Source organism: Uranotaenia lowii, chromosome 3, assembly GCF_029784155.1.
Source record: "Uranotaenia lowii strain MFRU-FL chromosome 3, ASM2978415v1, whole genome shotgun sequence".
NCBI lineage: Eukaryota > Metazoa > Arthropoda > Insecta > Diptera > Culicidae > Uranotaenia > Uranotaenia lowii.
Window position 1 is genome coordinate 29,794,673 of NC_073693.1, and position 72,089 is coordinate 29,866,761.

A 72,089-nucleotide genomic window follows, 5' to 3' on the forward strand; every position below is an offset into this window, starting at 1 on the left:
ATCCAGTTGTAGAGCGATTGTTTTGGAATCTGTTGCGCATACCCCCAGCTGACGAATATCGATTTTGCGCCTCTTTCCAAGGATTCATTACGCCAGAATCAAAACGAGAATTCCCTTGACTCCAAGGTCTCTTTGGTGCTCCTCGTTCAGAGCTACCTGTGTAATCGACACGTGCTAACATCGCCGGCTCTTTCGGTGGAAGTTTTTGTTGGAAAAACTCTTCATTCATACGAATGGTTTCGATTTCTTTTACTTTGTCCACAACTTGAGAGAATGTGCCTTTGCAACTCATCATTTTCATAGCCATTTTACGTACATCTTTATTTTTAGCAGAGCCAGCAATAACATTAATGATTTCGGAAAATTCTTTATCACCATCATAGTTGCACAATCTTGCAAGTGAGCCTAATCGCATAACAAAGTTAAGGTCAGATTCCTCCGGATTTTGTTGTATCATCGCGAGCTTACGACGTTGCATCATGACATCGGTATCAGATGAGAAATGGGTCGACAGCCGATACATAGCGTTGGTAAAGGGATAGATTTCAAAATCTGGAGCCCCCGGAGAAGAATGAATGTTTCGGTAGATTTCCAATAGCCGTGAACCAGCTTTTACTTTAAAAACTGTAAATTTAACTTGCTCATCGTTAATGCCAGCCAACTTTAGAGAGTCTACTAACAAGTCTTTCCAATTATTGAAAGCTTGCCGTTCAATTACTGAACTATTTTCCAGTGGTTTGCATTCAGGTATTGCGATGGAAGCTATAGACATTTGGTTCAACGAAGCAACAAAACGAGACTCTTCGAGTTGACTGGAACGTGTTGGCTGAAAAATAGACACTCGACTTTCAATATTCGCGATATTGTTGTTACGTTGAGCACTTGGTAGTTCCACCTCCTCTTCATATTCTTCTACACCCGTTTCCGGAGTGTGAGACTTTTGCCAACCCAAACGTACTTGAAGGCATTTTATTGTTTCATTTGCGCGATCCAACTCTTTAGCAAGATTCTTAGAATGAGCTTTCTCTTTAGCCAATTCGCGACGCATGTTCTCTAATTCGTGCTCTTGAGATTCAATCCTGAAAAAACAAGTCGTTCAATACTCAATTAAATTTGGAATTAATTTTAATGACGATTATCAGTCGTGTTCTAAATTTTGAATTAACTTTCTGTATTTTGCTCCGACAAGTGTATCGAAACCTGTACCAAAATACAACATTATCTTTTACTTTATTTTGAGGCATTTGGCTAAATTTTTTTTTTATTATTTTTTTTTAATTATTTGTATCGAGACTTCTCACAAGATACTAAATAGAAGATATAAGATAATGATATCGAGTCCTCTCGCAAGATATCGAAAGGCAATTACAGCTTATGATTTAAACTATTCCGAGACCTCTCGCTCGTTTTTTTTTATCTGTATCAAGACCTCTCGCAAGATACTAAATAGAAGCTGTAAGATAATGATATCGAGTCCTCTCGCAAGATATCAAAGGGCAATTACATCTTATGATTTCAACTATTCCGAGACCTCTCGCTCGTTTTTTTTTCTGTATCAAGACCTCTCGCAAGATACTCAATAGAAGCTCATAAATCATTGATATCGAGTCCTCTCGCAGGATATCAAAGGGTAATTACCCCACTTACTTAATGTTTTTAATTATTCGCATCTAGACCTCTCGCTAGATACAATGTAGTGTAGAGGCTTATAGATTATCGATATCAAGTCCTCTCGCAAGATATCTCTACAGAGGCCTTTTCTTGTAAACACAAGATATAATTAAAAACTACTGGAGAAAACACTTAAAACGAAAAGCAAATTGAAATCTAAAATTGCTCTTCTTTTATACGCATCATTTATCTTTATTATTATAATAACTCTTGCTAATTTTCTTTCCAAGCGATGTTAATTAATTACAAATGAATTTCATCCGTTTGTATAAATTCGATAACCGTTATATAGCGTCACATTCATTGCAATTTACTTAGTGACTAAATTTAGTTTAAAGGTCCCAGTAATAACGCTCACATATTTTTTTTTTATTTTGATTCCTGAGTATTGACGGTTTAATGCACAAAGAAAGTACTCATGATTTACAGCATGAAGTATCTCTTTTATTTTATGACCGCCATCTTGTTTTTCACAAAGCTCGATACCTGGAAATTTCGATTGCATTCTATTTGTTTTTGATAAACTTACCCTGCAGGAGCATTGTCCGATCGCTGATCTGCGCCATTGTAGTAGCCACGCTTTGTTTTCTCCATCTTTGCTCTATTAAAATTACTTTTAATCCAACTTTGAAATCACTTTTAAAAGTACACCAGTAGAATCAAACACGACTTACTTCTAATCCGTTATTTTTCCGAATGCCTATCTTTTGCCGATTTCCTTTTCTCTCCCCTTGCTTTCTCTTTCTTTCACTTTTTTTTTTTATTAATTTCTACACGCTTATCTAATTCTACACGCTTTTATAATTTTAAAGACCTATGTGTTACTCTAAACTATCTTTACATAAGTTTCAAACTTTCACTCGACTTTTAGAATACTATAATAATTTGTATCTCATTTCCTACACACATCACCTTCTTAGAGAGAATAGCGACAGAAAACAACTATCTCTTTGCTCAACTAGGAACTAAAATAGAAGAATCAAGATATACTAAAATCCAAATTAAAGATAAATTACTCGATGTCAACAAAAAAGAAACTGCAAAAGAAAAACAAAAAATCATAATTAACGAACTGTTGAATAATAACTACAAAAATTACTATAAAATGTTCACGGATGGATCATTAATTAATGGTAAAGTAGGATATGGATACTATGATCCGCAAGAACTAATATCCTACAGCGGAAGACTTAAAGAAGAATATACGATCATGAATGCTGAATTGACTGCCATCAAACAAGCAATAGAATATACAACATTGAAAAACCAACAAGAAATTTTAATTCTTACTGACTCCCAAAGTGCTTGCTCACTATTAAAAAGGGATTTTACAGACAATCATATAGCTGCAACTATAAAAAACACAGTGGAAAAAGGTAACATATCTAAATTAATAATACAATGGATTCCTGGTCACTCAGGACACATTGGAAACGAGCGAGCAGATTATGCAGCCAAGCTAGGAACAACACGTACACAAATAGAACATCATCACATAACAAAGGACGATTTACTTATAACATTTAAGAGAAATATAATCAAAGAATGGCAAAATACGTACAACAATATCTCACAAGAAAAGGGAATATTTCATTTCAATCACACACCTACAGTTAACTTAAGCCCATGGTTTAAGAACACAGATTTCAGTACATTAGATGTTATCATCCTAAACAGACTTAAATCAGGACACACAGCGACTAAAGAAAGACTCGCCAAATGGAATTTGGTTGAATCTAATTTATGTGAAACCTGCAAAACAATTGAAAACGTTGATCACATACTATACGAATGCATCAATTTTAATCAACTTAGATTTAAATATGACATACTTACCAACAAAAAACATCTAAACGATATCCTCAAAGAAAAAAACGTCACTGAACTAAAACAAATATCTGAGTTCTTGCGAAACACCAAAATGAATATATGAAAATACTCCAATAAACAAATAACAATCCTATCTATACACCAAACTCATTTGATTTTAATAACTGATTTCTAACCCCACGAAATGAGAACGAACGGTCGTTTTAAATATCACGCGAACTGTTCAAAACATAACAGTCCAATAAACCACAAGACTTGGCAATATGGAACGATAGGTCCGAGCCAAAAGAGAAAAGAGAAAAAAAAAAAAAAAAGTACGGTTGGTTTCGAAGTCCATGGTATAGCGAACCAGTCGTCAGTGTCAGCTAAGAACCTGCGATTTTGAAATCAAAATCAGAGAAATGAAAAAAAAAAAATAGAATTAGGTACGATTCCTAAAATTTTTAAATTGACTTAGATTGGTAAAATAATCTTAACAAGATGATTTTTCTAAAATTTAGTTCCAGTACTGCTTTAGAGCTTGTAGAAACAATTCTTGGTCTTTTCGCTTCGACCAAATGAGCGTTGCAGTAATGAAACTAAAAAAAATAAAACATATCAGCTGAATTTTGATTAGTATTCAGTGATTAAATTAAGGAGGTGAGAAAAAAAATACAATTTCAATGCAAGTACTGAGGTCAAAGCAAATACCAAAAATGCCATCGAAAATACTAAATATTTTTCCTTCTGAAGTGAACAAACGGAACAAACATTTAAAAAACACAGAATGTGAGAACATCACAGTTAAATTCTCGTGCCGCGCCGCCACGGAAACTTACCGTACATTCGTCAAACTCTATGCACATTAGCACTTCTTCCTGCTTCAGATCAAAGGGCTGATCAACCAGTTCCGCTATTTGATTTCCACCAGTTTAATCCCCGGTCGATCCGATGTCGAAGGTACGACCAACTCTGGAGCTATCGAAACTGGCCGGAATGAAACTAAAAGGCGTTGAATTTAGCTCACCGGAATTTGTAAGTGTTGGAGCAACTGATTATTGAGAAGGAAAACTGAAAAAATGACTTCGTTCACAATGGACATAAAAAACGAAAAATTTTACCTGTATCGATTTTATGACTGTTTACACTTTTTGCATGGTCGGTGCACCGACCCGATTGCTTCCCAGATCGGAAAAAATCTTTGTTCACCAGGTGGATCGGTCAGAATAGCTATCTATGTGACTATTGGCCATCAAATGATGTTTGTTGGTGCAGGAAGTCGTCGTTGTGGTAGCATACTGGGAGGCGGAGAAACTTTAGCGACGGAAGCTTCCCGAATCACTTCCGCTTAAGCTACAGTCTCTGGAACTGGAAACAACTTGGTGCTGGATATGAAATCACCAGTATTTTGCGCTCCGTCCAACCGCTCCAAATGGCTAATCCAAGCTAAACGGGAAATAAAAAAAGAGCAATGAAAAATAAGCGTTTTTTCGCGATTTTTATTCTGTTATCATGAAAACACATCAATGGCGGCTTTTTCTTACCCATATCGATATTCCTACTATGGATTACGGGTTTTGTATTCCGTGAAGAGTGGATTTAACACCAGTTGATAAACCGTCCTCCCTAAGCGAACAATTTGATAACAAAAATTGAAGAGGAAACACTGATTTGCAACATATTTTCACTAAAACAATAACGCACACGACGACGGGAAAAACTAAAATGGCAGTAATCGCGACTTTGTTTCGTTTCGTTCATGCTTCGCAAAAAAAATACCGTTTAGATTTCGAGCAATCGAGCAGGTGGATGGAAATCGAACCGAAAACGGACCGATTTCTAACCGCTAGAATTCGAGTGCCGCCATCTCTGTTTTGCAATCGGCCCGATTGAGCAAACGTTCCTGACAGGGAGGTGACAAATCTCACGGTGACTCGAGGTGAGGTGACAATCGTCACCTCATGCGCGGCGCAGAATAAGGGCCATTGTATTGCGGAAATTGCACCTATTTAGACTCCTGTGCAAATAATTTCCACGCAGAAATATTTTCGCACTGACTCACACATAGACAACCAGTGTCAGTTTTTCAAATCAGCCGTTGCTCGCTTCTGCTTTTCGAATCACATTTCCAAACGGCACAATCGTTATTGTTTTGGCGAAAATTATTATGAAATGCGAACCAAGGAGTTTAATAACGAAAATTGACCGATCAACAAATGAAAAGAAACGAACAGAAAACAGAATGCATTCTGTACATTCGGGTACAAGAATGTAAGTGGAACAAATAAATCATGCATTTCGGGTGTTTTTCGAATTACTGAAATTAGCCAAAAAATGATGGATTCACTGACAATTTTTACTGGCACACCAGTCGCAATTGTTTTTAATACAATTTATCCAAAGAAGTAAAGAATATCGATATGTGTCATTGTCTATGTACAGGTCTGTGAGCAGATTTTACTGCGCGCAAATTATTTGCACGGGGGTCTCAATAGGTCAGGGGCGGTCCTAGAGCTGGCTCTTGGGGGGGGGGAGGGGTTGCGGGGGGGATGGTCAGTTGCAAATGAGTCTACAATATAAGCTGCACACTGCTCCTCCTTCCCCCATGAATTGCACTGAACAACAGGTATTTAAAAAAAAGTATGAAACAAAAGATGAATAATGAAAAATTTATCAAAATTTCTCTATATATCTACTCATTTCAATATCCTTCTACACAGCTTACACATCCTATTATAAATTAACCAGCGAATCTATAATATCCACTGCGAAAAAATGTTGATAATTTTTTTTAATTTGTAGGTATATCTGGTATTTTAAAATTGTCACTTTAAAAGCCCTTTAAAAAATTTCTCGTTATAAATGTAATTTTTTCAATGAAAATAATACATACGTTGTTGAGAGATGAAAATGTAAATTTTGAATTATAAAAAAGAACTATAAAATAAAAGGTTAATTCTGAATGTTAATATGTACTTTTCTTTAGTGTAGAGTCTTAATCATTTGCAGTTGAAATAGCCAAGTTTTTAGATTCAGAATATCAAACCTTAAGCATAATTTTACCTAAAAACTTCAATATTATTGTGTAGATCAGCTGAAAGCAGTATCGGTGACATAATTGCTGTAGATCTTGAAATCCAGGAGTGTTGGTTAAAAATCACTAAAAGATCTTCTGACTGTTTTGTATGATAGATTCAAAAGGGAAAAATTAAAACCGAGGCAAACTGATTTTGGAAGATTTTTGCTACTCAAACTCGTTTTATTGTCAGATTTTTTCTCTCCTTTCTTTTTTTCTGGCATTTAGTAATTTTAAAACTTAGCAGTTTAGAGTGAAATCGATCAATGAGAAACCTACATGAACAACAAAAAATATTTAAAATCTTTTCAAGAACCTTTATTCCTTCAACGATACAGATTAGAGGGAAAAATGCCAAAAATTGACAAATTTCCGGAAAAAAACAATACAGATTTCGTCTAGATAATCTTGGTATTTTACAAAATGAGGAAAAATACTTAATTCTATAATTTTTTCTCATTAAGTTAAAACCTTTTTTTAATCTTAGTTATATTTTACACTTTTGCTAAAATGCACAAATTTTTTCAATGAACCTTGTATTTTCCAAATTTATACCGGAAACAAGAGCTGATAAAAAAAATACAATTTGCATTTAGTGCTCCTAAATAAGTCGAAATAAGTTTTCAAATTCTTTGCACCTCGGAAAATGTGGATTTTATTTCCTTGTGTTTTAGTTTTCAATGCAGATTGTGGGCTCTGGAGATGAATTCCTTCATATTGAAACAACTTTTATAAATACTTTTTTGTTCCTTTTTGGCTCTAAAAACTCACAGGGAACGCAAAAATCATAACACAATCATAATCTCTTTTTTCGATTTATTGTTACTGAAATCTCAAGAGAAGTTTTTTTTAAATTTGAACTCTTACTATGAATATTTTATATTCGATTTCTGTTTGGCAGTACTTGTAGATTTTTCATGGCCATCCATAATATGAATGTTTGATGTGATACATTTTAAACAGAATTAAATAAAATCAGATTTTCAATTTAAATTTATGTTTTTGAATTTCATAATATATTATTCATATTTGAATGGTGAAAAATTGAGGGTGATAAAAACTCGCGAAAGAGAATCTTTACTGTGATTCAGAACCTGAATTCTTATTTTGCAATAAGTCATAAATTCCTTATAAACGAAAATTAAAAATAGTATTACTTTAGATTTTTAAATGAGGTTAGCGTTAGACATCTGATATGACTTTGAAAAGTTTAAAAAATCTCAATAAATCAGCTATAAACAAAGGAAAAAAAATAGAATTTTAAATTCTAATGGGAAGCTTTTCGCTGCTCAAAACTTCATCAAAGATGAATTTAATCCGGCATCATCACTTGTTGTTTAATACGATTGAATTTGTTTATTGAAATATTGGTGACTAGAAGACAAACAAAAAAGATAAGAAAGCTAGAAAATTGAAGTCATACGTTTCTTAAACGTCTACTGGAAAACTGAACACTCCGATGGATAACTTGACTAAAATTTAAATTTCTTATAATAAAGGCAATTTAACACTTCAAGGTCAAAGGTTTTTTAACTTCTTAGAACGTCCAAGATCGTTTAATCCATTAAACATGGTAGAAATTTCAAAAAATAAAGAAAATTGAAAATCACATGATTTCGTACGTTTATAGTTTAAAGATTATTTTTATTTTTTCCTTCTAAATCTGAGCAAATAAAAAAAAGCATATTGAAGGCAAAAAATGTATGATAACAGCAGAACAAATATTTCAAGTATTTCAGTGTTATAACCATATTCACTCCCCTATATGACTTTTTAAAATTTGTCATTTCATTAAAATTCAAAACAAAGTCATGAATTCAAAAGCTCTGAATTTGAACCAAATATAAAATTTATGACGATTTGCTCGTGTTAATTTAGGCATATGAGGGAAATTTGTGACAATTTAAAAAAAAATTGTCTGTACATTTCATTAATAGCAAATTTAAGATCAAAACTCAACAATACACTTTGGTTGAGTTACTTATCAACAAAAGTTATTTGGTCCGACTTTTTTCAATATTAAACCTTTTAAGTGATAAATTAACTGTTTTGCTGAATAAACACCCCCACGGAGAGGAAAATTTTGAAAATTTAAAAGCACATCTACTAAGAAAAGTTCCAACTTTTTATAGATATTCGAGCTTTTGCGGGTATTTTATAACGGTTTTTTGCCGCTTGGGGGGGGTGATCACCCCGATCACCCCCCCATAGGACCGCGCCTGCAATAGGTGCAATCTGCGCAGTTTGTTAAAGACGGCGACGGTGCGTATGAAAGTTGATTTTTTGGTAGAAATAATTTGAAGTAACTGAACTCTGATGTTGGTCCTTTTTTCATATAGTCCCTTTTCAACTTTTAGCACATGATAGATTATATAAATAATGTGATGGTGTTAGTGAGTGCGGAATTGTTATCTGTCAAATCAGATTCTCTCAGTAGTCTAAAAATTCATGAAATTGACAATACCTCGCATAACTTTTGATCCCATCGATAGAATTTTTCGAAAACTTTATACATGCTAGCTTTATATTCCATCAATCACTCTGCAAAATTTCAATAAAAAATGTAGCGTATTTTCAGAGATATTGCAGTTTGAATGATAAAAGTCCAAACAGTCCGATTTTCGTAGAATTGCTGTATCTCAGACCACACAAACTCTAGAAAGCTCAAATTTTGTGGTATAAAAGTGTGATAGTTGATCTATCTAACGCAGAAAATTTGATCATTATATATTATTAGAGAAAAAAGTTATGGAAGTTCAAAGTGCGCGTGCTTTCAATTTCTATACAATTATGAACGGTACTGTATATAAAAAAAAAATTGAAATAATATATAATATAATAAAACCAAATTTAAGAAAAATGCGGTAAAATGGAAAACGAAGGAGAAAAATTACAAAACAAGACTCAAAAATTGGGAAAATCACATTTTTTAAGTCAAATTTTATAATTTTCCTTGTGATTGCAAAAACTAATAAAAATCGAAACTCGTCAAAAATCGAAAAATCCACTCCACCCCGTCCAATTTTGCTTTAAACACAAAAAAAAAACTTAAAAATCATTATTTTCCACCAAATTCGCGAAAAAAAGGTTCGTGACAAATGTTCTGAAATTTTCTGAAATTGAAGGGACAGTTTCTTTTGCGTTCTACCAGGAAAACAAACAGTCAACAGGTTCGGATCTCTTTTCCCATTTTATGTTAAAGAATGTCTCCCATTTTGTGTTAGAATGTTTATAGGAAGTGTTAAGTGTTAACCAGCACGAAACAATCGATACATCTTTTGTTCGTGTGTGTGTCTGTGTGTAACACGCGTTGTAAAAAGATTTCTGCTGATTGTTTTATGTGTGGTCTATCAATAAATCGTTTACAACATGTATAAACCTATCTCTGTTTATGTGTTTGTTTCGCTATAGATGTTAGTAGGTAGTATTCGAGTGTTTGCGAATTGTTTCTGGTTGGGTTTTTCTTCATTCTTCAAAGGAGTAACAGTTACGTTTTCGAGTATTTGAATGAAGCGAGTTCCTTTGTTTTCGCCCGGTGCACTGTTAGTATTTTTGTGAAAAGAGATTGAAAATGTGATGTCAAGGGAAAATGTTGATAGAAAATAGAATACGGAAAACAGCTCCGATCAGACAGTTGAATTTCGAAAGATATACATTTTATTTGAACCCTTGAAAGTTTTTTTTTTTGCACAGCTGGCAAAACGAACACAAATCTGTTTATAAGTTCACAGAAAATCGTATTGAATTGCTCTGTTTTCTAAACTATAGCATGTAATATCGTTCAGCACAATAGGTATTCACAATGAAACATACAAAAATGTTGACTGCAGCTCTAATCATTTATAGTTTTCTGTTTGTTTTGTTATTCTGTTCGTTACACTGATTTACGGTTTTTATCCATCGATCGAGAAATTCTGCTTACAAAATATATATATTCTTATCTTTTATCTTCAAGATTCGTTTAAATATTATGTAGTTGATTTATTTCTGTTTCTTGTTATTTTACTAGATTAAACACGCAGCTTAGCGCCAATGTTAATTGTTTGCCTTTTCAAATATTTTTTGTCGAAAGTTTTCAGGTTTATGCTTTGTTGTTGTATGGTTTTCAAGGATTTTTTTTATAATTTCGGTTTGATTTCGCGCTTATGAGATGTTTCCACCAAAGATAACACAAATAATAGAACTAATAACCTTTATATTTCTGCACTTTTTAATTATTTTATATATTTATTCTACTGTTTATCGTTCTATTCAAATTTCGAATAAACCATTTTTGTTCTGTTACAGTTTTGTACGGTGAATAAATTTATGTTCGGAGAAAAAGAAATCAAACAGTAGACATTTGTAATTTAAAAAGTTGTTTGATTGACTATTATAAAAAAAAATCGGTTAACTAGGTGTTTTGTTCGATTATAATGTAAAGATTTTCGGCAATTTCGGTTTACAAAAAAAATCAAACCGTGTAAGTTTTATCATCCAACGTTTCGGGATTTCTATGCCACATTGAAGGACGATGACAAGAATGCGATAAAAATTTGTCACAATCTTCAGAAGAAAAAAAATTAAAAATTCCATTCATTGGATGAGATAAGTTTATATTGTTTTTTATTTCGTTTGAAACAAAAATTGCTGAAAATCTTAGGGCATCTTTTGTTCTGTGATGTTCTCAATTGAACTGAACTAGAACACTATAACAATAAATGCTTTCTGTAGTTCTTGTACTACGAAAGAATAATGAAGATATTCAAAGTGCGTTATTTTAAAGATGATTAAATTTTGTGATCGTTAGATAGCGACGAAAAAAGACAAACAATTATAAGCACGTCATTTTATGTGACCAACCAAGACCATATTTCTATACAAATATTTAAGTTTTAAATTTTTCGAGCATCTTGGTTCTCATCTGTTATCTTTTCTTTTAATATCGTTTGTATAAATTCGTAGCTCAATAAGTATGCTGCTGATGAAATCGTTCGAGTTGCAATTATGATGATCAATAAAACAGAAATATTTCCTACTATGCTTTTTCCATTGTCTAAGAGGCCAAAAATTTTGTGTGGATGGATCATTTTATATATATTTTAGTGGTGCACGTTAATGGGAGGAAAGGTAATAATATCCACGCACCGCATTTGGAACCCTTAACGTATAGAAGGGCGGAAATGATAACATAAATATACAACATGGCAATTTGTTGCGGAACAGTTTCATTTGGAAGAATTTCTTCCAAATCAGAAAAATTGATTGTTTCAAATAGAATCATTCTTGGATGCTACAGTAGTGCAATATTTACTATCACTTATTATTGTTTTTGGTAGAAAACGAGAACATCGAACCATTGAAAAAACATTTCATTTCTTGTGCAATTTCACACTCCGTGTTTTGTGTCCCCATTTTTGGCGTTCTCATTGTTAAGGTTGAATTTCAAAGCGCTCAACTTTTCGTTAGCGACATATGGCAGTGATTCGATTTTGTGATTTTTATGGTTTACTCGTACTGCGCATTTCTCTTATGGTAGGTAAATGCTATGAAACTGGTCCGCTATAACAATCGTTAAAAATTCAATATCTCGTTCAAGATGTAAGTAAATGAAGATAGTGGTTTGACACTTTTCCTTATCATTAGACCATTAGCTGTCTTATTTTAAAGTGTTCTATAAATGAAATAATTGTGGAAGGGCACAAACTACTCTTTTACTCAATAGGTTTGCATTAAATCATAGATATACAGATTAATAAACAAAGATAACAATATAAAAAAAAAAAAACAAAAAAGAAGAAACTCACCAACAAAACGAATCAAATTCACCGGGAGGAGTCAAACTCTTTGGCAAACGGTTCCATTATACATTTTTCGCTGAAGATACGGTTCTATTTTTCAAAACATGAAAAGATTCACGCCACGCGAGGCACTCCCACGCTGGCCTTCATCGCGGGATCTGGTTCGTGCTGTGTGCAACTTTTGTCTTCTTCTACCATCACCGTCACATACCGTTTTTCCACTTCCGGTGTCACTGGGATCGACCAAGTTGTTCGGGTTGTTGCTCACAAAACCAACAGCAGATCGCCAACCGATGCTGGGTTCTAACCAGCGTGAACCGACTGATGAAAGGTTTCGATTGGGCATAGGGGAAAATTTAAATTGAACATGGAACGAAAAGGATGAAAATCAACTGTTAGGAAGAGGAACTTTATATTGTGAAAAATTTTGAAATGCATCGGTCTTACATTAACGGATGATAATTATGCAAATTAAAAGTAGCAAACTAGTTTGAGACCGATGAACGTTTGTCAATGAATGAATTAGTTTTTCGAAAGCAAACATATGCTTTTGATATTGACTAGAAAGTATTTCAAAATGTGGTGCAAATGCATTTTTCTTCTGTGCTACACACATTTTCTTCTGACCTTTTTCCACGTGTTTTCTTCATTTCTGCTCCCAGCAAACGGAATAAAAAATAGCTTAATATGAAAGTTACAAAACAATGATAAGCATTTAAATAATCAAAATGAAAACAATGATAGTAATGCCTTACTGAAAAAAAACATGATCAAATGAAATATTTGTTTCATCAATTCATCCGAAGAAAATTCTTGTAGAAATATGAACGATGACAGTGAACAAAATTGATTAAATGTGTAAGCAATAGCAACACGATTTTTTTTTTGGGTTCAGGCTCTAGCGCCTGAGCAGACTATTAGATGAAATCATTTTTTTCTAGTGTCAAATTGCGTTCCAATTGATGGCAACAAGATGCGCGTGAATCGGGGGTGGTGGGAATGATTTACCTATTTGATTGATTGTTTTGTCTCAAGTCGAGCTCAAAGTACTAGAGTGCCTTCTTACTACTTAGATGTACTTATGGTTTTGATTTACCCTCGAAATGTCCACGCCAGTAATCGATTTGACCAGATCGGGAATCTTGTTGACGATCTGCAGAACTTCTCCGGTAAGCTTTGCAGCACCAACTTCTCCTGTTCCGCTCGATACCATCGTAATCTTCTTGGCCTGGGACAATGGGGCAGCAACTTCAGCTGCAACCTGTAAAAAAACATTGAAATCCAATTACAAATTTTAATCTCCTCTTGTGAGCCTGAAAACAGGGCTTACCTTTGGCAAAGTATCCAGCAGCATATCGACCATTGCGGCTTCGCGATACTCACGCCATGCTTCCGCCTTTTTGGCCATTTGTTCGGCTTCGGCCTTCGATTTAGCGGCGATGGCAAACGCCTCGGCTTCACCTCGAACCTTAATCTGAAAAAAACAAAAACCTCCATGTTTCAACAAGTTTCAAAAATTGTAACAAAAAATCCAACCGCTTCTGCTTCGGCTTCCGCCTCCAGGATCACCCGATTTCGGTTGGCTTCGGCCAGCTTCTCCAAGCGGAACTTTTCCGCCTCGGCGGGCCGTCGAATGGTGGCTTCCAGTTCCCGTTCACGGCGAGCCATTTCCTGCTCCTGAACGGCGATCTCCTGGGTACGCTCGACCACCTTGATCTGCATCTGTTCCTCCTTGATGCGTTGCTTGGTCTTGGCCGCCTGCAGCTCGTACGCGAGCTCGGCTTCAGCCTTTTTCGTCTGCACCTCCACATCGTAGACGGCCTTCTTCAGCTCGAAGTCCCGCTGGGCCTTCGCGATTTCGGTATCGTTCAGGAACCGGGCGGCCATCCTTTGCTCCTCGGCGATCGCCTCCTTGATCGTGGCATCGCAACGGGCCTCCGCCTCGCCGATGCGAGCGTCACGTTTGACCTCGGCCGTTCGGGCCATACCGAGGCTCTTCAAGTATCCCTACACAGGTGAACGTGGGAAGAGAATACAAATAGTGAAACATGCCTCCAGTTAATTGCGCAAACAAGCAACAGTCACAACACAATGATTATCCAAAAAAAATGTATGATATACGATATCAAACGGTAGAAGGGTATGAAACCATTTCCTGTTTTTCATATTTGGACAAACGAGTTTAACACATATCACACAGCTGATGGAATAACGGAAATCCAACTTCGGAATAAGCTGCTTATTAGTACTTACAATGTATCCTTTGAACATATACAAAAAAAAAATCGGAACAAATAAGGAGAAACTCAAGAACGATGAAATGAAAATAAGCGATCTTAAAAAGATTTCTTTAATAAGGAATTTACGTAACTGTACCCAAGACTGTTATTGTCACTTAGCTTATGGAAATGTTTAAAAATATATTAGAATTTTATAACAAACAGTTTTCTCGGAAATGAATGCCATTTAATATCACTTTAAAATGCAAGTTTTTGTTAAGGTTTTTGCTCATGCTGATTTCAATATGCACTATTTGCAACACGATGAGCATTAATATGAAGAAAGTACGAAAGATAAAACAGTAATTTTAACCTTCTTTTTTATGATGATATCATGCACTGTGTTATAAGATATGCTTCAGGAATAGTTCCAGTGCACATACAGAAGGAAAACAAGTCAGATAGATCCACTTCATTAAACATAGTATCAATAACAATGAAAGATAATGTGCGTATGTGAAGAAAAGTGAACAAAACCCGTTTAGTTTCGGAATCAAAACTTTTATTCCGAAATCTTTTCCCACTCTGGTAATGCTAAAATTATCATATTTTTGGAATTCGGTTCAATGGTGTGCGAGTTATAGCTTATTGAAATCTGAGAACCCACTTTTTCGAGTGTAAAATTTTTAAATAATCATATTTAAGACCTTTCAAGAAGGTATGCCGTTAAATAATGAAATCACTGCTGAATTTCGATAATATCAACAATATATCATAGTTTGAGTTAGTTAAAAGCTGCACCCAAAGAAGAGGCTGCAAAATTTTAACGCTGATCGGAGCTAGCTTTATGCCTAAAATGTGCTGAAAAGTATACTGCGCCAAAGATGATATGATTGCTTTACCGACTTTGTAACATACACATAAACGAAACAAGAATTTTTTTAAGGCATTTGCATTTTATTCAATAATTTATGCCAGAATAAGAAAAAAAAAACCTATAGAAAGCGAGCATCGAACTCGAACCACCATTTCTAATTCGTTTAGCTAGTCCGCCCACTTAACCAGTGTACTAGCCGAGTCAGGTAGAGAATGAAGATGAATTGCAATAGTCTTTCCAAAAATGCACAGCGCTGTCTTTCTGGCGTTTGGACAAGTAGTTAGTTAATCCTGCTTTTTCTTGTGCTGAGACAGAATGGTAAATGAAAAAAAAATCATCTCAACCAGGAACCGAACTCGAGTCCTCTGGTTATCTCTCCGACACCTTACCAATAGGCCAAATCGTCAGATGTAACTAGTTAAGCTGTAGCTCTATTATTCAGTTGACTTCTTCGAGTTGAATTCGCTGCTAGACTCTACGGCAAAAAATGCTCATCGTGTCCCGATTAATGGTACTCATACTCAGGGTTGTCAACTGTTTTTCAAAAAAGTCTGGAAGATTTTTAAAAAATGTCTTGAAAAGTTTGGATTGCGAAACTTTTACGGTTGTCACCTTTTTTTGTCGCCAGAACTCAATGTAGCAGATAGCCTCTAATGGTATAATCATTCTGCTTAATTCTCAATTATACATACATCATCACAGCATTTCGCACTTTTAAAACTTTTGAATATCTTATTCTCTAATTCTTATCGTTTCCTGTCATTTTACACTGTAAACAATTTGCATTTTTATAGTTTTGTAGAAAAATTTATGACCAAATCCAAAAATCTGGAATTGTCTGGAAGAAATAAAAAAAACTAGAAGTCTAGAAACCTGAAAAAATATCTGGTGAAAGCCCAAAAACTCTAGAAGATCCACACAAAATCTGGAAGGTTGACACCACTGCTTATACTGTCCCAGTGGCGGTTCTCATCATGCCCCTACAGTGACTGATTAATTTTTGAAATTTCAGCCCGTTAGGAAATAGAATTTTTAGTGTCTAATGGCCACCTTAAGAAGGGCGCTAATTCAAGCATAGAAAACAGCTATTTAGCTAGTTTCTTCATTATTTTGTGGTCAGACACATAAAAAAGTATATTCCCTAACTGGCTAAAACTAGCATAAGTAGATAAAAACGTTTAAAAATGCATTTTGAATTTTTTTGTCAAAAGCTGAAATCAGTCACTGTAGGGGCATAATGAGAACTCCCACTGGGGCAGTATAAGCACCAGTAATCGGGGCACGATGATCGTTTTCTGCCGTAGAATCTAGCTGCGAATTCAACTCGATAAATTCGACTGAATAATAGAGCTAAAGCTTGGCTTGTTTTATCTGACGATTTGGCCAATGTCGGAGAGGTAATCAGAAGACTTGAGTTCGATTCCTGGTCGAGGTGATTTTTTTTTTCATTTACCATTCATGATTGATGCATTTTGCACTAAACGGTGAGTCGTAGAACCAGCAAACAAAGTACTAACAAAATTATGTATGTTTGTTTGTAGAATACAAACAATTCACACATTGTTTGGCGGATGATGCTACTATCAACTATCCGTATGATGCAACAATCAATATAATCGATCATAAATGGTAAATGAAAAAAACACCTCGACCAGGAATCGAACTCAAGCCTTTTGATTACCTCTCCGACACATAACCAATTGGTTAAATCGTCGTTAGATGTAAACTAGTCAAGCTGTAGCTCTATAATTCAGTTTACTTCATCGAGTTGGATTCGCTGCTAGATTCTACGGCAGAAAATGCTAATCGTGCCCCGATCAATAGCGCTTTATACACCCCGAGTCAAAAATTACAATATTTTCTACACTTGAGAACCTAGTTGGTTTTTTTTTAAATATTTCTGTATCGATGATAAGGAGATTTCTGTTTTGCTGAAAAATTAATACTATAGCAACTACAAAACTGTCCCTTATGAAAATTTATTTGAGAAAATTCGTACTTTCGGAGAAAAGTGGAGTGCTTACTATGCCCCGGGTGCTCATTATGCCTTTATCTCGCCTAATGCACTTTGCACGAGAGGTTGAATCTTTATACTAGTAGTCCCAAAGGCAATCATGACATCAATAGGCGCAATATACGTTCCTGCGTAACTTTGACATTGAGTTTGCTCCGATCGGGACTGTTTTTTTAACATTCTCGTTCTTGGGTGTAGTGATCAAGCTTGGTACGGTGTGAAGCCGTGTTTGTTTATCAATGAGCTAAAAACGTAATTTAAAACTACTATATATATGCAGTTGAATGATCAAAATCAATAATAGAAATATAGTTAAATCTATTATATTTACAGTTAAATCAACTATACCTGTGTAGTTAAATTTACAATATTTATTGTTTAATGCACAACATCAATCATACGATTATAGTTGAATCTATTATATTTATAGTTGAATGCATAAAATCAATCATACCACTATAGTTGAATCTATTATATGTATTGTTGAACGCAAAATATCAAGAAGATAATCTTTCATAAACATAGTTGAAATCTTCAGATTTATACATAGTTGGTCGAGAATAAATCAAAAAAATAGTTGAATATAGGCGGAATATGATTGGAAAAAAAACTATACTTTTTTCTCCGTGTTAATTCATTTTCTTCACAGAGGTTTTGAATTGTATTTATGAAATCAAAATATTTTAAAGATTGTGTATTCGGTCGAAAGGTAAAAGGAAAAACATTTATAATCAATTGAAAAAAAAAACATGGCCATTTAACTCAAATAATGTCATTTTTTTTTATCTTTTCCTACATCAACGTAGAAGAAAGGCTTCCATCAAGGTGGTTGAATAAATTCTGATTCCTGAGGTAAGTTCAATACGAAAAAAAACTACGTATTGGGTTCATCATATTCTAGTAGAATCAACCTTAAAACATAGTTGAATACCTGGTTGAAATGCTGTAAAATAGCAGTTATAATGAGCATAATCAACAGAGTTTAGAGAAACTTTTATCCGTTAACTCACAAGAAATTCAGCCGAAAATCAATTCGTTAAAAAATTATCAGGCTTGTAAGCGATTAAATGATTAGCATTCTTAAGCAAATTGTTTCAATATTTAGTTTGGATTGTCTGTTTACATTTGACTTTCGTTTGATTCAACGTATTTACGACGATTCTGCTTTCCGTTCAACCAAAATCCATAATCGTAATTTAAAATTAAATTTTGATGCTATTCAAAAGTAGGTTTAAAAAACCTCTTGCCTGAATGAAACTATGATTTCAAAGATAGTCGATGAATTCCTTTAAATTCAGCCACAGTATTTTAATGGCTGAATTCAAAGGAATTTACCGATATTTTAAATTATAGTTTCATTCAGCCAACAAGTTCTTGAACCCTTCTTTAAGAATACAAGGTGACTGGTGACTAGTATTTGGGTTTTTCGAATACTGTAGCTGAATTCAAAGGAATTCATCGACTAAACTCTTCGAAACCATGCTATTTATGATTTGATGGCCAATTCTTTGTTATGTTAGTAGTCAAACTATTTTTTTTTTTGTTTTAGTGTGTTTTAGTGTTAAAGTGGATCCAATCGAGGTACATACCACGGACTTCCTTTCGGCGCGGTTGAACGTACCGGGGCGACCTATATTCTATACAAGATTGAACGAAAAAACAAACATTCACAGAAAATAGTCAGCGAGAATAATTAGGATGAAGCTCCCCAGCACCAATGTTGTTGAGATCTTTAATACTGAATAGGCACAATAAATTTGCAACTATTTGTTAATTTTTGCAGTTCAAGTGGGCCAGTGGCAAACAGTCTTGGGGATCAGAACTTATGTTTATTTTCTTCACAGCGCGAAATTTAACTTTGGTTTTATGTGAACTAAAAAATAAGCTATTTTTATTTATCACCTTAACAGCTGTAAAAAGACATTTTTTAACTATCTTTTAAGTTGCTCGAAAGGTTTTTCTATACGGAAAAAAGTAGATAGTCTCTCAAACAACTTTCAGTAGATATTTAAACTTAAACAAATGTAAGCACATTTATTTAAACAAAAATTAAAGAAAAAACAGGTGCTAAACCTAATCCAATTTATCAGTGATAGTGTTTGGTAGACACTTTTGTAAAAAAAAATACTCTTAAATAGGTATACGTATGAAATGTTGTGCAGGTGCAAGTTGAGGATACCAGCTGCAATTATTTAGTTACCATTCCGATCTGTCTACAAGCGACAGGAAATGGCAAAAAACCATTGCTCGCCGATTCCTCAGATATGTTGTTTCAAACCAGTGTGTTGTTTGAAAAAAAAAAAAGTAAAACCAAACAGTGTTCTTCAAAGTGTTGTCAATGTGTTTTTGTGGGTGTATCTCTCTTCTTTACTTTATATTTTAATTCATTTCACAGCACACACAAAGCGTAACGATTGAGAAAGCGAAAATTCAAACCCTATTGTGTTGTTCTATTATGTATTGCTAAACTCAAAGCAACTCTTGGCAACTTGTGAAAGTGTTTCATTGTTGAGATGTACTTTTGTGTATGTATTTGTGTGTGTCAGTTATGTAGTTATATGTTTTGTGTCAGAAATGTGACTGTACTTGCGACTCTGGTTGGTGAAGGGGCATAACGAGAGCTGATCTTTTAAGATTTTTTGTTTCCCTAAGGGTTGTTATCAACATACCTTAGCACCCTTTACATTGTTACATTGTTAATTGTGATTGTAATTGTAGCAGATAAAAAGTACGTAGAAAAGAAAAGAAAAATACACATTGGAGAAAAAACGATGTGTTGATTTTTTGTTACTGGAGGTGACAGGTCCTAGTTGATAGGGGAAATGAGGGACAGGAGACACTTCCGGCAATACTTAGGGGGGAGGGGGTTTTGAAGAGAGCTATTGATAAGCGCAATACTGTTGTTGGTATCGGAACGAGGCAGAGCGGCCAAGAGGGGGGAAATTTAGTTATCATGCAATTTTTTGTGAGGCGATAGAAGGGGAAAAATGATTTATGTAAAATTAAGAAGAAGAAAAATAAGCGGGAAATAGAGTCTGCGACAAATCAAGTTCAAGTTATTAATACCTTTGATACAAAATGGTAAATTATGTGATTTTACTATGCCTTTGATGGACAGATATTTTTTTCTGATGATCACGTTCCAATAATTGTTTGCTAATGATGTATTTCAATGGTTCAAACAGATGCTTTCTTGCAATATGTTTTCAGTAGAGATAAAAGTATTTCAACATGTTTGCCTAGAAATAATACTCTCACAGTAAGATAATTCGCTTTTCAGTCTCCTATTTAGCATTTCAATCTCCTGAGCTTGAAGGGTCCCATATGAAAATGCATCACGAAAAAACGCATTAAGAAATTATCTATAAGGTTTTTTCTCTTGAATATTTGGATAAAAGTAGTTTAGAGTGTATCTTTTACAGCTTGATGATCCGGAGAAAGAAATGAAACAGAAACATTCATAATTTGTCAAGAAATACATGGGTTGACAAGTGTTCATTAGTGAGTACCGGGACTCTATCCCAGGAGTACCTCCAGAAGCACATGCTTCCGTTGTTAAAGCAAGATGTGAGACGTGATGTGTTAGGACCAGTGATGGTAAATTTCGCCCGTCACGCTTGTCCCGACTAGTTTTGTTTCATCAAACGACTGGCACTGTTCTCAATTGACGGAGCCTCACTACTCGCATGACGGATAAAGCACGACAACAATCAACATTTCTCCATCATCGACTGGCGAAGCTCCTACAAATTTCTCCTGAGAGTGACTCTTAACAATCAACATTTCTCCATCATCGACTGGCGAAGCTCCTACAAATTTCTCCTGAGAGTGACTGGCAAATCTCTTCACACTTCGATCGGCTGCTGACGGCAGGTACAACTAATTGAACAACTTGCTGGCAGATAGCAACAATAGCAATAAAAAACTGAAAACGAGCTTGCTGGCAGGAGCAACAATAATAATAAATGCTTTTCTTGTTCCTCTTTGGTCGTTTTCGGCTTGCTGGCAGGAGCAACAATAATAATAAGTGCGTTTCTTTTTCGTCATCGGTAGTTTGAATGCGATTGCTTCACTAGGTTATTATTTTAGCTTCAAATGAATGGGGAATGAATGACTGGCAAACGAAGTGACTGGTCGTTAAGGAACAGTCAATTGAATTTGACGGACCAAGAGGCTTCACAGTCACAGCTTCACGCCTCATGACGATGACTTTTGCCATGTCTGGTTAGGACATATGACTACGCAAAATAAAGTATCCAGGTGTAATTCAGTGTCCATCTGACATAAACCGACCACGTAATACTGATAATATGACAATGTGACATAAGACTGAGTCGATTTGGGGTCATTTTTGAATTTCTTAAACCCTGGGGTCTTAAAAGTTTTGTTGTGGTCCAAAACTCATCCATGATTTTTTGTAGAATTTTTAAATAACGTTTACATGAGTAAATTTGAACATTTAGGTTTGTATGGAAAAATTGAATATTTTGTACTGAAAAATCAACATCATTTTGGTTTCTTCTGTGAAACCGAGCCAGCTGATGGTTTTTGTGTCAATTTATAAAATTCTTTGAGGAAATTTTCCGCTGAACAACTTTGTTGAAGACCGTAACTTCGTATCTTATTAAGCGAAAAAGTTATAAGCTGTTTAACAGGGGTATGTCTTTTCGCATTGATGAATGATAAATTCAATTGACATCACTGTAGGGTGCCTAGCGAGGTATTGTATGACTCCTTTTCATGCAATACTTCGCGAGGCTCAAGCAGTGATGTCAATTGAATTTATTGTTTATCAATGCGAAAAGACATACCCCTATTAAACAGCTAATAACTTTTTCGTCTAATTAGATATGAAGTTACGGTCTTGGGCAAAGTTGTTCAACGGAAAATTTCCTCAAGGAATTTTATAAATTGGCACAAAAACCATTAGCTGGCTCGGTTCCACAGAAGAAACCAAAATTAAGTTGATTTTTCAGTACAAAATATTCAATTTTCCCATACAAACCTAAAAGTTCAAATTTACTCATGTAAACGTTATTTAAAAATTCTACAAAAAATCATGGATGAGTTTTGGACCACGACGAAGCTTTTAAGACCCCAGGGTTTGAGAAATTCAAAAATGACCCCGAATCGACTCAGTCTAATGTGACATAAAACGACCATGTGAAATACAGTATGATACCCCATAAAAAAATGCGAAATTCTTTAGGAATCTGCTTTGGGTTGATCGCCCAAAAATCTCCCAAGCAAATTGAAGCTATAGAATGCCATCTATCGACTGTTTACCACGTCAAACGTTCTCTCCTTGATGGACTTCGCAAGCGACCAGAATTCCCTTAAAAAGGTTTCATAGAAGCTTAATCAGCAATCGTTTCTGTCTTAAGAGAATGCTAATCAGCCCAAAATTTAAGTTCTTAACGCGACTTTGAAGTTCGTTTAGGTGGCTGAAAAGAATGCTATTCAGCTTCTAAGAGAATTGCTCTGACAACTAGATGACAGATTGATAGATTGTCGGTCTACCATGGTCTATCTCATTGATTTTAATTATATTGCTTTGATTACAAAAGCTGCTAACGCCTAGTGCAATAGTGCACTGCCACTGCAATAATTACAGGGTGACAAAAAAGTCCTGTCACACTTTTTTTTTGGGGACACCTGTAGCCTATACATTGTATCTCGTTGGTGCCATCTATATGTCAAATGGAAGGGCTAACTTTGCTGCCCACAGTGGTAGAGTTTCGTTTCTGTGCAGTTTGTGTACATTAAGTTGTGAGTGGCAGAGTTGAGAGCAGCTGTTATCGCTGAATATGTGAGAGGGTACAAACCCGGACACATATTCAACATATTCAAACACCTTAAACCGCTAGTAATCAACCGGAAATTCGTGTACCAGACCAGAAATCGATCCTAGAGACCAGAGGCACCGGGACAAGACACGATCTGGACGACCAAAGTCTGTGAGAACTCCAAGGTTGAATAATATTATACGAAACCGGACGTGCGCGCCGCTTGTTCGATCAGAGAAAGGTGGTGTAATTCCGAGATATCGTTTGTGAAGTATCTTGATGAGTTACTGAATAAAGCTATGAAAGTCAGATTCTAATTTTCTTCTTATTCTTTGAAATATTGAGATTTTTCTGTGTGACCGGACTTTTTTGTCAGCCTGTAAAAGCGCTTAGAAGTTCCGTTATCGATTTAACCTTTCAAAAGGCGATGGAAGTTCCTGAGTAACTTTTACGTGACAAGAGGGGATTTTTTTTTATTATCTGACAATTTGCGCCGGGGGTCTTCAGATTTTCCCCAAAATTGAAAATTTGGGTCATTTTTGCAACTTAAAAACACATGTATTTTTTTAGATTTCTAACATTTATATTTTTTGAGTTAGCTTCGGTTAGATTTTTTCGTAAATAAAAAATAACCATTTTTCAAAGCTACATAACTCTGTTATTTCTGAACGGAAATTATTAAATAGTACATCAAAATGCATTGAAATTTTATCAGCTTTCCAAATAAAATAGTTGGAAAAAATTAAATAATGACCTTCAACATGAAAAGTTGTAAATAAACTTTAAATGGCGTCTAAAAGTACCGTCTGCACCACCGAATATTTTGCAAAAAATACCATTGTATAGCTCGATTCATGATGCAACTTTCATCTGAAGACACCAAAGTGGGCCATTAACACCTTGAAGAGTTATGAAAGAAATAATGACAATAAATCTCTTTTTTTGCATCGAAAACAAATAGTGGTCGAACAACTGCACTCACATATGGAGATAGCAAGCACTTCTAACAACATGGAAACAAAAGAACTTACCAAAGCAGGTAAAAAACACTACTTTTTCGTGCTTTGTAGAGTGTTTGCAGCACAACTGACTTTAAATTTTAACAAAAATTCTAAGTATCGTATTGTTAATGTGATATAACTAATAATGGGAATGTTGCTTTTACAACCTGGACATATACTATATAACTTATTAACTTTTCGATCAAATATCATTGTAAAGCATAATCAATGCTAATAGTAGAAGGTTCAGTCCCTGTGTTTGGGATCACAAAAATGTGATTAAAAAATGAAATATAGACGTGCTTAACATAGTTTTTATATCGGGAGCTAAGCACTGGACACCAAAATCCTTTCCCATTGATCAAAAAAGTATGAGAAAGTGGCACAAATGTTGTAGAAATAATCGAATAGCTCAGTATGGCCAGCCCAGGCTGTAAAATGATGAAAATATGATACTTTTACGGTATTCGTTTTCTACATTCGCCCAGTTTTGAGGTTTACCATACTAGAACGAACATAATTCGTCGTCAGTGTTTTGCTACCTCGATCGCTCCCACACGAATCTTCAGTGTTCCACCGTCCATTTTAAATCAAATCTGGGGAATTACGGATGCAAAACTTAGCGCATAAACTTCTAAATATGACAGTAAAATGTGCATAGCTTGTTGTGACCAGGTGCAAAACTGGGTATAAACGAAAACATTATTAGATTTTTGGATATAACATGAAGTCAGTTAAGCTGCAACAATCTACTGCCCCTACTTTCATAACAGTCCCATATACAAAAACAAGCAAGCGAGACAATCAGCTTTTTCTGTTTTGGTATTTTTAAATTGTGACCACCACTTTCAGCATAAACGAAAATCGTTTCTAGATTGTCATAATAAATCGTTAGACCTGAAATTTTCGAAATTGGGTTATTGGTAAGGTCGAAAGCACCATTTTTATTCATGACTATTAATCGACCATATTTGAAACCTTTTTCAAATCTACTAGCATGACAGTCCCATACAGAATATATTTTTCTCACCAAGCTAACTTCTAAGACTCAAATTTGATCATTTTTGAACTTCCAAATTCAATTGTCAGAAAAAGAAATTTACTTTTGCAAAAAATATCGTGAATTCCACATTGTAAGTTGAATCTTTTTACGATTTTGATAGCATCCGATAGTTTTTCGCTCAGGAAGTCATTCCTAAGAAAGTCAGACCTGACTTCGAAAACTGTGATGCATCATTCGACAACAAGTGAGTTAAAAAAATGTTTAAATGATTCAAAGCAATAAACCAAAGACTATTTCGCCGAAAGAAGCATTGAAAAGAAACCAAATCCGTGGTGTTTCACATATGGGACTGTTATTCAGGTATATTTCATATAGGACAGCCACGAATTGATATTTTTTTTCGAAATTTCTAGAACAAAACCTCTTTTTTAGTGTTTTATGTTCAAGCCTTATGTTGACCTAAAATGACGAAAATTCATATGGGACTGTTATGCGAGTAGGGCCAGTCTGAAAAGGTCGAAAAAATAGTGTTTTTTACCTGCTTTGATAAGTTCTTTTGTTTCCATGTTGTTAGGAGTGCTTGCTATCTCCATATGTGAGTGCATTTGTTCGACCATTGTTTGTTTTCGATGCAAAAAAAAGAGATTTATTGTCATTATTTCTTTCATAACTCTTCAAGGTGTTAATGGCCCACTTTGGTGTCTTCAGATGAAAGTTGCATCATGAATCGAGCTATACAATGGTATTTTTTGCAAAATATTCGGTGGTGCAGACGGTACTTTTAGACGCCATTTAAAGTTTATTTACAACTTTTCATGTTGAAGGTCATTATTTAATTTTTTCCAACTATTTTATTTGGAAAGCTGATAAAATTTCAATGCATTTTGATGTGCTATTTAATAATTTCCGTTGAGAAATAACAGAGTTATGTAGCTTTGAAAAATGGTTATTTTTTATTTACAAAAAAATCTAACCGAAGCTAACTCAAAAAATATAAATGTTAGAAATCTGAAAAAATACATGTGTTTTTAAGTTGCAAAAATGAACCAAATTTTCAATTTTGGGGAAAATCTGAAGACCCCCGGCGCAAACCCGTCAGATAATTAAAAAAAATCCCCAAGAGTCACCTGAAGCTCCCGTAAAACATTTTTTTAGCCAAATGTGAACTTCGGAGTTCGTAAAAACGCGACTTTTGGTTGCTTGGGTTTGTCCACGGAAGCCGGGTAGTGGAAAGTCACGGTCTACACGCACAGTCAAAATGGTAAAATCGGTCAAGCAAGACGAAAGGTAAAGCGGAACCCAGTAAGATGAATACAGAGGCTGGCTTAGAAAGCGAATATCTCGAATTCCTTCATGCAACGAATGGGCAAAGATGACTTGAATGCATCTTCAAAGGCAAGAGCAAAGCGACATTTGATAACAGAACGAATTCAAGCACTACGACTACGGCTTGAACGCTCAAAGCGATTTCTGTTTAAGTCGAATAAGCAGCAGCTGATCGTCGTTTTCTCAGACGAGAATCTTTTTTCGTTTGATCCGGTGTCCAATGCACGTACGGATTGGTACATTTCACCCCTGAAGACTAATGATGTTCCAAAGAATGTGATATTCAAACTTAAAGCCAAACATTCTGCCGGAGTCATGGTATTTGGAGCGATTGCTTGGATTGAAAATGCCTCCTGTTTTCATAAGAGCAAGTTCACTGGTGTTGGGCAAAAGTGGTAGAAATTTTGACATTTTGAAAATTTTACCATGCAAAAATATTTTCAAGATCTTTGGGCGTCGTATTTTTTTACAACACTGTTTCTATTTCAGCCGTATGTGATAGAAATATTGCTATTTTTGCATCACAGCATGCGAAAATACAACACGTGTTGTTAAAAAACTAGAAGGCCACAGATCTTGAAAATGTTTTAACATGGCAAAATTTTCAAAATGTGCCGTACGTGTCAAAATTTCTACCACTTTTTCCCAACACCAGTGAACTTGCTCTAAAAGCTGAAGTATAAGTTATTACTGAGAGCAAGTTCAATGGTGTTAGAGCAAGTTCACTGGTGTTGGGAAAAAGTGGCAGAAATTTTGACACTTACGACACATTTTGAAAATTTTCCCATGCAAAAACATTTTCAAGATCTGTGAACTTCTATTTTTTTTACAACACGTGTTGTATTTTCGCATGCTGTGATGCAAAAATAACAATTTTTCTATCACATACGGCTGAAATAGAAACAGTGTTGTAAAAAAATACAATGCCCCAAGATCTTGAAAACATTTTTGCATGGTAAAATTTTCAAAATGTGCAAAAAGTGAAAAAATTTCTACCACTTTTTCCCAACACCAGTGAACTTGCTCTGAAGTCTAAATGGACTTTTTGAAGAATCAGATACTTCCGAGGATTCGAGCAAACCTCGGTGAACCCGAGAATGTTTTTTTTTTTTTTGTAAATTCTTAATTTGAAACAAGATGGAGCCCAAACCCTAGCTGGTGGAGGGTATGAAGTTTTGACAGAAGACGTGACCTCCGAGCAGTCTAGATTTGGAATCTTTCGACTCTCTGATATGGGCGTATGTTCAAACGAAGGGCTGTGAATCCTCTCACTCAAGTGTTGATTCTCTGAAGGCTTCCATCTCTGAGGCGTGGGCTTCAATATCAGAGGCTTATATTTCAAATGTATGTTCCTGATCCAGGTCTCGCCTTCAGAGAGTTGTTGAGAGCGAAAGTGGACACATCAAATTATTGTTTTTTAATATGGTAATTTACATGCCTGAATGCATAAAATTTTTAAATCATGTCAATAACAAAAAAAGTGTTTTGAACCTTGATGACAGAGTTTCGCATTTTTTATGGGTCATTCGGACCATGTGTCAAAATCAGACCATGTGACATAACCAGACCAGAGATGCAGAGATGCTATAATATGTTAGGCGGCTCCACCCACCGAGCTGGTTGATCCAGTGCGGCTCAAAGCGAACACTTGCGGTTGAGATTGCGATATGCTTTCACAATACGAATCGTGCTCTAGAAAATGTGTTCTATAAGGGAAGCAAAGGAGATTAGAAAAATGCCAATACAGCAAAATTGGTCCTCAGCTGGTCGTACGCAAAGTCGTGTAAACGAAGACAAATAAATGCAAATACATAAATTGAACGATGACGAAATAATGTTCCCTGCCTGGGCTAAATTGCGCTTTCTCATGGATTCACTGTGTATACTACAGACTCCTGTAGCATAACCGACATTGCATTGGCCTAGAAGCCGGAGATAACGAGTTCATTGCGAATCAATGTTTAATAAGCAGTCATTCCCACTTTGGGCATCCGCCGCTGGGTACCTTAGCTGCTCGCTACTTCTGGAGTCCAAACGCAGATCGAAGCGCAGCGGAATCTGTTCAACTCGACGGGTAAACGGCCGAGTCGGCAGGCAACCCCTTTCTTTTAAAACATTTGTAGGCAGGGAAAAACAAAACTTACAAGGGACGGAGCGTCCTTTTTTGTTTGATTAGCTCTTCAAAATAATGTCTTTGAGTTAAGTTTTAAATTTTCCCTTTATTTGGGTTGCCGTAAGACGAAATTCTAGGTCAACTTATTGAATTCTTTGGTGTTAGAAAGCTTAGTTTACACCAAACGCGTTCTATATGAAATACTTCAATCGAACGTTTATGCTTTTTGAAGTTTTTTTTTTCAATTTTTTCTACTTTTTGACTACATAAGCGATCTGTTTGAACTTCATGAAAACAATCTCTTTAATTTTGAATCGTACTAACGTGATAAAACTACCGATGATATTATGAAAACAAGACCAAAAAACATTATTATGAGTAAGGCAATTAGTCAATTCCGGCAAATTCCTACTTCGCGAAAAGCCAAATCATAAATATAGAGAGAGGTGTGCTAAATATTCTGATCAATGGCCGAATAATCTTATCGCGGAATGGGTTTATCAACGAACATAAGGAAGGGTTTCAATCCGCGTAACATATTGGAACAATCTATCGCTTCTATAGAGATAACAAAAAACGAATTTGAATAGATATTGATTCATTAATATTTGAACCAGCCAACAGCAAAGAGATATCGAAAAAGAGACAAAAAAGTGTCGTGGTGTGAACCAGAATAAGAAAGATATAGCGAAAGAGAGAGAGACAGACAGATAGATAGATTGAGAGAGATAGAGATCGAGAGACGGGGAATAGTACTAACAGGATTCGTTTTCCCTCCCACCACCTTACCTCCTCGTCGCGGATATCCTTCAAGGTGTACGAGACCACCGTGATGCCCATGTTGACCAGATCGGAAGAGGCTACCTCGAACACCTGCTTCGAGAACTTCTTACGGTCCTTGTAGATTTCCTCCACCGTCATCGAGCCCATGATGGCCCGCTGGTGCCCCTCCAGGGTGACCAAAGCGATGTGTTGAATTTCGGCTTCCGTTTTGCCCAGAAACTGTTCGCAAGCCGTCAACAGCATGTCCTCGTTTTGGCCCTGGATCTTCACCTGAGCGATGCCGGTGACGGAAATCGGAACACCCTGGCTGGTGTACACGGTCGGACTCTCCACCTGCAGCGTCATGGTGTTAAGAGAAATGCTAAAAATAAAACCATTTGCTGGCATCAGTAATTAACTCTTATGGTTGCCGCCGTCCAACACCAAATTAATTTGATGGGTACCGACTGAGAGGCTGTAATTTTTTTAAGGGATACCAACCGTTGAACGCGCTGGATCGATGGCCACACAAAGGCACGCCCTCCCGGGACCAGCAGTGGTTTCATGTGGCAACATCCTGTAACGGCAAATGGTGAAACGTATGAGATGGTGAATAATGCAAAAACCGGAGATTCGATTAAATCAATTAGCAGAAAACGCAAACAGAAAGACGCAAAACGAGGAGCGTCGGCCTCTATGCCATCCGTAATTCAGGACACAATTTGTAAAAACTGACGCTTGGCCTTGCCACCATTCGGTTCCCATAATTAAAAGGTAAATAGTTTATATTGGGACATGCCCCGTATTGTTTTGTCTCATTGCGAGGCGGAGCATTTCAACTCCAAATTCAAATTAGGTTCTCTTTATATGATTGTAGCTTCAAATCATAAATTCATGAAGATCGATTTTTGAAGCCACCTCGTTTTGGGATCCTTATGTCCTTAAGTTTGTTGAGCGATTTCGACTGATGGTTACCATACACCTTGCGCTGAACTTTCATTTTATCAGCCAAAACAGCATATTTTTCTGCAAAAAAATGAAGCTTGAACATTATACTTTCTAATGTATATACCTAGTCATGAAAAATTGTATAACAAGGTTTCATTACATGATTTATCGAATGAACTTCATTCTTCTCTCAACTAAAGGAAGAGAAATGGATCTTCAATACATTTAAAAAACGGCTAATAAAAATGGATACAAAAGTTGATCTATTTAAGCCACCCTAAGGAAAAAAGAAAGGTTTCTTCAACAGACATCTCTCACTACTTTAACTTCCATTCAGAATGAATTTCAACGAAGATCCATGGAGTTCAACATTGCAACGCACTTAACTTGCGACAAAAGTTGACAAAGTTTGATTTTGAGCTAGTGTTCACTAGCTCTAATAATCAACTGAAATCCATCTTAGGATCGACTAAATATTCTGCAACATGATTAAACTAGGAATTAGAGATGTATCGAATAGTGGTATTCGGCGAACGGCCGAATACCGAATATTGACCTTTTCAAGTAATCAGCCAAACGAATACTCGGCCGAATATTCGGTCGAATATACTATTGCATTACTATTACATTACAATTACATTACAATTACATTACAATTACATTACAATTACATTACAATTACATTACAATTACATTACAATTACATTACAATTACATTACAATTACAATTTCTGCCATATTAATGCCTCTCATGTTTTTAGTCGATTATTTTCAACCAGATGATATTTTCGGATGATTTATTACAATATATATTTTAAGAAGAGATCTTTCTGATTTTTAAAATTTCACCAATAACTGAAAATAAATCAGATGACTTGAATTAGTTGAAGGTCAAATTTGAGCCAGATATCTTTTTTTTTTTTTTTTTTTTATGGCGTTTAAATAGCTCGGGGAGCTGACGCTGGAAATGAAAATTAGAATAGTTTGGAGAAGAAAATTTAAAGTTTAGAGAAGGCAGCGTAGAATAGTAAGCGATCTTGAGACGTTGGTTAAACCATCAAGCACTTCATTATATCCATGGAATATGGATAAAATGCAGTTCAAGATAATAAACCAACCCCTCCCGATACCAGTTGGAGGAAGGACATGGGCGGGTTCGAGACTGGCCTCTACATACTCCCCACGCATCTAACTACATTTAATTTTTGTGTTATTAAAGGAATCATTTTAACTTATCTTATATGTTTTTCCTTCCTTCGTCGTCGTCTGTTGAACGTCTGCTTCGTGTCTCCGCCCCAATTCCACTGGTATGTGTGATGGGTTTCGTGATAGTTGTCTCGGGGTCCAGTCATCATATGACTCCGAATCGTATGCGCAGGGTATATGAAAATAAAAGAAAGAGAAAAGGAGAGGAAAGAGAAATATAAAGGAAGGAATTAGTTCTTGCATGAAGTAATTGAAGTGTTATTTGCTGTTTTTCCCTAATTTTTTGCCTTTCATTTTCTAAATTTTGAAATTTTTGTTTTTCTTTTTAGAGTTTTTCCATTTCATTTTCCAAAATATGGATGTGAGAGTTTGTTTTGCTTTTTGGAGCAAGCCTATTTTAAACTAATAAAAATTCTAGCTCAAATTAATAGTAGAAGTAAGCTATCTTATTCCTATCACAACATCACAAAATCATGAAAATTTACCAGAATATGGATATAAGAGCACATCTTACCGTACCCTACCTACCTCACATAATTGAATGTTAAAATCCATCATAATTTACAAAAAATCTACATAGGGGTTCTATTAAAATATACCGCATGCCTATTGTAAAATGCCCGAAATCAGTAATTAGGACTACCTACTCATTGTTATTCTTCAAAACCGTACATTCTAATATATACTTCCATAGATGAATTTCAAACTAAACCGAAAAACGTAAAGATTTGCTAAAAATGAATAATTAAATAAAAAGCAAAAAAACGTCTTACCAAATGAAATATAACATTTTCCAACAACAGCATTCCCATCCAATGAGCCTCTAGTTCTTGTAAAATGCTTGATTTAAGAATAAGCCAACGAAATTCATAAACCGCAAATACACACTTACTAGAGCATTGGGGAGGCGAATACCATCACCTTTACCTAACATCGTAATACTTTTCACACGTTTTCTCTATTTTTAATTCTACAAGACTAAACCATCTAACTACCTAACCAAACGAATTATGCCCTATTGAAAGTATCAACTTTTATTATGGTAAATTGTGATACTTCCACTACCAAATGTTGCGATTGTTCTGCGGAAGGGAGGGCAAGTGTTTCAACTCCCATTCATCTTATCAACATGGATCATGAAAAAAAAAAATAGACATCTTTGAACCTACTGCTGAATTTAAACTAAATAAAGATGTCCAGCTCCTCTTCTAATTTAGGCCATATTATGACACCATGTTTAACAAGATTGTGTGTAACGACACTGTCAGGAAAATGATGGGTTGATCCATCATTTTCACAAACATACACACCGCAGCCGTTAACCCATTGCAACTTAGGGTACGGGTCAAATTTGAGCCAGATATCTATAAAAAAAGTTGTTGAAAAGATAGGTGATCTTCATCCTTAAGCATACCATACTTTTAATCACACGTATCCAGGCAATCTGGCATTCAGAACGATTTTTGTTTAAAAAAAAAATTAAATAGGTCAAAATTTATGTATTTTTTGAAATTTTTGAAAAATTGAACACAAAATCTAAATAATTTTAAAAAGAAATTTCAGTTTTTTATTTGATTTAGAAAGTAATCAGAATAAACCCGAGCAAAACTCGGGAAGTACTGAACATCCCAGACATCCCGGCCAGATCTGACTTTTCTGGATTCTATACTGAATGAGCAAGCCTGAATATATCCAGTAAATCTGGAATAAACTATAATCTAAATATGAAGCGATACCGTTCAGCATTCTCCTGTACGATCTACAATGAAAGATATGCGGATAAACCTGAGATGTTTTGCTAGAACCATAAGTTTTCAATGTTTGTGTAGCTTTTACAACATTACTTTTTGATATTTTATAAATTATCCAAAATAATTTGAAAAATGTACAAGTCTGTAGTAGATATTCGGCCTATTCTGCCGAATTCTTTGCTCAACTATTCGGTGAGCCGAATATTCGGCTTAACGGTTTTTCGGCGGTATTCGGCGCCGAATATTCGGCCGACCGAATATTCGGTACATCTCTACTAGGAATACACCAAGGTTTTTTTACACGGTTTTTTTATGCGGTTTTTTTATACGGCTTTTTTTACACGGTTTTCGGGAGTTAACACGGTTTTTTTTACACGGATTTCGCGAATTAACACGGTTTTTGAGAGAAAATATTTTAAGTCCTTTTCAAAGGAAAACACTTAGAATCATTTTGAAGTTGAGAAAATCTTAGCTCTGAGGCTAAGAACATGATACATGAGACCTGAGACCTGAGTCCTGAGACCTGAATCTTGAGACCTGAGACATGAGACATGAAACATGAGTCCCGAGACAAGAGACATGAAACATGAGAAAGTAGACATGAGACCTGAGACCTAAGACCTGAGACCTGAGACCTGAGACTTGAGACCTGAGACCTGAGACATGAGACATGAGACATGAAACATGAAACCTGAGACAAGCGACATGAAACATAAAAAAATAGACATGAGACCTGAGACCTGGAACCTGAGACAAGGGATATAAGACTTGAGACCTCAGCATGAGACATGAGATTTAGGACATGAGACAAGAACCATGAAACATGAGACTTTAGATCAGAGACATGAGACATGAGGCATGAGACCTGAAGCATGAGACAAGAGCCATGAAACATGAGACCTGAGATCTGAGACATGAGACTTTGGACCTGAGACCGGAGACAAGCTACTAGTATTAGTACCGCAAGAAATTAGTCAAGCTCCGATTTCAACTTGCGACCCTTCTAGTCAAACGGGTTTGACTTGTAGGTGTCGAAAAACAGTGTCGCGAGATCGCTAGAACAAGCTATAAGTGTTAGTACCGCGAGAAATCAGTTCAGCTCCGATTTCAACTTTCGATCGATCAAGTGAAAGGGTTTGACTTGTAGGTGACGAAAAATTGTCCGCGAGATCGCTAGTACAAGCTACTAGGATTAGTACCGCGAGAAATCAGTTTAGCTCCGATTTCAACTTTCGACCGGTCAAGTGAAAGGGTTTGACTTATAGGTGACGAAAACAAGTCTCACGAGTTCGCTAGTACAAACTACTAGTGTTAGCATCGCGAGAAATTAGTTTAGCTCCGATCTTAACTTGCGATTCCTCTCGTGAAAGGGTTTGACTTGTAGGTGTTGAAATAAGTGCTAAACTAGTTTCTCGCGGCACTAACATTTGCAGCTTGTACTACCGAACTCGCGTTACTATTTTTCGTCACCTACAAGTCAAACCCTTTTACTAGAGGGATCGTGAGTTGAAATCGGAGTTCAACTAATTTCTCGCGGTACTAACACTAGTAGCTTGTACTAGCGATCTCGCGACACTATTTTTCGTCACCTACAAGTCAATCCCTAGAGGGGTCGCAAGTTGAAATCTGAGCTAAACTATTTTTTCGCGTTAATAACACTAGTAGCTTGTCTCAGGTCTAAAGTCTCATGTCTCAGTTCTAATCTTTCATCGCTCTTGTCTCATGCCTCAGGTCTCATGTCTTATGTCTCATGTCTCAGGTCTCAGGTCTCCGGTCTCATGTCTAATTTCTAATGTTTCATGTTTCATGTCTCTCGTCTCAGGTCTCATATCTCATATGTCTCATGTCTCATGTCTTATGCCACATGCCTCATGTCTCATGTCTCATGTCTCAGGTCTCAGGTCTCAGGTTTCATGTCTTAAGTCTCAATTCTCATGTCTCAGGTCTCATGTCCCATGTCTCAGGTCTAAGGTCTCGTGTTTTATGTCTTAGGTTTCTAGTCTCAGGTCTCAAGTCTCAGGTCTCAGCTCTAATGTCCCATGTATTTGGTCTCATTCTTCAGGTCTCAGGTCTCAGGTGTCATGTCTAAAGTCTCAGGTCTCAGATCTCAGGACTCATGTCTCTAGTCTACATTCTCAAGTCTCAGGTCTCAAGTCTCAGGTCTCAGATCTTAAGTGTCAGAACTTCAGAGCTGCAGAAGTTGAATGGTGTTTTTTACACGGTTTTCGGGAATTAACACGGTTTTTTTTACGCGTTACGTAAATCAGTGTAAAAAAAACCTTACTGTATATCCGCCTGTCTTCCAAAGATCCTGAAAAAATTTCTTATGATCTATACTGCATTTTCGTGGAATGATCGTGGAAACCCGATTTTAACGAATTGAAGTTTATTTCACTTCACAAGTTTTACTCCTTGAACATAAAAAAAACCTATCTAGAACACCAGTAAACAAGCATAGGCGATCAATATTTGTGAACATAAAATTTTTATTATTGGTTACGATCAGGAACGTTGACGGACATGGACTTCGATAGTGAAGATCCGGCAACTTTGTGATGTTTGAATATAGTAATTTGTTAGGTAGGTTAACGTAATGTATGTTGTGATATAAGTAATGAACGCGCTGGTGGTTGGTTTTGATCTGAATTTATTTGACTTACTTCTCATACAGCAGGCGCGCGATCGCCGCGTAGCAGACGCACAGTCAGCACAAACAGTTCGTCTATATCGAACGATGTAGAATGTTTATGAGGTAATGCTTACCCAGCATAAACATTCCACCGCACATGAACTCTAGAACGTTCAATGTGCAGAGCTGCGCTCTGGCTAGAGCGGTATCCACCACAATGTCAAATAAACTATGAAGAATGTCAGAAAATATTTTGTCAAAAGTTTTTTGTTCTATCGAGTTTGAAATGTGGATTGGTAACGTAATTTTCATAGGGGGGTACATCGTGGCGTTACGATTTGACACAAAGGGTAAAAAGGAGTCAAAAAGGGTATTTTGCGTTACGTAATTTATGGAGGGCAAATTCACTATTAAAACACACATGATTTTCACTTAAAAACAAGGATCCAGTGATTTTCTTCCATTCAAGTGCGACATATACATTTCACTTGGCAGTCACTTAAATTTCAAGTGAACTCATCCACATTCACTTCAGTCGTCACTTGAATTTGAAGTGAGAAAAAATATTCACTTCCCCATCACTTGAATTTCAAGTGAATGTCGGGTTGTAATTATGTTTATTTTCAGAGTTCAAAATGGCAAATCCTAAAGAGCAGCGTTTAAAGCTTATGCTGGATTTGGATTTTCCCAATTCTTTACTAGGCGATTTTGGCGGTAGTTTGTGTTAAACGTGATGTAAGAAAAAGTTATTTAAAGGTGTTATTGCGGTTACTGGGAAAATTTCTAATCGCGCGACGGTAGGCTTCCGTGCGGTAGGCTAGCCGGAGCATCAAACACAGTTAAAAAATTCACTCTTACTCACTGATTTCATTGAAAAGTTAAGAGGTAAATTCTTGAATCAATCTTCAAATTATTATTTTGCAAGAGAGGACAAAACATGAAGTCATCGGAATGAAATATTATTATTCTTAGTATTCATTGAGATTGAATTAATTACGGGTGGTAAAATTCCAGACAAAACAAAAAACAATCTACATTATTGAAAACACATTTTTCCATAGCCTGAGAATTAACGAATTTGGCATGACGAAGATTTTTGATGCGATAAATGCGTCTTTGATACTTTATATGCTGGTCGAATTCAATTATGTTGTCGTTAAAATGTAACAAATCATATATGAGAAGTTAAAAAAAGGAGTTGTGTGCGGTGAATAATCTATTATAGGAAATAATACCATTCGCATCGCAAAAAATTGGACTGCGCACTCATAACTGCGAAATTTGTGCGATCTGTCAAATCAGTATAAAATCTGACGATTTTCTACACGCTAACCGCTTTTCAGTTAAACTTTATACGGATAACTCCGACTGCAAAACATAGCACGAAATCCAACATTCAATGAATGATCGCTACCGTGTCGTCGAACTCTAAACTTATTTAAACTACAGGTTTTCATTTTTTTTTTGTGAATTTGTCCGCTGATTGACCCCATCGCAAACAGGGTTTTTTTTATTATTCATTTTTCCGTGATTTTGACCGCTGATTGACCAAGCTCAAGGCAAACACAATGTTTTGTTTTATAAACAATAGATAATCCGATAATAATATTTGGTATACATGTTTGTTTGACAACTTTTTATTAAATCATCTTTCAGTGTTTTCCGCTTGTTCATCCGATTTAATTTCAGTCGATAAATAATCCTTATGTGAAACAATGCTCATTTTTTTCTTGAATACTGTAATTTTTTTTTACAGTGGTACCCTACGGGAGCCCAAATCAGCTATCGCAGAAATAGAAAAAAAGAGTGGATCAGCAATATCATGTTTCAGCTTGTGGGTTGAACTGGACAGATTTTCTGGTTTGCAGCAGGGAAGATTTTGAAGTCGCACTGTCCGCAGTAACCGATCTGCCTTGGGATCAAAGTTACCGAAATCACAGAAAAATCTGTATTATCACGGAATTTTGAGCAAAATTTCTTCACAGATCACAGAATTTTAAAAATCTTCACAGAATTCACAGATTTTCTGAATTTGGTACAAATTTCTAAAATTGTAAAAAAAATTTTCACTTTCTCTCTTTAATTCATGAAAATATGAAAACAAGTAAAGGAAAATTGATTTTTTTTTCCTATTAAAACTGTATGTAGTTTTCAATTAGTTGATGTTTGACATAATTTCTCAATGAAATTCATTAAACACAAAACACATTAAACACAGAAAACCGTCACAGAATTTTTGGTTTAAATCACAAAATTCGAGAATTTTTTTGTCAAAAATACAGATTTTTTTTCGGCAACCTTGCTTGGGATTACGATGGAATTTTCCAATCAATAAATTTATGGCGAAAGCGTAATGTAAGTATTTGAAATCGAAGTGGTGTTCTATAAATGCTCTTTTATTTAAGAACGCGAGAGATAATTAACTAGAAACTTACTTAGAAATTCAGATAAATTTCACTCGAACGTCATAGTGCAATTCACTTGACCGGTCACTTAAGTGAATTCACTTGACCCATCCATCACTTAAAATTCAATTGAAATTACGTATGGCGAGAATTTACTACAGATGTCACTTATTTTATAAGTGAAAATTATTTTGCGTGTATACTCGACGTTTCCATCTTAATTATACTTCAACCAAGAATTTCAGATGAACAATTTTTTTTACTAAAACAATAATTTTCGAAAGATGTCAAATGTAAATTCATCAATTTTTTTAGAAATTCAACAAAAAAACGTTTTTTGTTAAATTCTCAATAGCTGGTTATAATTTTTCTGAAGCTATATATTCAGTGCATTAGCTACTTAAGTGATGTTCAAAATTTTGCCTGGGTTTTGCTAAGGCTCAAAAGAAAATTTAATTCCAGACCAAAACTAATCAACTTCTACCTATAAACAGATGGTATTCATACACAACTTCTTTTCATCCAACTAATGTGGCTACAAGTAGAGGATAATGATTAAACTGCACCTGAAGTTTCTTTCCGCTTGCAATTGCAATGCAAGCCAAAGCAAACTACACACCGGGAGGAGCGTGACTACACTTTAATTAAAAACAGAAAAAAGAAACATTAAAGGAATGCCTTTCACTAGGGAAACAGCACAAATTTTCAACTTCGTACAAGTTCAAAGGAAGACATTCATGTTTTTCCTATATTTTTTTAAATCAAAATTCTTATGTTTTACTCGATCAGATCAACGTTTTACTGAGAACGGTTTGTACAAACATCATCATGATTGGTCCCCTAACCATTCCATCGTTGATTGTCCTTTAGTCCTAGCGACGAGCTAGCTGCGAGTAAACAGGATACTAAACTGGACAAAAAATCGATACCGGAGTGACACTTTTGGGGCACGCTATCCAATCTTAAACAGAGCTGGGGTAATATGAGACAACTACTGATAGCTTATGTTCATTTTCGAAGGAAGCAAAAGTAGGTATCCACATATATACTCGTCCTTACATTTAGCTCTCCCATTCTCTGTGTGTCCACTATCCAGTTAACCGAAAGTGTATAATCTATTCAGCCCTAGTATCTTTTTTTGGGTTTAATTTATGAAACTTTACCACCTTGTGGCATTCGTGTTTAGTCCTAGTATCATTTTACATGATGCGCCAAGCAAAGCAAAGAAAGCATACAATACCAAAGTTCGGTTGAGTTTAGCTTTACCCGTCAAAAAGGAGCACAATCACAGATGGCATTCTAGAAAATTGGCGCCAAATCTCCGACGCTAAAAATAATCTCATTAAGAAGGCGCCACTCAAGCACACAGCATGTAGTAGTGTAGACAAACAGACGGACAGAAAAAGTTGATGGATGCTGTTCATGAAAACTTATCTTGCCGAAGATGCTGGTTTGAAAAGCCAGAAGGCTTGTAAGAAATTTGACTTTATGTTTCCTTATACATTCACATTTTTAATACCCGTGAGTCAGGCCCGTGTGTGCGAAGTATTAATCAATGGATGGGAGGATTTCAAGATTCAACCAAATCGAAAGAAATTATTACCATTTAAATAATACCAAGAAAGAGGTGAAATAAAAAAAAATATTTCCTTTCAACTACTTAACTTCCATGCGTACATTTATATTTTATGATCTAAGTTGATTTTTACACAGCAAATATTTTTTTGCTGGAAACCAGCAAAATTTTGCTGGTTTTTGTCCCGCTGACTTTCCAGCAATTTCAATTGCTGGAAAAAACAGCAAACGTTAATGCTGGTTTCCAGCAATTCAAATTGCTGGAAAATCAGCAATCCAGATTGCTGGAAACCAGCTATTTCTTTCAACACAACCGGCAGTATTTAGTATGAAATTTATATTTCAATTCAAAATTACAGTTAAATATTGGCTGTGCATATAATAAGCAATAAAAACAATTATTTTCTCCCATTTTCAATAAGGGATTTATTTATTTAAAAAAAACTTTTTTTTTTACAACTTTCTAAAACCGGCTGGGGTGGCCGCTTTGTGCCGCAGTGTTGATCATCCGCCACCTGTAAAAATAGTTTTGATTAGTATCTTCTATGGAATATCTACCCGTACAATAAAAACTTACCCTTGACTTGATGCCTGGTTGCTAGAGTATAGAGAAAAATAAAATAATTATATTAATTTAACTTAAATGAGTAAAATAGAATCTCATCTTACTTCAGCGTACGAAACAAAAACAAACTCCAAATTGACAACTCGATTGCTGATTTTCCAGCAAACTGGATCAATTGCTGGAAAGTCCAGCAATTTGAAAACCGATTGCTGATTTTTCAGCAAAAATGACAAGCACATAACCGAATGCTGAAAAATCCAGCAATTCGAAAATCGATTGCTGGTTTCCAGCAAAAATTTGGATTGCTGAACGTTTCCAGCAATTTTTTTTGCTGGAAATCGAGGCAAAAATTTACAGTGTAAGAATCGTATTCCAGATATCTATGCTGGATGCCAATACTAGGCAACAAGAACTTTTGTTGATAGCAAATTTTGACATCAAGCCGTTGGAAACCAAGGCATCGCACACAGGAGTATTTCATCCAAAAACCTGGCCAACATAAAATTTAAATTTTGTTGGTTACTTTTATGTCAATGTTTATTTGATATTTGAATAAATTTAACACCATATACCGGTCATTTTTGTTATAAGCTGTAGCAGCTGTCAAAACTTTAGTATTTTTATGAGATAGAATTTTTCTACCAATCGTTGAAACAGCGCGAATAAGTCAAACCTATGAATAAAACTTTCTTAAGTGACTAAAAATGAAAATTCGAAATTGAAAACTTCAATGGAGGGATCTCAAATAATGTTAAGTATAATAGATGAAAATCGATAATTATAGAGACAGTATACAGGGCTTTGAAAATCTTATATTTATTTTTGGTTGACGTTGATTCAGCTTTGCACTGCATTTTGAGTACGTTAACGTGAGGTTTAGGCAATAAAACTTATGCAAAAGAAAGCAAATTTCATACCGGCTCTAGTGATGTAACTGCATATTTGAGCCACGTTATAAGCTTTTCAAAACTTGTCACTGAACTGACCTTCGAAACCGAATGTGCCATTGAACACACTCGCGCTGAAGTGACAGCTGTAGAATTCGAAGATGAGTTAGAATGTAGGTGAGAAGTGAGTTCAGGAGTCTAGGTGGGAAAAAAAAGCGAGATAGATTGTAAACAAAACAAAGATTGTGGAATTTCAATGCCAGTAGTATCGTTTGGTGATCCGAAGAAACTAATAGAGAATTCGTTTTCGTGTGGTGGTGCACCGGGGCACTACCGGTAGTGCACTTTTTGCTGTTTTCATGCTCGTTTTCACGATGAGTAGTCCACTGGTAGTGCACCATAAAGTGGAGGATGGAACACCCTGAAAATATTCGGTGTTGCTTGCGCTCTCACCAATACTATCATGAATTTTGACAGCACGTGCTTCCCGATGTAAACAAATATCAGCTGGTTGGTTTATTTCTATACCGCGAAAATTGCGTTCGAGCTGATTTTTCTCTTTATTATCCCGAAGAACGGAAACTTGTTCCGGATTCAATACCAGTGCCGTTTCCAACAGAGGCGGAGAATTTTACCTGAATGGCACGTTCCAAAGCAAACAACGCTCCCAAGAAGAAATGTGCCCAGAAGGCTTGCTGCAATCGGTTCCGGGCGATGCCGAAAAAGGGCAGCAAATCCGAGTGCAAAAAGGCCAACCCAAAGATCTGGTGTTGTTCGGGAGGGTCCTATAAGTTGGTCTCCACAGCAAGAAGCGTTCAGCTGCATCGAAGCTACTCTGCTTCGAGCCAGCTTCGAGCTGTGCCTTAGGGTGACGATGCTCGGTTGCGCCAAGTCCCGGATTCCCACCCGTTGCCCTTCAAAAACGGTAGTTCGAGACTACACCCGCATTGGGAGCTTGAATTTCGTTCATTTCGGTCTGTTAGCAAAATTTTCTCCCCCGACTTCCGCGATCTGAGTTCGCCAATTTGACTTCCAAGAATTTTTCTTTTGTCATCTGAAAACGGAAATAGGTACTCGAGGTATTTGCGAGGAATAAACGTTCAAAATACCGGAACCTTCAAGCTGGGGTAACTGCAGTCTAGCAGCAGCAAACTTAGACCGCCCAGAATCAGCCGGTATTGCAGTTATCATCAGAGCCAGAGGCGAATCTACCAAGCAAAATAAATCTGAAATCTTCACAATTCAACATAATATATAAATTCATGCTAAAATTTTCATATTATTTAAAAGATAATGATCAACTAAAGTAAATTTCATTTCAATTTTCGAAGTCAAACGAAAACAAATACCAGCTGTAATGGATTTTTGACAGCTTGATGTTTTCTGTTGACACTGCCGATTTCACGTACACCAACAAAGGTGGGTGCAAAACTCGATTCATGCTCGTTTTCAGCGTGGATGGTGCAACACTTTCGGGTGGTGAAAACAAATACGGTATAAAGCTAATTAGTGCACAGTGGTTTTGTAGAAGTCAAATACTTACCCTAAATTTACATGCTAAGGTAGGCCTGAAATAAAATTTGAATAGCGTAACGTAGATTCTAACTCCTAAACTATTTAATCCAGGCATTAGCGAGTACTTATAGTACTGAAGGATGCGAAGTGAAACTGCGCAGGGAAATTGAACCCAGGTATGCTTGTACTTAGACATGACAATGATGGTTCCTAATGTGCAACCGTTTAATTTAGGTTACAATACCACGAAGCAAAGCGATTTTGATTCCGGATCCCCAGATTGAACCAAACACGAACAAAGGTGAGAAATTCATAGAGAAAGTTGAGTTATATCTCTAATCAAAGTCTACTTAAGGTGTAGGGACCAGTGATGGTAAATTTCGCCCGTCACGCTTGACCCGACTAGTTTTGTTTCATCAAACGACTGGCACTGTTCTCAATTGACGGAGCCTCACTACTCGCATGCATTGTTGCCACATGTACAGATTTATCTAGACAGGTACAGATTTTTGAGCTCATTTTTGGAACAGAATCTGTACGTACAGATGACAGATTTTCAAAATTTGGTACAGATTTGTACAGATTTTTGGATTTTTTGACTTTCATCCAGTTTTTTGAAAACTTTATAGAAAATAAGTCAAAAGTTAGCCATTATTATTCCTTACTGGGAAGTACACGATGGAACAATAAGATTTCCAAATTTGCTACAAATAATTAAATATCTGATTATAATCCTCAACTCGTCAGCAGTGGTTGAGCGCATTTTCTCGTAAGTAAATGCCAATAAAACCAAAGTTCGTAATCGTCTGAGTGTTGACACATTGGACGCTATCTTCAAAACAAAAAGTTATTTAAGATTAAACGGCGGATCGAAAAATGTCGTATTAAATATTACGCTCTAAAATTGTTTCAATAAAACTATGTATAAACATCATGAACATTAGAAAGTGTTTGTTATGAAAAATATTTTTTTATGTCAGTTTTTTAAAAAGAGAAAATAAAATTGATCAAGTGAGTTTCACAACAAGTGTTCAACTAAAAAACCGTACTTAGTGAAATAAAGTATTTATTTTTTTAAAGATTAAAAATAAGGAAACAAAATCTTCACATATCAACATATTTAATGCAGAACTTGTTTTTCTTTGGTACAGATTTTGGTACAGATTTTTGAGTTTTCGGTACAGATGAAAAAGATTTTTTCGATGAGCGGTACAGATTTGGATGTGGTAACACTGCTCGCATGACGGATAAAGCACGACAACAATCAACATTTCTCCATCATCGACTGGCGAAGCTCCTACACATGGTCAAAATTTCTCCTGAGAGTGACTGGCAAATCTCTTCACACTTCGATCGGCTGCTGACGACAGGTACAACTAATTGAACGACTTGCTGGCAGAGAGCAACAATAGCAATAAAAAACTGAAAACGAGCTTGCTGGCAGGAGCAACAATAATAATAAATGCTTTTCTTGTTCCTTTTCGGTTGTCTTCGGCTTGCTGGCAGGAGCAACAATAATAATAAATGCGTTCCTTTTTCGTCATCGGTCGGTTGAATGCGATTGCTTGACTAGGTTATTATTTGAGCTTCAAATTAATGGGGAATGAATGACTGGCAAACGAAGTGACTGGTCGTTAAGGAACAGTCAATTGAGTTTGACGGACCAAGAGGCTTCACAGTCACAGCTTCACGCCTCATGACGATGACTTTTGCCAAGCCTGGAGGGACTAGTGGGAGCGAAGAGCTGGAATCGAGGCAGAAGAATACGGTAGAAGTTCACTAAACGTAAGCAAACGAATTATAAGTTAGAATTTCCCTATTATAATTGTAATTCATATCGTAGGAATTTAAAACGTGTCCCGGTAGAGCTTCGTACGAATAAAGGGAACGTTACGAATTTGGAAATTGAGCTGTATTGTTACCGCAATCCGGAAGTAACAATTTTACAAAACTATTAATTTGGTAGAAATCGGTTGAAAAACAAGAGAGTTTTAGCTAATGCAGTGTAAGCCGTCATTTGACCGCTTGCGGTATGAATAGGTATACCACATGCGTTATTCGGAAACCACAACACTTAGAAAAATTATAAAAATGCAAAAATCTTGCTTTTTAAAAATAAAAATAGTCCTGTCGACAAATTTGCGAAAAAAAATAATATTAGGTATAATCAATTTAAAATTCAAAAACCGTCATTTGAACGCCTCCGGTACGTTTAGTGTTGAAAATATTGATAGTTTTTTTCCACAAAAAAGTCACCTGAGGCTTCGTTTATTTTTATTTAATGCTCAGTGAAATTTTTGATTAATTTCATTGGTTATTTCAATTTTAAAAACAAATAAAATTCTAGGTTTTTTTTTTAATTTAATAACTTTTTTAACCTGCATTATAGGATCCAAAAAACGATCGATGAGTCAAAATAAACGCTTTAACTGACTTCAAACCTAAAAAAATATTTTTGGTCAACTTTTTCTTCTACGTACTTTTGTGTGCATCGTTAGTATCTCAGGATAAGCTAAATCTGGCATTTCATTGCAATCGTCGTATGAAAATTTTGCTCTCATGTTTGCTGTGTATCACCTTTTAAGTCAACCCAATTTTTAACAATTTTTCACCCTAACACGTGATAACAAAACTTGATTTTCTTCAACCATATCAGTCTGCTAGACATAAGCCGTCCAATATGATTGTATACCGATTAGCATAAAGTCATTTGGCATAAAGCCGTTTGGCATAACGCTGTTTGGCATAAAAGTCGTTTGGCATAAAGCCGTTTGGCATAATGGCCGTTTGGCATAATGGTCGTTTGGCATAATGGTCATTTGGCATAATGGTCGTTTGGCATAATGGCCGTTTGGCATAAAATGATGGATAAAAATTTCGAGGAAGCCTACTCACGCTTCGCGTTCGAACTAAAATAAATTATGGTCCTTACGCTTCGCGTTGCGGACCGGGCTAGGGGATTGTCCCTAGTTTTGGGTAAACCTAGAAACACGGGGCCTTCCAGTCTCGTTTGAACTACGGTACGTTGCACATCGTGTGTGTGAGCTGAATCGAAATCTAATTTATTTTTCTTCTCTCCTTCCACACGCTATTGTCGAGCGGTGCAATGACCCACAACGATACACCAAGGTCATCGAAAAATGAAGTTCGAGTGCGGAAATATCACGAAAATTATGCTGGGCCATATCTCGTTATGGCTGAAACAAATGTCGGAAATATATCTGCTGCGAAGATTGCTAAAAGTCTGGTGAAGAAATTTGGTGACGATTTTATACGTGCTATGCCGGTTTCTAAAACCAAAATGAAAATTTTGATGCGATCGAGGGATGCTGCTAATGAAATAGCAGGCATCGGTACCTCAAATGAAGTGCGTTTTTTTATCCCCCAACGGCTGGTGGAGTGCCTTGGGGTAGCCTATATTGAGCCGGATATTTGTGATGAAGAATTGAAGTTTGCTAATGCGTACGATAAACGCAAGTCGAATCAAGTTGATAACCCGGAGATAGTTCATGCTCGTCGTGTGCTTAGAAAATTAGCTGATGATAAAGAGGAAGCCCTGTTTACGGTGATTTTTACTTTCGCTGGGCAGAGTTTACCTACTCACATCGAGTTGAATAGAGTGCTTTATTCTGTTAAGCAGTACATTTATCCTGTCCGCCAGTGTGGTAACTGCTGGCGCTTGGGACATGATAAAAAAGGATGCAAGAGTGCTAAACGCTGTAACCAATGCTTGGAGCAAGTGGGCGGCGAAGATCATGCATGTGAAAATAGTGAGCCCCAGTGCGTTAACTGTTTGGGCTCCCATCGGGCCAATGATCACAAGCTTTGTCCGAAAATAATTCAAAAAAAGAAAACCGATAAAGAGCGGCGCGACACTTTTTCACAAGGACGTGTCGATTGGTTTTGTGGAACAACTTCAAATGAATCATCAAACTCACTAACTATCATCTCCCAACCAACAACAAAATCCACCGTGGCAGTTGCTTGCCAAACAAGTAATGTTGACAAGAATGGGTCTAATCCTTCCAGCAAACGTCGTCATAATGTCGATTCGGACGATGAGCTTCCCCAACTTGAAGTTAACATTTCTGACGGGGTTTGCGATTCGATCCGATCGACGATTGAATCTACTGAGGTCATCGATATCGTTGCAGAGGCTCTGGAAGTTCCTGAGGAAGATGTTGAAACTCGACAAAAAATTCAACAAATGGTTTTGGAGAGAATTTCGGATGTTGTAAGTGATAAAATGAAAGGATATTTTGCTAATCTCAGATTATGAAAAACACCACACCGAGCACTTTAACAGCCACCGTTCCTCTGCAATGTCTACAATGGAATTGTAGAGGGATAAATAGTAAACGCTCATCTTTAATCCAGCTCATAAATACACACAATATCAATATTTCGCTTTTGAGTGAAACACATCTCGACAATCACACAAACTTTAGTCTACCGCAGCACACCATTTTTCGTAAAGATCACAGACGAAACTCGATGGGCGTAGCCATCGCGATTCGTTCAGAACTGAATCCCGTAGCATTTCCTATTGCACTGTCAGCGGATATTCAAGCCGTTGCCTGCCAGATCAAATACATCTCCGGGTTGATCACTATTGTATCTGTGTACATACACCCGCAAGCCAACATATCGCAGACTCAGTTTGATAATTTTTTATCAACCGTTCCGAAACCGTGCATCATTGGAGGAGACTTTAACGCAAAACATCACCTATGGGGAAGCGATCATGGAAACACACGTGGAGACCGTCTTCATCAAGCCATCGAAACATCTCATCTCGTCATTCTCAACAATGGTCAGCCAACTAGGTTTGATGTAAACCGGTCGTGGGGCGCAATTGATATCACGCTGGTTTCTTCGAGCCTTAGTTTGTGCTTCGACTGGGAGGTTTTGGATTCACCAAATGGAAGCGATCATTTTCCGATAGTTTTTCATTCGAGTACTACATGCGCGATGAAATTCTACTCTGGAATCAATGTTCGGAAAATCGACTGGGAACGTTTTACCGGAAGCCTCGAGGAATCATTCGTCGAAAATGGAGAACCGGATAGCTTTGATGTCTTCTTTGAGCTGATTTGGCAAGCACTGCGCAGATCCTGTCCATCAGTAAACTCGAACCACACTCGCCGAATACCGCAACCCTATTGGGACGAAGAGCTAACAGAAGCGAAGAAAGCCACCAGAGTTGCTTTCCGCGCTTGGAAACGAGAGCTGTCAACCGAAGCTTACGAAGGGTACGCTAATACAGAACGAAGGTTCAGAAATTTGGTACGCGAGAAGAAGAGGAAAAGTTGGCAACATTTTTGTGATAGTTGTGATAGTTCTACGTCCCTCACAACCTTATGGAGGATGGCTAGAAGATTCAAAGGGCGCGGAGAGCCATCAAAAAACCTTAGAATTTCGGACAATTTGGCCAACGATGTTTTGGACAAGTTGGCTCCCTCATCTGCCAAAAATCCACCCCCGGCTTTTCTACAATGTTCGTGTTGCCCTCAAACTGGTTTACCATTCTCAGTATCGGATATTCAAGCAGTTTTAAAAATCGGTAAAGATTCGGCTCCTGGTTTGGATGGTGTTCCATATTCCGTCATAAATCATCTCCCATGGGCGGCGCTTAGTCAGTTGCGAAAAATCTATTGCCAAATTTTTGCTTCAGGAAGAATTCCGGAAAGCTGGAAAACCTTTAAAATTGTACCGATTCCTAAAAGTGGTCATGATCCGATTTCTCCTTCTGCTGTTCGCCCAATCGCGTTAGCTTCATGTTTTCGCAAAGTGTATGAACTCATAATCAAAGATCGACTAGAACATTTCATCGAAAACAACAACTTATTCCCTTCAGCTATCAACGGTTTTAGGAAAGGACGAGGAACAATGGATGCGTTGTTTCCCCTGATTAATGAAGCTTCTTTAGCTTTGAAAAGAAGAGAGCATGTGGTGATATGTAGCCTCGATATCAAAGCCGCCTACGACAACGTGGAAATTAATGTTCTGGTCCGCGAATTACGCTCATTAACAGTCCCTGAATGCCTAGTAAGAAGTATCTTCCATCTTTTTGAAGAAAGGAATTTGTGCATTTCAAATGGATTAGATTCAATATCTAGGACAACGTGGAAAGGCCTTCCTCAGGGATCTCCACTAAGTCCGTTATGCTTTAATGTTGTGATCAGTGGATTGATCAACAGTGTCCCTCCTGATGTGATAACCGTAAATTACGCCGATGACACAACAATTGCTGTAAGAGGAACCTCGCTGGAGCATAGTTGCGAATCTCTCCAAAGGGCAGTGGATATAGTTGTGGAAAATATTTTCGACCTTGGGTTAGAACTTTCGCCCACGAAATGTAAGTGCCTTCTGATCTCGACACAACAATGCGATAATCCCCCAGAAATAAATATCGGCGGTTGCACTTTGGAATACGTCAGATCCCTGAGGTTACTCGGCATGTACCTCACACGAAATCTGTCGTGGTCGTGTCATATTAGAGAGGTACAAAAACGTACGGCTCCGTATCTTAACTTTCTACGAAGCATATCGGGCCAGTCATGGGGAGCACATCCAGCAGCAATGTTAGCTATTTTCAAGTCATGTGTGAGATCAATATTGGAATACGGTTCCATATTTATGACGGAGTTAACACAAAAAGAAGCCATCGTTTTGGATAGACTACAATGGGCAGGAATTCGAATCTGTTTGGGCTCCACAAAAACCACCCACACAGGTTCACTCGAAGTGATGGCTGGTATTATTCCGCTGCAACAAAGAAGAGAACTTGCTGTCATGCGTTTTGTAAATAAAAGAGCGTCACTTTCTTCTTGGCATGGTCAATACTCCAGACCGATCTTGGAAGGTGGCTTAGTGGCTACGGGAATACACCGCGCCATAAGAATGCTTAACGAATTTATTCCACTTGAACAGCCTCTAAATAATCTCCCATGCTACATGGTCAACCGTGAAGTTGTAAGAACAATAATATCCATTGATCTCACTGTTAAACGGTTATGTTCAGAACACCAGAACTCATCGGCAGCTGATTTGGTTTCAAACTATCTCTTGGAAGTGTATGCCAACGCGAAAATCTTGGCAACTGACGGGTCGAAAGATATACACGGCACAGGTTATGCTGTGGTAAATAGTTTTGGAGCGCCTGCAGAAGGGATCAAACTCGACAGTAAAGCATCAGTTTATATGGCAGAGCTTCTAGCAATCAGGCATGCTGCGAAAATGATCGTAAGCCTTCCTGTTGCTCAGTATATTATTCTAACCGATAGTTTGAGTTGTCTCACGAGCCTTCAAAAAATCAACATCAATCAAAAATATCCCGTTGCTTGGTACGATATAAAAGCTTCCATTCTTGAAGGACAAAGAATGGGGCACGAGATCCATCTGATATGGGTTCCGTCTCACAGAGGTATTCCAATGAACGAGTTGGCAGATCAAGAGGCGAAAAGTGCGTGCATCAATGGTGGTACAGCAGATTATATTTTAACATCATTCGACATCCAGTTTCCGATTCGGCGTACAACAGTGCACAAATGGCAAGCAAAGTGGAATGCAGGAACTAAAGGACGTTTCTGTCACAGCATCATCTCTAACGTTTCGCTCCAACCATGGTTTAGTAGCTTGGATCTCAACCGCAGACAAATTGTAATCCTTTCCAAATTAATATCAAATCATTCACGGCTCCCTGCTCATCTGACTAGAAATGGTATCCTATTGGACGCGACGTGCAGTTGTGGCGAATCCATCGCAGATCCTGATCACATTATCTTCGCATGCAGCAGATTTGAAAATCTTCGTAGACCTATTTGGCGAATTTTAATGAAAAAAGGAATTCCACCCGATATTCATTTGATACTAAAAAAGAAAGACATTGAATTATATAAAACGATAGCTAATTTTGTAATTGAATGTAAAATAGACATGTAAGTAGAAGAGTAATTAACACTTGGCCGGTTATGTTATAGAGGTAAAGCCAATAAAAAAAATTAATAAATAAAAAAAAAAAAAAAAAACACGGGGCTTTCCTAGGGCTTTGAATAAACCTAGAAAGACGTGGCCGTTCTAAAATGATGGATCAAAATTTCGATGAAGCCTCCTCACGCTTCGCGTTCGAACTAAAATGAAGTATGGTCCTTACGCTTCGCGTTGCGGACCGAGCTAGGGGATTGTCCCTAGTTTTGGATAAACCTAGAAACACGGGGCCTTCCTAGGGATTTGATTAAACCTAGAAAATCGGTAAATTGAAAAAAAAACTTATGTATTTTATGTTACCTTATATTTTATGCCAAACGGCCATTATGCTAAACGGACTTTATGCCTAATGACCATTATGCCAAACGTCCATTATGCCAAACGGCCATTATGCCAAACGACTTTTATGCCAAACGACGTTATGCCAAACGGCTTTATGCCAAATGACTTTAGGCCAAACGGCGTAGGACCGTCCAATATATAAAAAAAAAATTTTGTAATCAAAGTATAACTGGTATAACTTTCAAAACTTCTTCCTTGAAATTAAATGAGAAAGTTTGATTATAGTTGAGCAACAAAACAGACCAATAAAATAGGGAGTCAAGGGCTTGAAGCGCCACACAGCGTGTTACGTAAACTCTTCGGATCTATTTTTTAAACACTGTTTCTTGCAGCAGTTTTAGACAGCTCAAGCTGAAATATATTCAACATTTTTATAAACGTATGATCTTTGAAAAATATAGAGAAGGACTTACAAAATTTTAGTATTTCAATAACTCCTGATCCTGATCTCGGTACTAGGTGAACCTTTTTCCCCTTTTTTTTTTTCTTTGTTTTACCCTTTATCAATTCAGGGTATAGATATTGACGAGCCTAATCGTTTTAAAGTAAGGTGTTAGGTAATTTAAGGTGAAATATTGAGGCCACTTACTTTTGATTTATTAACCAATCGTGCACTTAGTCGGTTGAGCACTTGATGTCCTGCACTTGAATGAATAGGTATCTCTCATATCTAAATCAAAGGGGGGCTTTTACAAACTAGGAAACAATTCTAATCCGGCTATAACTTACGATCCTATTTCGAAAGGTTTAGATGGGGAGTTGATCGTCCTAACGATTCCGATTGAGTATCTGAAGTAACCTCAATTTTATCACCACAACTTTGCGGTACACAATCTGTTAGAGCATATAGAATTTCTTAGCGTATGTTTTTCTTTTAATTCAATTTAATGTAATTTAACTTGGGAAACATACCTTCTACTTCTGGATTCCCTATCTAATTCTTATTAAATAACTGGCTTATCGAGCTCACTAACTGACCACGTTTCTGTTTTAATTTCACTTATCTATTATATCCTCTTCGTCGCCTCGTTTAACCGCTACTTGTCAAACGGTGCATTTCCAATCACCCTGTTTGTTTTAATTCTCCTACGACAGAGTTGGGAGATGGCTCACGTAGCTCTGGCCGTGTCAACACAGCGGTCAATCCGAGAACTTTTTCTAAAAATCTGCATGACTTCGCTTTGAAAATGAATAATTTCATAACTAATGACAAACCTCTGCCCACCATAAATCAACTAGGGCTCATAGTCTTGAATGTAGATTGCAAATGAAACCAAAAGCAAGCGAAAAAAATTATCTTGTTCGAGTTATAGAGTTGTGAATTTTACCAGTCATTTTGACTGGTCACGGTCCAAGTGTCCATAGATATTTTTCTCGCTTTGTAGAGATTGAAAACTAATGAAAAGTCATATTATGCGAATTTTTAAAGCAAAGTATTTAAATGATATTCAACAAAGTGTCCATCCAGTCATTTTGACTGGTGCGGTCTTTCTAGTGTACCTAATTACGAAAATCATCATCGCCAATTTATTACGGTGAATTTCATTGTCGATGAAAGTTATTGACTGAAATTTATTTAAAAACTTTTAACCAATTGAACATCTTTGTTGAAAACTTTAAGCATATAGTTCAACTTAAAAAAATCATTGAAAAATCAGCAGTGGATCAATTTTGATAAAATTACGTTCAGTGTGATGCAGAACATGTTGTTCACAAACGATGAGCTTGAGAGACGCACAGCGAGAAAAGTTATCACGTAAATGATTATGGACTGCACTGGTGTCTTCACTTACCCCTCCTTATGGGGTAAATGGGGACGGTAGATTTTCCCTTTAATTTCTCAAGAAATTTTCAACAAATTTGTGTTTTCTTGGTTGAATATGTTACTTTATTGCTCGAACCGTCCAATATTTAAAAAAAAAAGTTCATGGTAGTATAAGTAAGGTATCTTTCAATGATTATTGTGTGTTGTTTATGTTGCAACACACGATATCCGATTTTATCTAAAGTATATACTTACAACGGCAATTTGTTGAGAACTATTTTAGTAATGCAACAAAAGATAATTGATGATTTTTGCGGATATACATATTTTTCTAGGACATGTGAAAGTTGAACTAAAGTGAAATTCGTTTGCACTTGCCCCAGTGTACCTTAACTAGTTATTTATTTGTTCGTTTGATCACGTGCCCTCATCAAGCATATCCCCACTTATTATTTTGAACAATTCAATATCCTTGGAACCGAAATTTGGTTTCCCCTCTTTAAAAAACAAACAAAAAGGAATGTTATTGTTTGAAGACCATGGGGGAAAATCCGATACGATTCAAAGTAGGTACCTAGTTCAATTTCAAATAACTTATTTAACGACGTGTTCGTAAATTGATTTTGTCTATCGAAGTGATTTTTTTATCGATGCTGGCGTTCGTAAATTACAAACAAACGTATGCAAAAGCATTGGAAAGTGATTTGACATCTACCAAACAAAGCGATCGACCCAAAAAAATCAACTTACGAAAGCGCCGTAAAATTTCTTTTTTGTTATCCCAAACGACAATCGTTTTTCTTTGCTTTTTTGGCAGGGACCGGTTAGCCGTTCTGTGATATTCAAGGCGATGAGTTAGGCCTGTTGACGAAAACCTAGCAGAAAGACCACAAATAGAAATATGTAGAAGTAGGTAGTAGCAATAGTATGCAATCGATAGTAACCTTTATGTTAACCCCAGAAGATTCTGATCTCCCAACGTTCCATGCTCCGGGAGGAACTCTTGGATGATCACGCGCTGTTAAAAATGTCGTAAACGTACATACCAGTCAAGAATCGCAATACAGGGACAAATATGATGCGTAAATTGCTCGAATCGTATTTTCGTCTGTTAAATATAGGGAATAAAACAAAACACAGCCACAGTCAAGCCGGATTTCGGCACCACCGCTTGTTTGCTTCGCCCATCCATTATATGCCACCCCAATCGTTGTTGCCCATGGAATTCATAATAAAACTGCTTCCACGGATAAGACCAAAACATTCCGTCGTTCGTCCATGTTCTTGATGTTCTTCTTGTTCGTTGTCACCAACACACACACATATCCTCCGTCCTCCTTCGTTAACTTTGCCCTCCTTCCTCATACTTCTCTTCTTTGGAACAAGTGAAAATTTTCACATCTTTCACAGGGAATTAACCAAATTTTTAAGATCATATTTCGCACCTGAAACAACTAGCGCCTCATTCGGACCACACGTTACAAAGCCCCACACCATCTTGTTAACTGGTTTTCGGTCGATTTATCAACTTTGGAGAGCAGATTTTCCGTAAAAATAAGATTTTCAACAACCGCACTGATGTCACCTCTTTCCACTGAATCAATGGCACACCGAAACACGACCGACACCAGTCTGCACTCCACGCAAGCCGAAACGATTCTGATTCTGATTGGAAATTTTCTCGCGAGCAGCGACGCCTGAACGGCGCCGGTTATATTTTCGTTAGGTTTTGCCTCATCGGCCATTACACACTAAATTTAAAAAGGCATAACACTATGATTTTTTGACTACTCGAACCAAGTAGAAGAATTCCAGAGGGAGACATTCCATATGGAATGATTCGAAAATAATATTAATAGTTAAAAAATTAACAACAGTGACAAAGAATGATAACAAATCCTTGATATACCAACATAAACGAAGTTTTTTTTATCTTTATTCAAACATGTATTAAAAAAAACCATAAGCTAGATTGTTTAATTCAATTGAATTAACTTTAAAAATTAAAAACAAGTGCAAATTGATTTTTCAATGATTTATTATTTCATTTTGTTATCAATTAAGTGAACCATCGATTTATAGTTGTTAGTAACTATGATATTCTGACCTTTACCGGCCGACAGCTTTCTCCAGACTGAGGCAGGCTCCTAACAGTCCTAGCTTTTTATAGCTTTTAATACCCGTCCTTCACTCTTCTGATCGCGTGAGTTTATACTCTTTTTCAGGATGCCACATCCTCCCTTTGCACGAAATTTGATTAATTGAAATGCATTCGTTTTCCAATGGACATTTTCTATTCATTATTTTCCTTTTTCTCCAATTCACAGGTAGACACTTTTGTGCTGTCATATTCATTCACATTTTTTTTTATTATTTCTGGTCATAATTGTTTTTCCTCGTTTCTTAAGAAATAGAATTCTATTTTTAATCTCTTTTTGACGTCTGTATTATATCTCACTTTTTGCCTTATTCATGTCATTCTATTTCTTTTGTTATCATTTTTCTCCTCTCTTTTTTTCATTACAGTCATCTCTTCCTCCTTTTTTTTCTCTTTTTTTTATCTTCCATTCGTTTCTTATTTTTCTACTCGCACAAAAATTTTCATAAATTTTCTATTTATTTGTAGTTGGCGTGACTCTGTTTCTTGTTTTTTTTTATCATCTTATTTGATTTGAAACACTTTTCTCATTTTTTTTAACTCTCACGCCTTTTCAACTCAATTTCAGATCTGTTTCTTTTTCTCATTATCTGATAACACTTTTCTTCTTTGTTTTTAGTTTCTGGCCTTTATCGTTTTTCAAAAATGTACTACCTGAAGTCTGAACACAAGCTTGTTTTTTTTCATTTCTCTGCCTGACCATGAGCTGGAACTCGGATTCAGGATTTCGCAATTTCTTCTAATTTCGATTGCGCCATGGGCCAAAACCCCGACTGCATCAATTCTCAACACTGCCTTGAGCTAAACTCGACTAGTGGTTGCGCCTTGGGCCTACCCCGACTGCAACAGTTTTAGTATAATAGCACTGCCTTGAGCCCAACTCGACTAGTGCTTGAGCCACATGTTGGCCAGTTCATTTCCTTGCTAAAATCTTATTCTCACCATGATTAAGCAGGTAAGCATCATTGTTTCGCCCATTCCACCGCAAGTATTGACGCAACACGTAGCCCACTAAACACATTCGGCTCCGATCCTTTTTCGGAACTGTGGTAAGCCGATCTGACTTCGCCTGTCAATCAGGCAACACTGCGACGCCGATGCGACCGTAGGCGCCGCCACCGCAACCCGACATCGAACCGATTGCGACGAAAACAACAAATCGTACATTTCTCCGTTGGACGTGAAGGTGTGTGACACGCTGGGCGGTTTTCTCCCGAGTTGGTGCTGGACCTAACGAGCACAGGAACCCCATATTCGACGACGGACCATCTCCGGTACTGCAACACTTTTGTTGCTGCATCGCCACCGGCATCGCCAGGCACCTTAACAAAATGTAGCACTGTGACAGACTTGAGCGCATCATCTGCTTGGACACTGCACACTATCTTCGCAACTGGTTTTGGCATTTCCATATTCGGCCACTACCCCTCCCTCGGACAAAAAAAAAACAAACTAAACTCTCTTCGAGGGTAGAGGTTGTACTCCTGGCACGGATCGCCAATATGATATTCTGACCTTTACCGGCCGACAGCTTTCTCCAGACTGAGGCAGGCTCCTAACAGTCCTAGCTTTTTATACACGCTATTTTTTTTAAACTCAAAATTAAGTAGTTTTGGTTCAAAACAGCACTTCGGTGGCATCCCTCAACTTTGAGTTTGACTGGGCAATAGCAAAACTAAGTTCTGATAGGCATACTCAATACTAAGTTCGGCAGCCGAACTCGAATTTATCCTTTTTTTTCGAGGGTAGCTTATTTTCAGGGAATTAAAGGATCCCGCATAATCAATTACAATATATAGAGAATATTCTATATTGTCTCTAAACGTTATCGTTTATTGTAAAGTGAACAGTATATGTACAATAACACAGACCATATTAACAATCTGTATTATGATTATCTGTTAAAGTACCATATGGGGAAAGGGCTGTTAAGCATGTTTACCATTCAAAAAGAGCGATTTTTTCGAACAAATATTTCATGCTACATTATTGGATACGGTTAAAATATCATCCACTTTTGGCGAGCAAAACAATCTACCTGAATGTTCTAGCTACGTTGGAATACAAAATCATAGATTTCATCAACTTCAATGGATATAGTTTGCTTATAGTAGTTTGTAGTAAAAATAACGCTCAATCATACGTTCCGCATATTGTAAAATATTTTTAAAAAGAGCTTCCCTGTACCATAACCAATATAGTTCCAATTCTTTCCCACAAAAAATAAAATAAAATTAAAAAATTTAAATGTTGAGATTTTTATTTTTTATTTCTGATATTATACATGGATTATACAATCTTACCTATTTGTGCAGATCTGCATTGTTCAGCCTTTCAGTAGATTTTTTTTCCGCTCTCCGCTCAGCAGAGATCTTTGTTTCTGTAATTTCATTAGTTTTATTTAATCTCACTAGTTTTTATCGATAATATAATATAGTTTTACTTACTTTTCGCGTTCTGTGTGTTTTTCTCAGCGTGATTCTTTTTTTTCGGAGCCATTTTGAACACAGTTTTCAGTTCCGAACCTGGCGTGGGGTTGCCGACACAAATTTTAACGAAGTGAAGTGAAAATTAGCAGATGCTGAACCCAAGAGCGAAAAAATGCATAAGCTCACAACTACATCTTAAAATAACAATATTAGTTATTATCCGCAAGAGGTGAAATGATAACGACTTGTCTAACTCATACAATGTTGTCAATGTTGTTTTTTTTTTAATTTAATGTCTAATGCTAAGAAAATATAAGGAAACTTTGTCGTACACTGTTAGAGTCCTGGATAAGGTCCAGAGACAATATTCAAAGGTTGCAAATTTTTATTCTCTTATTATACTATACACAGAAAAAAAATCTGAATCCTTAACAACACTGAAATTGAAAACCTGTATCATTACATGACATGGAATGCGATTTATTGATGTAAATTTACAAATTAAAAAAAGTTGAATCCTTAACAGCACTGAATTCGTATGACACAAATATTACTTGACACGGAACGCGATTATTTGATGTAAATTTACATCATATATGATGTAAATAAAAAGAAGCATCACATACGACGGAATTTTCAGTGCGAATTAAATATTACACGTCTTTAATATTTTACATGTCTTTAAATTTTACACGTCTTTTGAAGTTTACAGACGTGGAATATTCAACTCGCACTGAAAATCCCATCATATGTGATGCTTCGTTTTTGTTACATCATATGTGATGTAATAATATAGAAATTTCTTCAAATTACACGACATGGAATGTGATGAGGACATTGAATTTTCAATTTAATACGATCAGCCAAATTTAAACAAAGTGTCAAGTCAAGGTCGTGCACCAAAAAGTATTTTTTAAGCAGTTTTTCCGCGATTAAAGTTCCCAGAGATCTTCGTGAAGCAGGAAGCGGTTCTTCCTGCTCAAGTTATTCAACTTTGGATCCGGTCTTCGAGAAAAAATAAAAGTGTGAATGTGACTCCTAATATAAAAAATTGTGAGATTAAAAAAATCATTGTCACCAAATGAAATAAATTAAATTAATTATAAAAAGGTTTTATTTTTATTATGACATGAGATAATTACATTATTGAATCAAAAATATCAATAAATAAAACAAAACAGATTCCAATTGGAAGATTTTCTTCCAATATTCTGTGGTTTTATAATTTACATCATTTTTATTTTACATGTTGCCATATTTTACATCTTTTTTTATTTTACACGTTGCAACATTTAACTGGCGTGTAATTTCCAACTAGCACTGAAAAGTCCGGCATATATGATGCTTCTTTTTATTTACATCACATGTGATGTGATTTTAAAGATTTTTTTCGTTGTGTGTACTTACTAAATCATATATCATATTGTCACTGTCACTGATACGATCCTGTCATAATTTATTGAGGTAATAAAATTTTGAACATGTATAATGAAATGATACTTGGAAGATATTTCATACTGGTACTGCTACCAATATATTAAGTTAATAGTTAGTACTATATCCCCAACTGTTTTTAATTATGCGGGATGATTTAAATTTCTTGTACCCGGATGTTGCTGTTCCGGTACATTGCATTGCAATTACAGAGCGGTGGAAAGTTTTGACACTCCCGGTCAAAGAAAACTTCCGGATGTTACTTCCCACGGGAAGTAAACAACATCCGGAAGTTTCCGGACATTCCAAGCCGCTCACCATATGATGACAATGACAGACAGAATTTTACGCTGACACGGTGAACATGCATTCCATTATGAATTTCCTTCATAGTCTTCCGGTAATTGTTCCGGAACGACAAAATTTTGCGACGTGTTCGTTAGTTGCTGCTCCGGTTCGGACTGAACTCGCTAAGTGTTTTCAGTCCATCAAAGAGAGTTCAATTTTTAGTTCATAAGGTCGAACTCAGCTTTGATCCCTCGCCGAAGGAAAAAAAGGGATCAATTTTGAGTTCGCAGTTCGAACTCCGTTTTGGTCCATCGCAAGGAGGAAAAATGGTACTTAACTTTAAGTTCATAGAATCGAACTATGTTTTGAACCCCGGTCATACTTAATTTTGAGTTAAAAAAAAGAGCGTGTAGCTTTTAATACCCGTCCTTCACTCTTCTGATCGCGTGAGTTTATACTCTTTTTCAGGATGCCACAGTAACATTATGAGTTTTAGCTGTATTATTACCCATTCTCAAAATACAGCTTGTGTTTTGATGACCGAATGCTGCTTCCATCGTTTGATTCCATCCAAAAACATCCGTTAACGTTAATTACTCTGGATGTTGATGCAATTCATGCATCACGAATCGCTCGATACTTTCAGGTGTCAAACTCAAGCAAATAGGGTGGTTAAACAAGCGTATGGGATTGGATTTTAAGAGTTTTCCGAAAAAATGTTCCTTCCACGAGATAAGAGAGATCTCCAGGAACGTATAGGCCAACAACAAACTGTGGGCATAAAGGCGTTTACGGTTAGGACCCACGATGAATCGGACCTTTTCGTTCACCAAATTGGTGACAATTATAGTATTTTTGTCGGTTTAAGCTGGCAATGTGTAAATTTAACACAAAATAGGGCAAATCAAACTCAACATACATTATTCGAAAAAATAAGGCAGATTTCGGAAGCGATATGAAACAGAAGTGTTTGTTTATCTCAAATTTTAAGTTGATTGTGACGAGTGTGAAAAAAAGGGGAAACACCCAACCTGTATACATATCTCAGGTGGCGATGAAAATCCCGTGCTAATTAAGTGTTAGGCATTGTAACCATGACAATTCGTGACGTCAGTTGCATTTTCAAACAAACAACCATCATCGCTGTACCAGCGAAAACTATAGAGAAAAAATCATAGCCAACTGCTGTTCACGATTCTCGCCTAGGATACATAAACATATTATAAACATCCTGGTAAGAGTGACGTAGGTTTTGTTTACCTTTGTACTTTTTGAATAACGAGTTCTGTGAATAGTGTGCGTGTTTGCTCGTCACCTTTCTTTGTACCTTATTGGTAAACACCAAAGTTTTTTTTCATGATTGCGATACGGAAATTGGTGATGGATTTCGTGTTTTTATAGGTAATTTAAAAGCGGTTTCGATTAAAATTGCGTTATAAGATAATTTAAAGCAGACGCTACAATCTTATCCACCAGATTATTGAAAGAAGTGCTTTGAATCAATAAAAAAAAACTGGAAAAATGAATCAGTGCCGTCTATGCCTAGGACTGGTTCTGGTGGTTCCGGATAACAACATCCAAAGCCTGAAACCCAAACTGGAAACGGTATTTTCATTCGAGGTATGTATCTGTTTAGAATAAAGAGCTGAACTTGAAGATGCAGCTTCCAACAATTTTATATGAAGTTATTCAATATTCACTATTTATCATTGTAGATTCTACCCCATCAGGCCCTATCGGCAGCCGTATGTGAAGAATGTGTTGAAAAAATTGGATGTTTTTACAAATACGCCATCAAAGTTAAAGACAACCAATTCACACTGTTTGAAGCTCTAGCTAAAAACTTGCCATCGATTCAGTTGTCTGTGCTGCGCAATCAACCTTCATTGGAAACTACTGATCCCTTTCCCGGTCCCAGCAAATTTCAGCAGTTTGTACGACCTCAACAGCGGATATCAAAAATGGTCAAAAATGTAAAAAGAAAAATTTTGTCGTTTGACGCCGACAAAGTCTCCGCACATCTTAATATGAAATGTGCTATCTGCAAGGTTGATCAATTGAATTTCAACAGTCTTATCAACCACATTAGACGAGTACATGGCCAAAGGGGATATATTTCCTGTTGTTCTAAAAAACTGATCACCAAGACTATGGCAATGAGGCATTTGTTAACGCATAATCCAAAGCTTTTGAAACGTCCCGGCATTGGCTTGAATAAATTAAATGAAACCTTCAAGAAAATGTGGCCATTGTTTGTCAAAGATCTTCAGGACTACAAGGGGGATATGCCCAACCTCAATGAAGCATGCAATGGCAATCTAGAAGAACGGAAAAAAATGTTAGAAGCGCAGGATTTTCTCATTGACAAACTCTTTGATCTTGATTGCGATGTTTGTGATAAAAAATTATCAAATCAAACAGATCGACAAGATCACTTCAAAACCAAGCATCCCGATGTTAAATATTTCATAAAATGTTGTGGAAAACAATTCGATATGCAACGTTCGAAGATAATAGCACACATGATAAACCACCGTCGAAGATCGATTGCAGGAGATTCGATACAGAATCCTCCAGAATATGGAAAAGATAGCTTCCCCATATCGAATGAAGCGTATTGCGACGAATCCGAGACGGTCAGTGCTGAGCCGTTAGATTTAGAAAATACACTTGAGTTGGATTCGGACGCACTAGAAGATTCAGAGGACGTTCCGGAGTATACGGAGTGCGGTCGGTCGAAAAACGGGAAAATATCTTTCGATCACGATTTGATTGCTGCTAATTTGAATATGAAGTGTTTCTATTGTGAAAAGGATCAACACAACTTGGAAAACCTTTGGGAACACATAAAAATAGTACACCAACGAAGAAGGGTGATCAGTTGTTGTGGAAAGACAATAAAAACAAGGATGGGGATAATGAAGCACTTAGCAAAGCATACAAAGCAGAAAAATTCTGACAACACGTACTGGCAGGATGCTTACGAGCCAATGTGGACTCTTTTTGCAAAGGAACTAGAAGAATATGATGGAATAATGCCAGATATGGCTTTGGCTTATGAAGGCAATCCTACAGAAAGAAGGAAAGTATTCTATGCCCACGATTTCCTTATTGATTTATTATTCAATTTGGACTGCGATTTGTGTAATACTAAATTGGAAACTCAGGATGAACGAAGGAAACATTTTAAAGCGGACCATCCAGACACAACGTATTTTATATCGTGCTGCGGAAAACGATACGCCCACAGGTTATCCATAATGAATCATATGTCAAAACATAGACGTAATGACACTTATGAAAAGGAACAAGAAAACGACGTTAACTTGGAGGATGAACAGCCAATGAACACTTTGCTAACCGGTGGTTTTGAAGATAATTCTCGAGATCCGATAAAAGTGGACTACGAGACAGAAGAGTTCGATTTAAACCCATTATTCGAAGATATAGCGATTAAAATTGAGCCCATTGAAATGAGTGATTCAAATGAAGAAAACACACCTTCTCTTGATTCTTTTGAATCAGACATCGAGAAGTATCTAGACATGAAGTGCGATATCTGCAACGAAGATCAATCCAACTACGAACAACTTAAGCAACATTTTCAAATGAAACACAATCTACCTTGTTATATTGTATGTTGTGGAACCAAGCTATATTCACATATTATGATTTCCGGACACGCCATGAAACATCTCTCCAGGGAGAAGGGAAATGAATTACTCCACTCTCAACAATCTGAATACTATTCCACTATGCTAACAGATTTTAAGGTCATTCTTAAAAATTACACAGACAGCTTACCAAACATTGAACGAGCAATGACCGGGGACGAAACGGAAGTGGACAAGCTTCAGAAAGCTCAAGAATTTTTAGTTGAGTACTTGTTCAACACCAAATGTGAGTTGTGTGAATATCAGTGTGAAAGTATTTCTGAACGAAAAACTCATTTTGCCGAAAAACATCCGGAGGAAAAATACTTTTCCTCATGCTGTGGCCAACGTTTCCATTTTCCAATTAGTGAGATGATACATCTCAACCAACACTGGAAACCTTTACAAGTTGTTGAGTCTGAAATGAGCGAAGAAATTCCGTCGCCCGGAACATCTCCAGGGACAATTAAAAAAAGAGTTATAAAATGCTTTCGCTGTAATTTTGAAGCTCAAAACCACATTGTCCTGAGGAACCATTTCAACCAGAACCCATTATGCTCAAAGGGCATAAAATGTTGCAGTAGAATAATTACAAAGAGAACTATATTCAAACACCTGCGATCCGAGCATAAACATGGAGATTATTTTATCTGTCACGTTTGCCAAAAACAATTCACCGGCTACAAAAATCTGGAAATTCACTATCAGCGAACCCATGATAAAAATGAAGGTGAAGAACCAGAAGAATATCCATGCACCGCTTGTCACAAAATGTTCCCTACTGAGCAACGTTTAAAGAATCACATAAGGGGTCATGAAAAAATGGATTGCGAAATATGTGGTCTGTCGTATACTCGATTCGCTTTGAAAAACCACATTCTAAATAAGCATAAACAAGGTAAAGAGATGCAATGCGAACACTGCGATAAAGTGTACTATACAAAATATCGTATGAACTTCCATCTTAAACAGTCCCATCGAGCGATCTACCAGAAGTCTTTGCTGGATTCAACATCTTGATTTTATCGGTGATGAACATCCGTTCGAAATGTTTGTAGATGTAAATACATAATCGTTCAAAATATCATGTGTCTTGTTCAAGCTACTAATGCATGTAATAGATATAAGGATACATATATTGTAGTTAGACTACTTTATATCTCTATAGAGACTATACTTATATACTTATTATCGTTCTGCCAATGAATGGCTTTAGAAATTGCTTCTAAAATGACAAAAAATAAAACAAATTTATTTTTCAATTTTGTTTGATTTAGGGGGAAGTCGTCTATGGCCGGACATCGCCTATGGCCGGACAACATAGATTTTTCGAAAACACAATATCCTAATAATGTTTTAACATCATACAAATAAAGTCAATAGTAGCCTGATATGGTGTAAAAAATATGGTAATCCAATCTGAAAAAGTAAACCAATGATAGGCATCTAAACCTTTTGCCTAGTAGTTTGGAGAGGATCGCCTAAACTTTGCATTTGTATTGTGGTCAGTTTTTTCGGCTTGTAAAATTTGAATTGCACATGAACGACATCGTTGATTGGTTATCTTTCGACTACAGTTGATATAAGATAACAAAACCGAAGTTCAAACGAAATTTTAGGAAAATTTAAAAAAATGCGATTTCTCTATGACCGGACACCAAATTGTTGTCTTTGACCGGACAAGAAAATATTCAAGATTATAGATAATTTCAACTTGAAACTTTCATTTTTTCATCTCTATAGCACCCTCAAATGGTTAGCAGAAGATAAGGATTCAATATCGAAACTATTTTGGTTCTCTGAGAAACTTTCAATTTTTCTGTCCGGTCATAGACAATTTTTCTTTAGTTTTTTTCAAAACAAATGTTTCATTCTGGTTTGTCAAAAAAACTTTTATGACTGGCTTCATAGAACGTTTAGTATTAAAAAACACATATTAACAAGACCTGTGCAAGTGATTTCAGTCATTTTGCTACGTTTTTGTGCCATTGGTGACATTTTTGGTGAAGTAATTCGTAGTGTCCGGCCATAGACAACACTTTTGGAAATGAGTGAAAACTAACATGAAATGATTTGTCTTACCACATGAATATGTTGTAAATTATTTTTTTTCTAATATAGTTAAGTGATCATAATATTGATACTCTTCAAATCAGTAGAGGAACCAATATTTACAAAAATCTATTTTTGAACTTATTGCTTAAAAACCTTAAGTGTCCGGTAGTAGACAACATCCCCCTATATTATATCTAAAATTTGCTACCCCTACCTCGATACCTCAAATTAAGTAAGTTGAATAAACAGATGATTCTTTTTTTGTGGAATTTGAAATTGGTTTGGCTCAATGTACGCAAATCAGAACGAAAGAAGCGTTAATTTTGCCGTTTAATAGTTTCAACGAATGTTAAAGTAAAAGTTATTTATCATAAAACGAATCAATGTCGGCTTTGTCTAAGCATTATTCTGGTAAACCAGAAGGACAATAATTATAGCTTGAAGGAGCAGATGAAAACTATTTTCACTTTCGAAGTAAGTACCTTTTGAGAAATTAGTAAACCCTCTCGATTTCATTGCTTGTTCTGGTTATCAACTTCCTAGGTCTTGGTCTTTTCCTAGATCTTTCATGTTTTTGGATGACTGTTCGAGTACTTGGGCCTGGAACAACAAGAGGGGAGCATGCTGTAAGCAGAAGCCTACGCCAACATGTTACCGGACCTTCACCAAACATTACTTAGGCGTTCAATGGGGACGGACAGGAAAACAATATATTATAGTAATATAATTCATCTGTGATATAATATACTCTATTTGTGAAATGAAACACCTCGAAAGCAGATTCTGCTAATGGTTACAGGATTGTTTTAGTTGAATAAACAACATGGAGCTTACTGATTTTGGCTTTATTTTATTTTTTCTGCGAAAGAAAGCCATCTGTGCAAAACAAGTGTACATACATTGCAGCACAAATCAATCGCATATAAGGTTCACATTTACACTATAATCAAGAAATTCATCCATCTATAATTAAAATGCCTTTGCATAGTGACTTACCATGCAATCTGGTGAAGCGCGTTCGAATGCAAAACAATGCATCGGGAATAGGATGCAAGGATCAAAAACGATATCAAAAACTATCTTTGATATCGGTGTAATCTTATTTCTTAATCTCACCTAGAAGCCACTAGTTCACTAATGCGGCAAAGGAGAAACAGTTAGTTCAATATTTATGTTTTTTGTGCTTTTCTATTCTGCTGGTGCCGCTGCTGCTCAGCCCACTACTGCTACCTCCGGTGGCAGCGCTATATCGATAGCTGTCTCTGCTGGACGAACCTCGCGGTGAGGGGGATCTAAAATAGAAATGAATTGTTGGTTTCAACGTATGACGAAACGAGTCTTACATATTTCAAAATTATTGGTGTACCATCAAATATTGTTATTGTTATTGTTATTTACAATGAACTAATACAAGCTGTAGTTCAATCCATGATTGATTGAATGAATTTTTAAATAAAACACACGCTAACCATGCAAGTTGTGAATATTTTGCAACTAATTTTTTTTTTCAAGTCCAATACACAAAATTTTTTAGTCACAATATAAGGCCGGAATAAATATAAATTTCTTCTTTTGTCACCCCCCTTCGAAATTTCCAAAAAAAAAAAAACGAAAGGGGGAAATATAATAAAGTTTGAAGTGTTTTAAGAAAATTTTGAAAAGTTTATGAAATATCCAAAAGAATACAAAATACAATATTTTGAATATTTTCCTGATATTTCCACATCCATTCCTATCGGCAAAAATAATACTGAAATACTTTCACGTGAAAAAAGTATACCTATAGGTAAATGGATTTAACGATGTTATCGATAGTGACGAAGCGGCTTGAATAAGCCACGAAAAACCTTTATTCCTTATTTGCTTTGATGTTTGAAAAAAAAAACTATCATTCCCTTTAAAAAATATTTTTTTTTTGAGGCGTTTAAATAGCTCGGGGACGGCCCCCCGCTTACTAACACCACACAAAAGTGAAGTGAATACTCGGCACAAAAAAAAACTTTATGAGTTAAATGCCTTAATAAAACTACTTGTAAAACTAAAAAAAAAAAAATAGCTCGGGGAGCTGACGCTGGAAATGAAAATAAGAGATAGTTTGGAGAAGTAAATTTGAAAGTTTAGAGTAGGCAGCGTAGAATAGTAAGCGATCATGAGACGTTGGTTAAACCATCTTGCACTTCATTATATCCATTCCAGATGGATATGGACAGAATGCAGTTCAAGATAACAAACCAACCCCTCCTGATACCAGTTGGAGGAAGGACAAGGGTGGGTTCGAGACTGGCCTCTACTTACTCCCCAAGCATCTCGGAAACTTATGGGATTCGAACCCAAAAGTTTTTCTTGCCGATACCGGGAATCGAACCCAGTACGCCTGGGTTACCAGACTCGCGCCAGCCTATCCACTTGACCAAATCAACGCTAACAATCATTTCCTTTAAAAAATATTAACACAATTCAAAAACAAGATTTTTATAAAAACCAATTTCACAAAAAAGGCTTTCTAGTTTAAAAAAAAATCTAGATTCATGCAAATACCTCATGCAAGAACCTATCGATATTTCATAAATAAGAAACTTACCTGTATTTTCTACTTTCGCCGTCGTCGTACTTGGAACTGATGGTTTCGTACTTGCTGCTGCTGCCGCCGCTGTAGAGTCGATCCCGATCGCGATCCCGCTCTCGCTCACGTATGTCTCTTTCACGGTCCCGTTCCCTGTCCCGGTCCCGGTCTCGTTCCCTCTCTCGCTCCCGATCGTGCTTACCACTGCTGGTGGAAACAATTTCATATTTGTCGTACTTTTCGTACTTGCTGCTGCTGCTTCCGGTCCTAGCATCTTCATACAGCCGGGAATCGTATTTCGACGACGAACTTGCCGTTTCGTACTTTTCATACTTCGAGGAACTACTGGTGCTTTCGTACTTGGATGATACCCGGGCCGGTGATTCCAGCAAGTCGTATTTGCTACGGGTTGCCGGCGAAATCGACCGCTCGTGATGCCTTCGTGTGGGTGATCGGGAGGAGCTACGGGATAGACGGTGCCGGGACGATGCCGTTTTACTGCTACTCGCCCGAGCAGGAGGTGACAGGGAATCACGTTTACTACGGCTACTGCTCGTGTAGACAGGGGATCGCGATCGTCGCGACGATTTGGCTGTGGTTTCTCGCAGATACTCGGACGACGGAGATCGGCGGCTCTTCTTGTGTTTGCGAGATCTAGTGGTTGGTGGGAAAAAGAATCGAGAATTAGTCGTTTGTTTTGAAAAAAAAATTGTAACACATACATTTCTGGACTGACACTTCGTTTAGACCCCTTCTTTGAGGTTCGTTCATATTCGTCCGTATCTTCTTCGGTATCGTCATCGCTTTGTTGTTGTGCCATGGCCAATTGCTGTTGGCGTAGCTCCTTTTCAGCTTTCTTGATCAGTTTTCGCCGGTAGTGCGCAATTTCTTCGCCCATAGTCCAACCGACCCGAACCTGCCGGCTGCCGGATTCGAATTCATCTTGGTATTGAACTATCTTGACCTCAATTTCACGTAACCGCTGCCGACGAGCTTCTTCATCTCTTCAAAGTTAAGTTATAAAAAAAAAATTAAGATTAAGCCGATTAATGAATAAATAAATATAAAACCTTACCCCTTAGTGGTGTGTTCGTCGTCCGAATCATCTCTCAGCTTAATATGCGGAGGTTCTGGTGCGACTGGATCCAAAGTGTCCCACTTGCTGGTGGTGATAGCCTGAGCTTCAATTTGCGAAGCATCAACCGTTTCCCATTTAGATGGAATGAACGATCCGGTTCCCTTGACTTTACTTTTTGAGTTTCCAGCTGGAAACAGTTCGGTCGCTGAATTATCCAACGGAACACCATCGATGTCGTCTTCCATCGGCATTCCATCGATATCCTCCTCATCGCTGTAGATGCCCTGTTTTAGAATCGGGGTCCTATGATCGGTCTCCGTCATTCCTTTCAGCATTGCACTTTTCAACAGGGCCGCACCATCCAGTGGAATACCATCCAGATCTTCATCTTCGTTTTCTTCTTCCGGTTCTTCCTCTTCTTTCTTTTCAACCTAAAAAAACAAAAAGGAATTTAATTTGCTTTCCAAATCTGTGCAAAGCCCTTTCACTTACAATTGGAATCCCCAAGAATGTGTGTTGCAAACGGGACAAAAATTCTTTAGGGTAAACGACCCACTCGTCCCACGCCCTAAAAACGTTCATCACACGTGATTTGAAACCTTCAGCCTTCAGTCGGCTGTCTAGTTGCATGTGATAACTGTTCAAACTTTTAAAAATATCCATTAAGTTTTTTTCCAGCCTGAAACAAATTTGTTTGATTATTGCAAGTATGTTTCAACGAAACCTTAAAACTTACGCTTTCCGGAAGAAGCTGGCATTTTGAACCTTAACGCTACAATTATGTAGAATGTCCGAAATCAGATAGATCCGGGCAACCTTTTTCTTAACCATAGTGTCGTTGCTTGACAGCGACTCCGCAATGCAATCGCAAATTTCCTCGGCCGCATCCGCATGCTCGATGCAGAATATCATGGTGTCGGCAATTTTCTGCCGCTCAGGGGTCAGATGTCGCAGCAAATCCTCCAATCGATCCCTTTGCCTGGAAGTAAAGTTATTGTTTAACGCTTTGTGTTCGTAGGGAATTTAAACCGCGAAACTCACGCCACCGAGAGATTGCCTTTGTTGCTGTCGATGCCTTCTAAATCTACCAGTAGTTCATCGGGCATACCCTGGGTGTAGAAATTGATCGGTGGAGGTTTCCAAATAGAGCCGCCTTTGAACATACGGAATTCTTTGACTCGCCAATCGGCCACCGTGTCACCTTGGAGCAGTGAAAACAGCTTCCACCGATAGTAAATGTGAGCTGGACTCTCATTCTCAAACAGGAATTTGTACATCGGATTTTCCATTTCCCGGGTCATAATCAACGCTTCAAACATCGGTCCTTCCCGTATTACAAACTCAACCATTCGATGGATCAACATCAATAGCGGCCGTTCCGTTGGAATAACCACCTTAATCGATGATTTGTACAGAACGTTGTCCATTTTCTCTTTTTGCTCCGGCTCGTCCATATACATCTTGGAGGTCATTTTAGGAATATTTTCCAAATCGGACGGATGAGGCTGAGCGTTGAAGGGTAGTCCGGAAGGAGGCGGAGGCAATGTGTAAGCCACCAGGGCCGGTGGAATATAGATAGGATGAGTCATGATGGGTACCGATTTACCCCAGCCCAGTTTCATCTCGTAGTTCATAACATCTTTCCCGTTGAGTGCCCGCAAAGCCCTCTCGGCATCCCGACGACTCATGTACGCCACAAAACCACAGTTCCTTCCACGGGCCCGTTCTTCCTCCGATCGAGGCCACATAATCTTGATGCTAGCCAATGGACCGTACTTACCAAACAGTTCCATCAGCGCTTGTTCCGAGATCTGTGAAATAGTAAAATCGCAGTAGAATTCATCAAAGTTTAACTCAAAAATCAAAAACACACCTTCGGATTTAAATTACCCAAATACAAATTGGTGGTATTTGGGTCCCCATTGTCGAAGGAACCAGACTCCTTAGTGTTACCCTCGTTGTACGGCGGATCCGGATCGATCGAAACCGGTAGCATCGATTTGGCCGTATTTTTGTACTTGTGCCGTTCCTCGCGCTCTTCCTGGATCAGCCGCAGCTCCTCCTTGAACAATTCCAGGTTACTTTTCTTCTTCTCCCCAGACTTTTTCTTCGCGCCCGGTAGCAACAGGTCCTTCTTGGATTCGTTTGCCAACATTTTAACATAGTCGTTGACTTTTTCCTGTTCGCTTTCCAGACGGGACGAAGGCTTGTACAATTTGCCCTTCTCGCGAACGTCTTCCTCTGGGCAAGCATTACGGGGGGAAAACAAGTGGGCATGAGATACTTAACGATTCATGACTTAACTAAGGGTCATCGAACTGAGCCATCAAATTTTAAATATATGTACATATATGTTTTTTGTTTGTAAGTTATTTCTTCGTAATCCAAAGTTAGGAAAAATTCTCCCGGCAAAAAAAAAATTATTAATTAAAATGCCTTAATAAATCCAATTGTGAATTTACAAAAACTGACCTAAAAAAACTGGACAGCAGTTTGTAAAGAATGTTCAATGAAATTTATTCATAGAAGAATAAGCACAAACAAGAAATCTAAATACAGAACAACATATTTGCCTCTAACGGCACTACTTCTTGAGATCCAGGGTTTGACTGTATAAAATTAATTTAAAATCCATTTCCACAAATTAAGAATTAAAAGACTGACAAATTTTACAAGTTTTTGACATCAAATGTTTGACATGACGGATTTCTTAAAAGATCGGAAGTTAATTAATTTATCACAGAAAATTTACTGAGATTCAATTTTCGTGTGTAATCCCTTCCTTGTATTCTCCCTAACTTTATGTATTATAAAAGAAGGCTATCGTTACTCAATAAAATTACAAAATCAATTTTTGTAATTTTTCCTTCTTTGTTAAAACGTCTTGCGGTCTTAAACGAAGGTTCCAGATGAAATAAAATCCTAAATAAAAAATTAGAAAAAGGTTGTAGTTAATTTTCCGAGGAAAATCTATTGAACTTGCTCAAAACCGAAAATTTTTATTACTTTGAAATGTCATACTTTTGACAATACAACTATGAATCATCTAAAATCAGCTTTCGAAAACAAAATGAGCTCGAAAAACACAAATTTTTTAAACCACCTTTCTTACGAAAGATTTGAATATTTGGCGATGTTTCAAAAATAAATCATGCATTAAGGGTTAAAATGTTGGTATTAAAAAAACGATAATAATATTACCCTGTGTAACAATTCTTTTAGATTAGAATCATTTGATCAACAGATGAATAAAATAGAAAACAAAAACCAACTTACTTCTGGATCCCGCATCGTACGTTCCGGCTTTTACCCACACCTTGGATATCTTGGAGGGAGCTTCTTGAAATGTCTCAACAAACTCTTTGAACGCCTTAAATTTTCAAGCACGATTAATGGGAGCAATTCTTTGGTGTTGTT

At 36.7% G+C, this 72,089-nt stretch overlaps 3 protein-coding genes across 8 annotated transcripts in view; 1 reads left to right on the forward strand and 2 right to left on the reverse strand.

The window, feature by feature from the left end:
• Positions 1–9,727: 9,727 nt before the first annotated feature.
• Positions 9,728–54,686, reverse strand: LOC129758084 (flotillin-1). Of its 4 annotated transcripts, XM_055755526.1 has the most exons (8): positions 54,460–54,686; positions 29,939–30,014; positions 29,465–29,819; positions 19,036–19,083; positions 13,873–14,343; positions 13,667–13,810; positions 13,433–13,597; positions 9,728–12,657 (listed from the first exon to the last, which is right to left on the reverse strand). In XM_055755526.1, exons 1-8 carry the CDS (start codon positions 54,509–54,511, stop codon positions 12,640–12,642), a joined length of 1,329 nt encoding a protein of 442 aa, XP_055611501.1. In that variant the 5' UTR covers positions 54,512–54,686; the 3' UTR covers positions 9,728–12,639. The 4 variants fall into 4 exon arrangements, with proteins under 4 accessions (XP_055611501.1, XP_055611503.1, XP_055611500.1 ...); XM_055755528.1 differs by lacking the exon at positions 19,036–19,083 and having other exon boundaries at positions 54,460–54,685; XM_055755525.1 differs by lacking the exon at positions 9,728–12,657 and having other exon boundaries at positions 12,664–13,597.
• Positions 54,687–60,658: 5,972 nt separating this feature from the next.
• LOC129754240 (gastrula zinc finger protein xFG20-1-like) lies at positions 60,659–65,919 on the forward strand. 3 transcript variants are annotated; one of them, XR_008738988.1, is made up of 4 exons: positions 60,659–60,724; positions 60,800–60,943; positions 61,039–65,505; positions 65,575–65,918. XR_008738988.1 is itself a non-coding variant. In XM_055750177.1 (3 exons), the coding sequence occupies exons 2-3, from the start codon at positions 60,845–60,847 to the stop codon at positions 63,994–63,996; spliced, it is 3,057 nt and encodes a 1,018-aa protein (XP_055606152.1). In that variant the 5' UTR covers positions 60,659–60,724; positions 60,800–60,844; the 3' UTR covers positions 63,997–65,919. The 3 variants fall into 3 exon arrangements, 2 of the variants coding, with proteins under 2 accessions (XP_055606152.1, XP_055606153.1); XM_055750177.1 differs by having other exon boundaries at positions 61,039–65,919; XM_055750178.1 differs by having other exon boundaries at positions 60,672–60,724; positions 60,778–60,943; positions 61,039–65,919.
• LOC129754239 (U2 snRNP-associated SURP motif-containing protein) overlaps positions 65,862–72,089 on the reverse strand; it is a 6,745-nt gene continuing 517 nt past the window's right edge. Inside the window, exons 3-11 of the mRNA XM_055750176.1 lie at positions 71,949–72,042; positions 70,546–70,913; positions 69,714–70,483; positions 69,409–69,651; positions 69,165–69,351; positions 68,670–69,103; positions 68,317–68,598; positions 67,613–68,248; positions 65,862–66,323 (exon numbers count right to left, since the gene is read on the reverse strand). Coding sequence (XP_055606151.1) covers positions 66,194–66,323; positions 67,613–68,248; positions 68,317–68,598; positions 68,670–69,103; positions 69,165–69,351; positions 69,409–69,651; positions 69,714–70,483; positions 70,546–70,913; positions 71,949–72,042 — 3,144 coding nt within the window. The 3' untranslated portion in view covers positions 65,862–66,193. The remainder of the gene's footprint in view (positions 66,324–67,612; positions 68,249–68,316; positions 68,599–68,669; positions 69,104–69,164; positions 69,352–69,408; positions 69,652–69,713; positions 70,484–70,545; positions 70,914–71,948; positions 72,043–72,089) is intronic.

What these genes read in the sequence shown, in the direction of transcription:
- LOC129758084 (XM_055755525.1), bottom strand. Translation starts at nt 54,511, where the DNA reads ATGGTGTGGGGCTTTGTAACGTGTGGTCCGAATGAGGCGCTAGTTGTT. An exon ending in AGGATATCCGCGACGAGGAG is followed by an intron (nt 19,084 to 29,464) that starts GTAAGGTGGTGG and finishes AATCTTGTATAG; the next exon opens with AATATAGGTCGCCCCGGTAC. An exon ending in TGCTGGATACTTTGCCAAAG is followed by an intron (nt 13,598 to 13,666) that starts GTAAGCCCTGTT and finishes GTTTTTTTACAG; the next exon opens with GTTGCAGCTGAAGTTGCTGC.
- LOC129754240 (XM_055750177.1), top strand. Translation starts at nt 60,845, where the DNA reads ATGAATCAGTGCCGTCTATGCCTAGGACTGGTTCTGGTGGTTCCGGAT. An exon ending in AAACGGTATTTTCATTCGAG is followed by an intron (nt 60,944 to 61,038) that starts GTATGTATCTGT and finishes TTATCATTGTAG; the next exon opens with ATTCTACCCCATCAGGCCCT.